This window comes from Chenopodium album, chromosome 15 (assembly GCF_948465745.1).
Source record: "Chenopodium album chromosome 15, dcCheAlbu1.1, whole genome shotgun sequence".
In the NCBI taxonomy this organism is placed as follows: domain Eukaryota; kingdom Viridiplantae; phylum Streptophyta; class Magnoliopsida; order Caryophyllales; family Amaranthaceae; genus Chenopodium; species Chenopodium album.
In genome coordinates this window covers 21,843,563-21,915,651 of record NC_137848.1, presented here as the reverse complement: position 1 = coordinate 21,915,651, position 72,089 = coordinate 21,843,563, and the positions used below count along the sequence as shown (strand labels likewise).

The window sequence follows — 72,089 nt, the reverse complement described above, 5'->3', positions numbered from 1 at the left end:
ATTGAATAAATGCTTAGTTTTATGCTTTTGCTCTTTATTTTACCTTTTCTCTCTTATTTTGTGATTTTGTGCATTTTGATGGTTTTTCTAGTCTTTTCTCCTTTATTTGCTCTCTTTTCGTGGTTGTATTTATTGTACGAGGTCCGGGTCTTGATATTGGTGGTTTACTAAGGTGGAAGATGCTTTTGGAGCAAGCTCATGGCAATAGGAAAGCTCAAGATGCAAGGAAGCAGATTCTCCAAGTTCTAGCTCTTGCGCTCTCATGAAGGAGTGGTGTTAAACCCACCGTCAAGCTCCCTTGGATCTGCCATCCTTGATGTCCATCATCATCATTCAGTGCGCTCATTCGAAGCCATTAGCGAACGCATGAATCCTCGAGAAGAACCAAAGAAACCTAGAGGAACGCGGGCGCGCCACCAGCCCGCGCGGACGCGCCTCCTCGAGTCCCTGCTTTGCTCGGTTTCGTTTCGTGCCTCCTATAAATATCTAATGGTAACCCGATTTTTTTAAGAAGAATTAGAATTAGAATTTATAATTTTAGCTTAGTTGAGAGCTTCTCTCTCTAGTTTTAGGGTTAGTTTAGGAGGAGATTTAGAGAGAGAAAGTGAGGAATTTTAATGGTGATTGAGAGATTGAAGATTCAATGGTGACAATTGTATTGAAGATCTTCTCTATTATCAATGAGCATTTCTAACTCTATCTCATTTCATTGATTTGTTTAATATTCATGTTTGTTTGGATTGAGTCTGATGTTTGATGCTTGATTAGTGTAGTTGTTCTTGATATTTTGTTGATTCTTGATTTCCTTAGTTGTTAGTTGATTAGATGATGATGTTAGAGTAATTATTTGGCTAGGGATTGGGTGAAACTTGGATGATTGATTGATTGTGCTTAATTTAGGAATTGTATTGATTAATTGTCACTACAAAAAAATGAGAAAAGGCAACGGACAAAATTGCAACAAAATGACAAACGTTGCCTTTGGTAGTAAAAGGCAACAATACTTGTTTGTTACCTTGATCTTGAACAATCTGTACTATATAACAATGCAACGGTTTAAAAAGTGTTGCTTTAGATTATGTAAGACAACAACATGTAAAATGTAGCCATTTTTTTTTACACAAGACAACAATTATTTTAAATGTTGCCTAAAAAGATCACAACAATAAACTTGCTGCTTATGCAATAATTTTAAAAATGTTTTTTTCAAGGTATTTAAGATAACGAATGTTTCATGTGTTTTCATTGCCTTACATAATATTGGTTATTATTTAGAACATTGGCTTTAAAATAATAATAATAAACAGATTATTGTCAATAAGAACAAAATTATTACCTATTCAACAATTTGAAAACGTTAACGTAAAGGTGTGTATGACAACGATAGTTGATGATTATAAAAAATGACTCAGCACTGGTAATTCTGGTCTTTAAGGCGCAAAAATTCTACAAGGCCAGTGCATACGTGGTCGGTGGATTTGACATTCCACAATAGCATTTTTAAGCTAAATCAATGTAGAAAATATAACATATATGTATAAGTTACTATTTTCATACGAGTAGAATTGATGTTAATTATACCGTGAATATAAATTAAAAATAAAAAAAAAATTATAAAAAGCTGGCAGCTTTGTTAATTAAAAAAATAATAATAAGAAAGGCAGATAGTAGTAACAACGTGTAGCAGCAGCAGCATAATGTAGAAGGCGCGAAGGCAGGTAGCAATAGTACAACAAGATAGTAGCAGGGCATTAGTAGGCACTTCTTAAAATCAAATTAGAACGCAAATCTAATGAAATTCGGAGAAAAAATGTGCTAGTGATGCCCTACAAAAAGAATGTCAGTAACTCAAGTCTCATTAGAGTCTCCTGCTAGTTCAAATGACTGTCAAATGTTTTCAAGAACTCTTCACAAACTGCGACGTCTTTCTTTTGATTGGATTCTTCATCTTCTTGCTATAGCAAAATAGGCTGATAGCCTCTTCCTACCTTGGTGGAAGAATTGTGTGGCATCTCTGATTGCTTTCAGGGTAAATATGAAATCATTTCTGTACACAATGCCTGAATATTTCCACAATCCCTTTACATCAATCATATTCCTGATTGATGTGAAGGGATTGTAATAACTGCCTGCTGCTAGAAGCTAGCTGTTGCTTGTGGTTGGCTGCTTGCTGATTGGGACAAAAACTCGGTTGTTATAAGATCAACACTTATCAGACGCCACCCACATATCAGCAACTCTTCTTTTGCTAATTTGTACGATGTGCAGTGTGAGATTAAGATTAAGGCATCCTGAAAACATAAAGCAAATTTTATAAACATGGAAATGCGTCCTAAAGAAACCATGTTTATAAAACAACTTTTAAATATATATATATATATATATATATATATATATATATATATATATATATATATATATATATATATATATATATATTATTTTAGCCCAAAATCTATTTCTAAAAAGTCATAATTCCAAAATCTAACATGGCAGCAGTAAAAATATCAATCAACTCACAAAATCCCCACGATCTGATAACCTTTGTGTATAATTGGAATAATATCCTCCACCACGCCATAATATTTGACGTCCCTTACAACAGGATTTTGATCCAACTTGCAAAACTCGACATTGAAGATGTTACACTAACTCCACTACATTGAGTTTTCCTTTTTGACTCATGTGCAGTTGTTTGAAATTTGTTACCATTTATTAGGTACCCTTTAAAACTTCTCACAGTATAGTCAGGACCTTGGGATAAAGCCTTGATTTCTTTGGAAACATTTTCTTCCCGTACACAGTCCTTGAACCATGCTCCAATATCATGACTATGTGCTTGTGCTCTCGCCCACCTACTCCTCTTACCCTGTCTACCTTGACTTCTTTGACGATTCACTAAATCAAAGCGGGCTGCCACATGGTCCTTAGTTTTTCCTGGAATATCAAGCAAAGTACCAAGCAAACTGTCACAAATATTTTTCTCAATGTGCATAACATCAAGATTATGACACAAGGTATTAGTTTCCCAATAAGGAAGCTTAAAGAAAATTGATTTCTTCTTCCAAGGAAAATTATTCCTGCCCTTCTTTTGAGTTATCCCAAACTTATTTTCGAACCCTTCTAAATCTTTCAATACATCATAACCCGACAATTTAGTAGGAGGAGGCCTTGTCTCTACATTACCATCAAAAGCTCTTTTATTACGACGCCATGGATGATTTTCTTTCAAAGAGCTACGATGCCCCATGTAACACATTTTCTTACTATACTTCAGGTATTTGGACCAAGTCTTATGATTACAATTCGGGCAAGCAAATTTTCCTTTTGTGCTCCATCCCGACAACATTGCATAAGTAGGGAAGTCACTAATTGTCCATAACAAGGCTGCCCTTAAAGAAAATGTTTCATCTTTCACAACATCATAAGTGTCGACTCCAACTTCCCATAACTCCTTCAATTCCTCGATTAATGGTTACAAGTAAACATCTATATCATAACCTGGAGAAGAAGGACCAGGTATAATCAAAGACATAATATTATACTCAGACTTATTATATAGCCAAGGAGGCAAATTATAAATGGATAAAACAACTGGCCAAATACTATATGACACACTCATAGTTCTGAAAGGGTTGAAACCATCAGTAGTAAGACGAAGCCTTACATTTCGAAAGTCACTTACAAATTGATAATGTGTAATATCAAAATCTTTCCAAGCTTGTCCATCAGCAGGGTGCCTTAATTTGTCATCTTTCTTACGATCAGTTTCATGCCATGTCATGAGTTCAGCCGTCTTAGAGCACATGAACAACCTTTGTAGACGAGGTTTCAGAGGAAAGTAACGCAAAACTTTTGCAGAAACTCCTTCGTCGGGTAGTGCACCTTCCTCATTTTGTTTCTCATCTAGTTTCCACCTAGAAGCTTTACAAACATGGCAAGACTTGTCATTTGCACGCTCTTTCCAATACAACATACAATCATTGGGACACGCATCAATTCGTTTGTAATCAAGTCCAAGGTTCTTCACCATCTTTTTAGCATGATGAAAAGAAGTAGGGAGCTTTGCAAATGGAAAGGCAGCACACTGAAGCTTCATCAACTCATCGAAAGAAGAATTGCTCCACCCATTAAAGCATCTAAGGAGATATAGTCGCACTGTATATGAAAGCACTGAAAAATCCTTAAAACCTGGATATAATTCCTCTTTTGCATCTTCTAACAGTTTATAAAACTTTTTAGCACTCTCATCAGGACCCTTGTGAACCCTTTCTGCTTCGTAGATTGAACCTTCCATAACATCTCTGAATATATCATTAATCATCTCACCCATATTGTCTAATGTGTTTTGATTATCACATTGATGCCCGCCTCCGCTTAAAGAAGACCCTGTTGTCAATCCTTCGCCATGAAAATTCCACACTTTATACCTCTTGTTAAATCTGTGAGCAATTAAGTGATTAAATACCACTTCCCCAGGGAACCAGAATCTATTAACACACTTCGTACATGGGCATAAAATTTCAGGTTCATCATCTTCCTCAACGTGCATGGTTGAATTTAGAAATGCAAAATCAAGAAAATTCTCAACTCCTTTGATATACCCTTCAGAAATTTGGGGTGCATCAATCCAATCTTTATTGATGTTTTCCTTAACTTAATACTCTGTAACACAATAAGTATAAAGAGAGTTAACAACAAGGGTAATAAAGTAAGAGACAACTAATAAATCCTTCGTCAGGCTAAAACAAAATAACAAAACAAGAATTATGTGATTAAAATGCATATTTAGAAGCTTTATCAACAAATTCTGGAAATAGCTACACCAAACTAAATGTCCCTACTATTTGAAATCTATTTTGATACCTTAAATAAAAGCCACATTATTTTAGGAAATGTAATTTTATAAAAGCAACATATCATCTTATATATTCAGGACAAAAGGTTATTGATCAGCAAAATTCACTCACATCAAAACTCAAATGATAAACAGTAAAAGAAAAAGATTTTTTTTTATTCCAAATTAATTAAAGATTACAATACCATAATTGAGTCACACCCTAAGAGATATGCTAGAGAGGGGAGTAGAGAAATTGCAAGATTTCATAACTAGCACAGACACACACAAAAGAACAATTACAGCTACTTATGCTAGTTGAAAAGGAATACAACACGATTACAATTGTAACATAAGCATGGAAATCAATTTAACCCATAAGTACCAAAAAAAATTGTAAAAGCTTAGAGCCAAACTTGGATGTAAGAAAAGAATTTTAGCCAAAGTGAACAATAACAAAAACCAGAAGATCCAATAAATCGTATTCTAATGACAACACAGGATCATCTACCTATGTTACCCCCCGCAATACATCGTATACTGTTAACTATGATATAGTGTCATTCTCTAGATTGCTTGTGTTAGTAATAAAAAATTTAGATAGGAAAAAGGGAATAGCAGACCAACATAGGAGGAAGTAGGCAATAGCTAAAGCCAAACTAAGAACGGTTATTGTCTACTAATCTTGAAAAGGTCCATGAGTGTACAATAGCTTGGCATACCAAATTAATTAACCTATGCATTTTATATGATTGTGACAATAAAAACGAGCTGAGTTCAGACTTCTAAGCTATGATACAAATATCAAACTAATCAAAAAATTAGCTAGCTATAAGCTTTTATTTCAGCAATTATAATCAATAGTTCATAATCCACATTATAATTTGATGAATTGTGAATTTTATACTACATTCACAATTGAAATAAAAATTAGGTAATAATGTAATATCAAAACCTAGATTGTGAAATTGACATTCTAGCAATTATAGAATGAAATCTTACCTCAAAAGATATATCAATGGCGGACTGAAAGCTCAGAAGATGCTTCAATGCAGATTTTAGAGTATGCTTCAATGGAGGAGAAAGAAGAGAAGGAGTGTTGCTGCATAAAAATGAAAACTTAGGTATGAAATAAAAACGAAACCATTAGAGGAAGATTAATGACATGATGTCAATTCAAATACCATAGTTTTGGGCGGGGTTACATTGGGTCGTGAGTAATTTTGGATATAAAAATGGTTTTTGAAGTTTCGAGTTAGATCGAATTTAGATCTTGAATCATTGGGATTTTTTGGTTTTGTTGATCACAATTCGGTTTAGATTGCTAAGTATCGGGTAAAGTCGATTTTGAGTCAACTTTGGGTTAATTAGTAATGAAGTCCATAAGAAAAACAACTCAAAAATAGTTCGGATTTAGGTAAATCTTTAAGGTTGGTAAGTTTTTGACAGCCATAAAAAACAAGTTGGGTTTAGATAAGGTCAACACTAAGTCAGGTAATTGGATATTTTCAAGTCAAATTTTAATCAAATTGAGTTCAAATCGAGTTAATCAAAGTGGTGTTAGGTTGATTAGATCGAATTAAATTGGTATGTAGTTAAGTATAAGTCATAAAAATCCTTAATCCTTAATTTGATCAACTAATACCTAAACACATCAATGGATGGAGTTTGGTTAGATATAATTGCATGGACATTTTGTGACTATTGAATTAAATACTTTATTTTCCTAATAATCTATACAATTTTACTTTCACATTTGTGAGGATTGTAGTGTTTGGGTATTTTGATAGTTATTGTTCATTTGATTATCATAAAAAGAGGGGTCTTTGGTGCTCTTTGCAATTGGGTGTGTATAATTTTTTTCATATTCCAAAGACTGTAAGTTTATTTTTACTTATTTGACGACATATAAAATAACATAAGGTTTAGAAAAGATAATTTTACAAGTTTATATGAAGGATTAATAAGTGACTTTAAAGTACCGAGTACAATTTACCATTCAACCAAGTTATAATAAGGGGTTGTTTAATTTGGTTCATTAAAATGTAACGAAATGATATACTTGGAATCGATCTCATACCAGAAATAACTCATACTAGTTTATAGTTGTTTATTTTTATTGTTGGAATGGATTATATACTTCATTAATACAATGAATTGAAATTTTTATGGGGGGAGGTGGGTATGAGAATTGAGATAATAGAGTATTGGGTACATTTAGAAACCCTTAGGTATGATATTTCATTCATAGTTAAGAAACTCAACTAAGCAAATTAAATAGATGAAATGCATTCCAACTTCATTCTTATTACCCCATTCAAACCCCTTTTAAATGATCCAACCAAACAACCCTAAATTCGTATGAATTGAAGTACGTTGAATCTGGTTAAGTTTTTTAAGCTCAAAAACAAGGATACAAAGAAATCTAGAGCTTATTCAATTAACTTAATGGTATGGTATTGAGGATTGATATTTATTTTGATCTCTACAACTTTTTCATTAATCTATCTATCTATACCATAAACTAATATCAACTTAATTAACCAATCTATCTTAAATTTAATGTCTTTATCTTGATTTATTTTTCAAAAATAATCTTTACTTTCACATATTATTCACATGAACTATTAATTTTAGTATAGTGAAAAGTACAGACTTGGTCAAAATAAATTAAATTTATTTTTAAGTTTCATTATTACTAAAGAGTTTGAACTAAACTAAACTGAACTGAAATGAGCTGAAATGAATATTTTATACGAGAAGGAAATTAGGAACTGAATTGAAATGAACTGAACAAAACTAAAATGAAGTGAAGTGAAATTAAGCTAAAGTGAACAGACCCTAAATATATAATCTCTCCCCTTTAAATAAGTACCAATTATTTTTTTCTCTAAAAAAAAGTACCAATTATTTTCACCAAAATAAAAACCCTTCATTTAATGATTTATATGTGAATAGATAAGAGTGTAAATAAATGAATAAATTAAAAAAAAAAAAAAAAAAGAAGTACTACACTAGTAGCTAGTACCGATGGATAGGTGATGAAACCTATGAATCTAGACAATATATTGAGCTATACTAAGATTATACTTACTTTTTTTTTTTTATTTTTTTTAAAGAAGATTATACTTACTTAATTACTAGTTCTTTGCCCGAGCAACGCTTAGATATTCACGGGAAAAAAAATTATATTTATATAATTATGTAAGATTGTATTTATTTTAGATTTTGTATACATTTAATATTTTATTTATTAAAGTTTTTATTGTTCTATTATGCATGCTTTATATTTTTTTTATTAATTATCTAGGTGGGAATTTTTTTAATATAATCACGACACGTGTACTTCTAGAATAATCTTGGTGATTACTTTAATATATAGTATAGTATAGATAGATAGATAGATACACTAGTAGAAAAAAGCAATTGGGAAGCGGCTCAAAACCCCTAATGGGAAGCGGTTTTGAACCGCTTGGGCTTAGGAGGCTTCCCATTGCCCTTTTAAATGGGAAGCGTTTCAAACCGCGTCCCATTTCAAAGTAATGGGAAGCGGTTTTGGCTCCAAACCGCTTCCCATTTTCATTTGAAGGGTTATTATCATATGTAATGGGCAGTGGTTTGGCCCACTGAACCGCTGCCCTTTATGGCTCTTTTTTTTCTGCATTTTTATTACTTAAATTGGTACACAAAGACTTGCATATATAAATGTCAGATTTTTCCATTAATAAAAGTAATGAAATAATACATTCTTAAATCTTTTTTTTTTTTAAAAAAGTAATGAAATGATATAGTACAATCATACTACAAAAAATAATTAAACAAATAATAATAAGTTGTAGTGGCAGCATAACAGCAGTATCAACATTGTAACGCAACAGTTGCATTGTAGAGTAGCAGTCTCATTATAGAGCAGCAGTAGCATTGTAGAGCAGCAATATTGTACAAACTGCAATGGTGCATATATAAAAAATGTGTTATTGATGATTATTGTATGAAAATGAAAATTATTGAAGATTATTGTACAAAAATGGAGGTTGAATACCTCTGAAGGCTGGAGTTTGAATGCCTACCCATTGTATTATTGATGCTCTCCCATTGACGTTATTAGCTTGCTGACCACATGTCCTGTTAGCGCAGCAGCTATGGCAACCAAAGCTAGATAAGTAGCAACTTGAAATAACTGGGTAGATACCTTATAAAAAATCCCTGAAATGCATTGATTGTAGAATGAACTTCACTTGTAATCTCCTTTTGTACCTTCAGAAACAGAAAAGAGCAGGTAAATTTGACTTCTAAACAAACTAGCAAAATTATTAAGTAGAGAACTTAAAATGGAGCATCTAAAACAAAATCATTTCCAACTAAATATAAATCATTTTCCTTTAACCAAGACTTGAACAACCCGTCATCCTAAGTCAAGTTGTCTTAATTATGCTCATTTTAAAGTTAGTTATACAACTTCCCAACCAGTACTAAATTCACACATAGAAAAACTCGATTTGTCTAATAAGATTTCATTTTATCTAAGAGAAAAAATAAACTATAAGCCATCCAATGCAATATTCACCTATGTATCTATGAGCATTTTCATGTTATTAATCAAGGGAATTATATATTGACTACAAAAAACTTAATCACACACTAAAATTAATCAGATACTTCAAGTGTTGTCTGAGCAATGTTATGGCAACTTGTAAGGTTATGTTTGTTTCACTTACAAAACAAAACTAATGCATAGTTATATGTTCAGATTTTTATAATGAATCACAACTGATTTTTATCAATTAAAATCGACTTCTAATAATCAATTAACATTTACATTCTTCATAAAATTTACATTATAACTTCATTCTTGAAGTTGATTATTTTCTAGATCATTTTCCAAAAGTACGGACGTACTGCATTAGTTTCCTTACCAAACAAGCCACTTATTCTACACTAATATAAAATGACATATTAGAGTCCTCGGATATCTAACATGGTCAATGATAGCATAATTTCCAACATTTCTAAGTTTCCCTGCTTCCCATTTGATCCACAATACCTACTCGTAATAATTATACTACCATAAAACTCAAAGATAATTATAAACCTAAAACACATAAATTGAATCAAATAACTACCAGGAAGGCAAAATTTATTCCAAATATCAAACCCAAATCCGAAAACTAAACAAAAAATTAGAATATATAACAACGAGCATATATGCGGCAAATTGAAAAGGTGAAAGAAACACCTTGGAGAGTTTGATCTCATCAAACAGCTTATAAAATCGATTATTGAACTTACTGAACTTGTTGATATTTGGTGATCTTCAATTCCCAAGTAATTTGGGTCTCTGATCATCAATTCCCAACTAATTGAACCCATACCCTAGGCGACGAAAAATAACATAATGGTCCATTAATTGAGCATTAAAAAACAGTGTAAATCATCAAATATTGAACTGGGTATTCCTCAAATCTTATAAACCCAATTTATGGAACACAGAAAATACAATCGGAAATTAAGTACTCTAGTTAAGATAAATCAATTACTTCATATTAAAAAACCTAAAATTTATAAATCACTAAATTAGGTAAAAACAATTTGGGTAAAAAACACTGAATCTCTAACCTTAGCATGCTCAAATGCTCAAACGAAATTAGAGGGAGGTACGTTGCGATTGGAGGAGATGGAAGCGCCGCGGTTGGAGGTGAAATTTATCGCGGTTGTAGGAGGAGGTAGTAGCCACTGCTGCTGTTGGAGGAGTGGAAGTCGCCACTACTGTTGGAGGAGGAGCAACCGTGCAAGCCCAGATCCACACTCTTCACAACTCGTATACTTGGATGAACCCAAAAAAAAAGGCAACTAAGATCTAAATATTGCATATATAATAAAAAAAAAGATGGGTATTTGAATAAACTCATCATAACCAAGAAAAATAAATCGAAACCCTAAAAATCCAAGGATCATTGTAGCCATCGCAACCACTGGTGAATAAGGAGAGGGAAGAAAGGTGAGAGTAGGCCAGCGATGAAGAATGCAGTGGTCAAGTTCAGAATGAAAGAGAATGAGAGATAGAGAGTTATGGGAGCAAAGAGATAGAGAGAGGATGAGTGGGTGAGGGAGCAGGGAGCAGGGAGTTAAGAGAACATAATGTAATGAGGAGAGAGAGGACGCAAGAGAGTGTGTGAGGGTACCTATGTGAGAAAATAAAAATAAAAACAAAAAAATAAAAAAAGGGAAGCGGTTCCGTCTCTAAAACGCTAGCCATTTGCCTCTTTCATTTATTTCTTTTGCTAAGGTGGGTTTTTGGAAGCGGATTTCATTAACCGCTTCCAATTTATGGCTGCCCAATTGGTTTTTTCTACTAGTGATAGATTAATAAATATGGGTTAACACGAAAATAAAATATAATATATATAGATACCATAGAAGAATAACGAGATAGAACATGGACATTTATTTCAAAAAAAAAAAAAAAAAGAAAACAAAGGTTTGCCGGTTTCTCTCCAAAACCCGTGAACATGGTGAATTTTTTTTGGCTCCAACAATTTCCCACTAAGAAACAGTTATTCACGTTTCACTTCTTTATCTGCTTCCCTCACTACCAAGTTACACATCTGCTTTATATATGCTGAGGTGCGAATTAATTAAGCGCGTATTTATTTTGCAATTAATTAGTTGATTTGCTTTTTTCTGAACTGCTCCTTTGCTTTTGAGATTGGCGTTTGATACTTGCGAAGACGTCGTTGTTCTCTGTATCTCATTCGTAAGTCTTCATTGCCTCTTTTTATATCTGAAGTAAAAAGGTTTCTTTATAATTGGTTGGTTAATTTTGATGTTGATCTGAGTTGATTTTTATGACGGGTATATACTAATTTGTTTTGGATTTCTTTAAATTCCATAGATATTACCAGAAATACATGTGTTGATTTTGATCTAATAATTGTATTATATGCATGTAATTTTAAATTTCATTTATTGTACTGTGGAATTTCATCCAATAATGCAAGTTAGGCACTTTGGCATACAAACAGTGTCGTTGAAAGAAAACATCTAATTTTGGATGTACAATTTCAAATATTAGTCCTATAAGCAATAACCACTTGCATTTACTCTATTTTGCATATTATTCATTGGTGAAAGAGATAAAGAGAGTGAGGGGGTGGGGGGAGGTTTAAGACAAGTTATATTTAGGACCCTGCAAAGTATAATAGAGGTTTAATGATGTTAATAACCTGTAGTGATGATTCTTTTTTTTTTTTTTTTTACATTCACTGTGAGGAAGGGGTTATGGGTAGGTCGTAGGCTGCAAGGTTCTGTTATGTACAATTGTACATTAATAAAATTTAAATTGAAATTGAGAAACTAGAAGTTGAGGACTAGTATTAGTTACTAACAACACAGGATGCTGACTATGCAATAATTCATGATCCAATTGATTGACCAATAACAAAGTGCTCTAATCCAACGTTAATTTCATTTGGTTTCTTATGTGTGCTTCTATTTTACATAATTTTAAATTCCACTTATAGTTTGATTCATACTTTGAGGATTTCTAATTTCATAATGTTGTAGATGAACTCTAATTGAGGTATAAAGGTTTGATTTGGCGTATGGATAGTGCATAAAGTTCAAACCCTAATAGCATAAGACTAGCAGTTGTAAAAACCTGATTTACTACGGTTTAACACTACTGCATAATAAAAATCATCAACTTGATGCTTTATTTTTCCTCTTTGATTAATTATTTGTGTTTTGTTGGTCAATTTACATATATTTACCCCTTAGCTTAGTTTTTACTTTTCATTTTATACAAGCATGCTTTATGACAGCTTATATATGTACATATATGTGTTTTTTACCGGGATATACAAGCATGCTTTCAGACTCGTGAACCAAGAATACCGGGATATGAGAAAGTTAGAATGGAAAGGATCAAAGAAAATGTGTCAAAAATGCAAGATCTAGGTTTGAAGGATCAGGCCAAGTCATTGATGGCACGAGTTCAAAACAATAGAGGCAGTCGTAGTAAGGCTAAAATAAAAAAGGTTATAGAGGATAATGAGCTTTATCAGCCTAACCAAGATTCTAATATGGAGCATGAGCTTGTTTCCCCCGGCGAAGAGTTACCTATTCCACATTCTAAAAGTAATCTCAAGTCCAAGTATATTCCATGGAAGGTAGTTATATTCATGAAATGAATTATCTTAGCACGTCTCAATTCTTTACACTTGTTAATGCTACTTAAATAATAAAGTGTTGTGATGTTATGTGGATTTTTATTGTAGTTGCTTAAAAAGTTTCTAATGTGTGCACTATTCCCATCCTTATGGCCATGAAAACATTTCATTGTTGTTTTGTTTGTATACATTATATATATTGTGAAGGTTAGAGATTATTAGGGTATGGAAAACTTAAACAAAGAATAGATTAATACACCTCAAAATAATCTGATCAAAGATTCTAAGAATATATCAAAAGAGTTGTGTCTTATCTTGATTTTGATACTATTTAATGATTCTTCCATGGAAATTTAGGAAGCTATAAAGTGTGGTCTAAGATAATTTAATTGCTTAACTAAAGATATATATTGAGTGTGGAACTTTTTCTTAATTAGATAGACATTGTTCTTTTTCATATAATGTATGTATATATGTTAGAGTATTGTATTTCTTTCTTTTTCTTTTTTTTTTTTTTCACATTCACAGATTCGCAAAATGAAGGCTGTGACTCAAAAATCAGTGAAAATTGCTTCAGCTTTTAAGAAACATCGACAGAAAGTTCATCTGGCTTCTTCATCTGGTGGCTCATCTATCCCTAGTCATGCATTAGAACATCAAGTAATAAGAAGAGAACCTGTTGAAACACTAGAATTGGAAGTCGGACACTTAGATCAGAATGAGAATGATAAAGAAAATGGCAAGCTCTCTTTCTTTTCTATATTTAAAAATTATAAAATGTATACCTACATATGATTAATCATTATTTTATATATTTTTTTAATATCTTTGCTCCTGTTAGGAGGAATGGATAAGCCTAGAAGAGGACCAACTATGTGATATAAAGTCCATGGACGCACGAAGAAGAACGTTTGGAAATTATCTTGAATGAGCATGGACAACCTATTGGTCCTGATGACGAAACTTGCAACGAGTTCACTAGCTTCTTAGGAACGATAGCTCGAAAAGCAAATATCCTACCATTAACTATCAAAAATTGGCCCATTTTAAGGAACGAGAAGAAAGATGAACTGTGGGAATATGTCTGGAATTTTGAGCTTTTCAATGATTCCAATTTTCACTTCATTAAGTAATTAACATATTTACTTAAGTCGTTTGTAAAAGCAATTAAATGGTTAAATCTTTTTGCTAATTCTTAAACTTATTGGTCCACACGTCATATGTATGAGTTCAAAAAGGTCATTAGTTCTTTCACCCTTTCAACTAAAAGGCGACTTGGTCATTTTACGTTACAAGCATGACATTCAATTCTCAAGTGATTCATAATCAAATAAGAGTAAGAGTCCATCCAATTGAAACTTCGGATGCGCAAATGGTTTATGTGACCTATCCTTACTTTGTTGCAAGTAATTATATTTTAAATCATATAATTTTGTTTTTGTGATCTACTTATATCAATGTCATAAAACAAAATTAACTCAAATCTAGCAAAAATGAATACAATTTATTACCTTGGTCATGGATCAACACTTGTCCAAGCCAAGTAAACCAAATCAGTATCTCAATAGGAAATCGAAATATTGTCTCATAAAAACTGGAAAATGTCTAAATCATCATAAAAATATTCAGAAATAAAACTATGAAGCTATCTCTGGCCACTTGAACACTTCTAGTGCACCTTCAAGCTTCACTTCCTTGCTAGCCTCACTTCTTTGCAATTTCTGCACAACATTAATAATGTTAAGCACTGTAACTTGGTATCACATACTTAAGTGAAAGTTAAAATGTTTATAACATAATACCTGTGGTGGATGCTCCATTTTTCTTGAGGAACTCAAGATACTTGTGGCAATTGCGCTTCCAATGCTCCTTCTTCTTGTAGTAAAAGCATTCACTTTCATCCAGCCTTGGCCTTTGGAGTCGCCTTAGGCTTTCAGGAACCTTGACAACTTTCTTGCCCTTTCCTTTAGCCTTTTGCCCCTTCTTCTTGAACCCCTTTCCCTTCTGAACCATGAGAACCTCTTTCTTAGGTTCCTTAGGGATTTGCTTCTCAGCACTAACCAACATAGCATGCAACTCATTCATAGTCTTTGTAGCATCAGACATATTAAAGTTCATGATAAATTGGTTGAAAGTTCCTAGAAGTGAGTGGAGAATGATGTCTGTTGCCATCTCATCACTATATGGGTGCCCCAGTTTTTCCATATTTTGAATAAGGCCGATCATTTTGCAAACATGATCATGAACTGTGGTACCCTTCTCCATCTTACAATCTAGAATCTCTCGATGCAGCTCGTACCTCTTAACTCTAGCTTGTTTCTTAAACAAAGCTTTGAGTTCTTGCATGATAGTATATGCATCTTGGTCTTCAAACCGCTTTTGAAGACTAGGTTCCATATTAGCAATCATTAAGCAAGTGATAGGCACAGCCCTATCTAGTGCTTCCTTGCGCTTATGGACCTCTGCTGTAATAGCATCCTTAGTCAAAGATCCTGGCAATGGGGTGTCAATGACATCCTCTCTACCTTCAGATTTCAAAACAAGCCTTAGCATCCCTTCCCAAGTGGAAAAGTTTTCTCCTGTCAACCTATCCTTCTCAAGGAATGGTCGTAGATTGTAAATGTTGTTGTCATTGTTACGGCTACCCATCTATGTCAAAATAAGACAAAGTTTAATAATTATGTTTAATTAAAATTAAAGTACCATAAACGAATTAATTTTGATAACTTTAAAAGCACTTTATTCAATATTAATTGATCCCAATTGAATTTTAAGTGATTCCAAGACCCTTTATTTGTGTAATAGTTGACCGGACTTTGGCCCTACCATCAAGCATTACATTTTCAAGGCGAGTAAACTCTTTACTGATTACAACTCTTGTAACTCTTGGTTGAATTAATTATTACCCTTTGCTTCAAGGTTCTAAACGCTTTAGGTAACCTTGTTGAGCATAACCAATTAAAATTATAAAACTTGATTTACCCCAACTCTCCCAAGATATAAAATGACACCCAGCTTTGGCATGACCTATCATAAATATCAAAGGTTTATTGGGTTTTTAATTGGGAAAGAAATCTCAATGTTACTGGGACCTAGATTTATTATCTTGTGATTATTTAGTGAACTCTAGCGCATCATCGATCAACATAAATAAAATCTAACATGCATAATCTACTAATGCAATAAAACATGACATAGTATGGCCCCTTAGTCCTAAGAAAACTAGAAATGAAAATGCTCCCACTTGAACCATCATGGATCTCCATCCACCTTGCTCCTTTGGGTCTTCACTTCATGGGCTTCTTTGGACTAAATTATTTAAATAACTAATCTATTTACTTTAAATAAAAGTTACAAAAATACTTAACGGTTCGCAGACTGTATTTAGATTACAAAAAATGCATCACGATGCACAGATCGTATTTAGAATCTATGGGCCATACCAGTCTATCTATAGCAACATAATATCATATATTATATAAAATGCCATATAATAAATCACTCAACATGCTTGTCTAAATTACAACATCGAATGTTCATAATTAAGGCAACGCATTTCCTAACATATCTCATTTTTTAAATCATAATTAGATAATATCGTATATTATTTATGAACAATAATAAAATATCATATATTTTAATTTAGGCATGAGATAGAATCAAATCATATTTTAATCTAGAAAGATAAATCATATTTAATCTTCCATGATTATCCTAACAACTTTAGGAGATTCTATCTTAATTACTAGCCAATCAAATAATTTTAGAATCAATTATATCCTAATCTAAGCATTAGCATTTCATTGAAAGTCAATAAAACATGTTAATTGACCAACATTCTACCTTGATAATATTTAAAAGACTTATATGGCCTAAATCAAAGGACAGAAAAATCAAAATGCTTGCAGAACAAGTTTATCAGATTTCCAGCTGTACCACTTGATAAAAACTGACTAAAAACCCTAACGTATATTTTTATATAATTTTTCTAATATTTTTCCCTAACATTTAATATCCTATTTTAACTACAGCAACTGGAATCACCTCAAAATTTGAATCCAATTGGTGCAGTTTATTCTTGCATTCTGACCCACCTACAGAACTAAAAAAACCAATGACTTTTGACAATCTCAACTAAATGATGGTGTCTTATCAGAATGTAGAGAAAAAGCCCTCCAAATTCTCTTTGTGAGCTAATAAAGCTTAAACAGATTATTTCTGAATCCTCTCTGCAGATTACATACAGACCATTTGTTCTAATTCCTCTCTTTATTACTTCATGCTATTATTATCATGTCTAATTAACATCATTTATCATTAGCATGAGCATATATTAATAAGATCAATAAATGTAATATATATAGTTAAGCTTTAGAGGTATTAATGATCTTATTTTTGTATTTTTCAGAAGAAGTGGTCATTTGATGATCCTGAACAAAGGAGGGAGTGTGTCATGAAACATGCACAAAGTTTGTTTAGATATGCATGGAGCAAATTGAAAATAAAGTACTTTAGTAAGCTGAAAATAAAAGAAGAACGTCTCAAAAATAAGCCAAGTCACATGACTAAAGTTGAATGGAAGTTCTTGGTCGACTATTGGAATAATGACACAGTTATGGTAACATATTGTGATACTATATATATTTATGTTTACATAAATTACGTATGTAAATGTTTAAATTCTTATGACTGTAAGAGAAGAGTAAAAAAGCAAGTGAAAGTAGGGCTCATCAAAAGATGCCTCACTACAATGGTACTAAAAGTTTCGGTCGCACTAGATAAGAAATTGTACGTAATTAAATGCATTACTTGTTATAGATACATGATAGAGTACCAGTAATAATGAGTATAATCTGACTTTAAAATCTCTGTGATGTAGAGGAAGAAGAATGGTGGGAAGTGTTCTCGAGTTGATCTACTACTTGCATCTCGTACGAGAAAGTTTGAGAAGGCTGTGAATGCAGTAACTTTTGAAAATAACACCCGTGCAGTAGTAAGTTATGATTGTTAATTATTATTTTCATATAACATTCTCTATCTTAGATTCTAACTTAGCAATTTTGTGTAATAATAGGATGAGATAAACAAACTGAAGGAGTAAAGGAATCAAGGTCTCAATTAGAAAACAGATGAGCAAATCATTCAAGATGTGCTTGGAAAAGATACACACGGGTACTTGAAAGCTTATGGACCTGGTAGAAGTATTACACAACATTTCAAAGTAAAGCCTTCTCGATTAGCTCAATCTGAAGAGGTGAATGAAGTTAAAAAGAAAGCAAATCAAGCAGTTGAAGAAGCAAAAAAAGATGCTGAAAATGCTAGAATATAAGCCGAACAAGCTAAAATAGAAGTTAAACAAGCCAAAAAAGAAGCGGAAGCTGTTAGGAATGATGTAGACAAAAAATTGCAGAGAACAATGCAGTTTGGGAGAAAAAATTTAGTCAACTTCTAGATTGTCTTAAAGCAGGAGGTTCTTTGAATAATAATGATTCAGGAAGTGTTGGTGCATCAAAAGTGAAGTAAGTACATCTCGATCTTTCTGAATTACTATTTCTCTCTCTGAATTCACATTCGGTCAACTATAGTTTTTTGTTTTACTTTGATTTGAGTGTTTTCTTGCGTTAATTTACTTAGACAATAATATGCTGTGTAGCCTTGATCAATTTATTCCTAATGATCTAACTTTTTAGTAACTTCATATCATACCCTTCTTCATCTACTGAACACTAGAAAAAATCTCCTAGGACTGATTATATATCCCTATTGGCCAAAAGAACAACTCAGTTTTCTAGAGAAAAAAGAGTTAGGTAAACAAAATAATTTACTCCGGCATATGGAGAAAATAATTCCATATCGAGCAGCTCCTATTGTCGTTGTTTGGCCTGCAGGGAGCTCTTCCTGTTAATTTACTCATGTTGTACCCAAACCTGAATACAGTTGATCTTTCGGGTAATCATCTGATTGGTTTATTCAAAAGATTTACTGAGTTCAACCTATAGCAATAGTATTAGACCTGTCTCCTTATAGAATTTCAAGGCTGCTTATTGTAAGTTTTTTTTTGGGTCTAGCATGGCATCACCCTCTTTCTATTTCTTTGCTAGAATGATGCGTAAATATCTTTTTTTTTAAAGCCAGAAAGGAAATTATATTACATATAGGTGCTTATTAAACAACACCCAGAAAATTGCAGGAGTTCATTGTTAGCAAAATAGTACTCCATGATGCTTAAAGAATGAAAATTAGCAAGCATGGAGCCCAAGGACCTGAAAACAGTCCATAAAAGAAATCAAACCATGAAAATAATAAGTAAAAACTAAATAAAAACTAGAAAGTTCATAAGTAGGAAGATGGAAGTCAGCTTGTAACTTGCAGCAAGCTTCATGAGGGGAGATCATTCACCACCTGCCATCTGTAAGAGGTGGAGGAAAGAAGTGATACTCTCTGTCATTAGTTGCTCAAGACTAATAGTGGCAAGCCCGTGAGCAATTTTGTTTACTGACCTTTTGTATTGAAAAATAGTGATATACCATTATCTTTGCAGTAGCTCGGCTACATCTTGATAATCTCTGCCAGCTGGTGATCCATGCCAGCTCCCGGGTTTTCAAGCATATAACAAACAACTTGGGCATCATTTTCCAAGATTGCAAATCTAAATTCTCTGTCCCATGCTTGCAAATAGTTTGAATTTTATACTTGCAAACAATTCAACAGAAGCAGCACCTAGAAGTCTTGATTTTGATTGGAAAAACCAATTTGCCACTTGCATTTGTCACATCTTATTATTCCTCCAGCCCCTGCATTTGTCCATGGATATCTAGGAGCCATATGTATTGATCTTTTAATATCACATGCCTTATTTGTCCATTCTAAAATGAATGTATCATTTTTATACTTGGTAGCCTTCTATAATATATAAATTCTTTTTTCCTCGAAGCCATGTTTGCTAATTCCTAAACTAATATTTAGACTCTGAATCTGTCCATGAATCAGTTCAGTGGAAAAATTCCTCCCTATTTAGGTAGTCTGCCAAGAATGTGTTGGTTTTATTTTTTATAATTTACAGTTTATTAGGCTTTTAAATAATTTTTATAGCTAATTCTTTTTGTTTTTCATTCTTGTAGGTAAAAAGAAGACTGCAAAGCACAAGATATACTACATTTATCAAATTACATATAATGTAATATTTTTATTTTTCTATAGTAGAAGGATTAGGCCCTGTTATTTAAAGTTGCTTTGCTCTGCTCTGCTAAAATCAAATCTGCTCTACTCTGCTCTCCTCAAAAGAAATCTGCTCTGCTCTGCTCTATTTTCAAATAATAATTAATAATAACAATAATAATAATTAATAATTATAATTAATTAACAATAATAATAATATTGTATTGATGATAATAATTTATTATTTTGAATAATTATAATAATTATTAATATTAAAAATAATTTTAATAAATTATTAATATTAATAATAATTAATATTTAGTAATCATAATAATAATTAATAATAATAATTCTCAATAATAATATTTAATAATTCAAACTATTAATAATTAATATTTAATAATATTATTAATTAATAATTTCTAATAATTATAATAATTCTTTCAAATAAATAAATAATAATAATAACAATTAATAACAATTTATTTTATAAATATTTGATATTAGAATCACAATGTATAGAAACATCTTATGTGGGTTTATTATTAGTTCATTGAGTTAAATAATTTTTCAAATCTTTCCATACAACTTAAGAATTAAAAAAAAGAGGTTGTTTTCAAGTAGTACTTTGTATATCATTATTATTTTGAGGGTTAAAAATATATGATTAAGACAAATTTATAAGTAAAATCATTATTACTCATTAAATCATTTTATTTCAAAATTTTTGTGAAATAAATATAAGTAAACCATTGTCTTTTATTTTTCTACTATTAACAAATGTTAAATATGCACTTAATAATAATAATAATAAATAACATTAATAATAGTATTAATGTTTTCACTCACCTAAATCAATGGTATATGCACTTAATAATAATAATAATAAATAACATTAATAATAGTATTAATAATAGTGTTGAAATCTGCTCTGCTCGACTCGGCTCGGCTCTGCTCTGCTATCCTGAAATCTGCTCTGCTCTGCTCTGCTGACCGCTGCTCTGCTCTGCCCAGAAGCTCAAAAGAATAGGGCCTTAGAAGGCATGACTTTTTTTTTTCCTGTTTCCATGCATGTATGTGAATAGTGATGAATCATACTAATTTCAAATATTTTAGTTTGTATGGATATTAAACCTCAATTTGAAACTCTATTTCTCCTAATTTATTACGTGTTACAAAATTTTTATATCAGTCTAAGAAAATCCAAATGTGCCTTATTTGACTGAAAAATGTCATTTCAAATTTTCAAATCACGAACCAACGACAAAGATCATTGATAGTAAATTTGGTAGACACGGTAAAAATTCGTGACAAACAACTTTAGCCACGATAGTATTTGTGGCAATGGATATTATGTGACACGGTAGTATTTTTGGCAAACAACCACATTAGCAACGGTAATATTTGTGGCTACTAAGTATATTAGCCACAGTATAATTTGTGGCAAACTAGTTGTTAGCCTCGTTAGTATTCGTGGCAAAAAAATTTGTTTGCCACGTGAATACCAGTGGCAAAAAATTCAAAATTTGCCTCGACATCCTTTTTCCCGTGTCAAATTTCTTGCCACGGCCTCTTGTGCCTCGGCAGTAAATTTTGGAATTCCCGTGGCTACACTTCATAGCCACGGGAATTTCAAATTTGTACCACGATTTTTCCCGTGGCACAAAGGTTAATTTGTTTGTAGTGGGAAGTGGCGTGAGGAATAAAGTAGAAGAAGAAGGAGCTGATTTGTGGAGTAGGAAATTAGGGGGAATTGAAGTGGCGTGAGGAACAAAGTAGAAGAAGGAGCTTATTTGTGGAGTAGGAAATTAAATTAGGGGGAAATGGAATGAGGAATAAAGTAGAAGAAGAAGAAGGAGAATGACTTTTCCTATAAAAAAAATAAAAGAAGGAGAAGGAGAATGATGCATATAAGCCAAAAAAATTAACATATAAGCTAATAAATGTCTGATATAAGATATTAATAAAAATGTACTAGCCAATAAAAGAAACCTATGAGCCAACTACATATAAGCCAACAAAAGGATGAAATCAATAAATAAAAGCAATATGTAAGCCAACAAAAAAAATATATTAGCCATCAAAAGAAACATATCAGCCAACAAAAGGATAAATCACCAAACAAAAGCAACATGTAAGTCAACAAAATAAACTTATCAGCTAACAAAATGAAACATATAAGCTAACAATTAAATTATACATATCAGTCAACAAAATAAATATACAAGCCAACTAAAGAAACATATAAGCCAAATAATAATGTCTGATATCAGTCAACAAAAGGAAAAAAAAAAACACACATATCAGCCTATAAAAAGAATATATTAACCAACACAAAAACCATATCAGCCAACAAATGAAACATATTAGCCAACACATGAAATATATCAGCCAACAAATAAAATATATCAGCCAAGCTATCCGCACAGAAATTTACGTGCGGGCATCTACACGCAATACGCTCTCTTTTTTTAATGTATATTTATGTGGGGTAGGAAGCTACTAATGTTATAGTATACAGTAGCTGTCATTGTGTTTTCAGTGGGAACGTAGATATACTGCCTCCGTTTATGCATACTTGCTCCACTTTCCATTTTCGGCCGTTTTTAAATATTTGCTCAATTTCCTTATTTTGAAAGATTTTACAATATTTAATTCTTTTCTCTCATCTAGTGGACCTAACATAAATCATATTTTATTAATTTCATATTCTCTCTCCTCCAATTCTCTCCACTACTTTTACTTTTTATAATTTTTTTATTATTCCACCTACCCCACCACCTTCATATTTTATTATTTTCTCCAAATTCTCCTAAAACTCCACACATGGAGAAATGGAGCAAGTATTTAAAAATGATGGGAGTAGTTATATAAAACACATTGTTTTGCATGGGGGGTGTAGGGATCATTGGCTCAACAACTAGTCAATAAGGAAAAAAATGGATGAACCTCGTCTCTCTAAGTTCTCCATTGAAGTGCACCCAACATTGCACTTCACGTTCTCCATCGAGGCCCTCTAATACTTGTATCCCCATTGAAGCAGCTTCTGAGGTAAGTTTTTGTTTCTTTTTGTTGAATCACATATTCCTAAAATTATGTGATTTTTCGAGCCTTGTTTGATAATTGAATCAAATTTGGTTGCTAATGTATTACACAACCCTTTAATGTTAGGATTGAACTATGGAATTAGACCTCACCTTCCTATGCTCAGCGCAGCCGCCCCTCCTTCGCTATCTCAAGGACGGGCCTGCTTAGATAATTCGTGTTGTTACATGTGTTTCAACTCCACATATTAGTATAAATATCTTTGATTCTATAACTTTGATTATGTCATGATTATTTCAATTTTTGTATTTTGATTTTGTTATTTGAATGTCAGCTTACACAAGCAATGTATCTCGAAATCCAAATATAGCTAAGCTACAATCTGGCTATCTCTTCCCTGAGGTCTCTCTCTTTTAAAAATGTTTATATCTTCTCAGACAGTATTATGTAAATAACATTGGATGTATATTTAGCATATTGTAATTATGTAAACTAGGTTAAGTATGTAACCTATATATATTGTGAATAATAATACTCAGCCTCCGAAGGGAGAATTCCACAATTCTACATACTTAAGGAGGCTGAGTATTATTATTCACAATATATATAGGTTACATACTTAACCTAGTTTACATAATTACAATATGCTAAATATACCTCCAATATTATTTACATAATATTGTCTAACACACCCCCTCAATTAGAGCGGGAGTAGGACGAATGCTCAAATTGGAGCGAAATTCAACGAACAACGGTGTTGGTAGACCCTTTGTAAAAATATCGGCATATTGATACGAAGAAGGAACATGTAAAACACGAATCTCACCAAGTGCAACCTTCTCACGAACAAAGTGAATATCCATCTCGACATGTTTAGTCCATTAATGATGAACCGGATTATGGGACATGTAAACTGCGCTATTATTATCACAATAAACCACCTTCGCCTTGCGCAAAGGACAATGTAACTCAAGAAGTAAGTTGCGCAACCAAGATGTCTCGGCTACCACATTAGCGACCCCCCGACATTCAGCCTTGGCACTAGACCGCGACAATGTAGCTTGTCGTTTCGAAGACCAAGAAATAAGATTATCCCCAAGAAAAACACAATATCAAGACGTAAATCGTCTAGTATCCGGGCAACCACCCCAATCAGCATCAGAATAAGAAATAAGACCAGAAGCTGGAGTAGAAGAGAGATGCATACCAAAATCAAGAGTACCTTGGAGGTATCATAGACTACACTTCAAGGCATGAAGGTGAGGAGCACAAGGGTCATACATGAACAAACAAATCTACTGGACTACATAAGAGATATCTGGCCTGGTGAAGGTAAGATATTGCAATGCCCCAGCAAGTTGATGATAAGAAGAAGGATCATCAACCGGTTTTCCACCACTTGCACTAAGTTTGGACTTAGTATCAACAGGAGTGTTGGCGAGCTTATAAGAAGACATATTTGCCCTTGCCAAAATTTCTTGAGCATACTTCCGTTGACAAAGAAACATTTGATCCTTAGACCGTGTCACAGAAATTCCCAAAAAATAAGATAGAGGACCAAGGTCCTTCATGGCAAACTCAGAACTAAGAAGAGTGATAATACGCTGCCACAGACGAGTAGTGGAGCAGGTAAGAATGATATCATTAACATACAAGAGAAGATAAGCAGTTTATGTTCCCCGACGGAAAATAAACAATGAAGTATCACTTTTGTTGTTGACAAAACCAAGAGAAAGAATGTAAGTTGCAAACCACTGATACCAGGCACGAGGAGCCTGTTTCAGGCCATAGATAGATTTGCGAAGAAGACACACATGCTTAGGCTTTTCAGGATGAACAAACTCGGGAGGTTGATGCATGTAAACAGTTTCCTGTAAGTGACCATGAAGAAACGCATTCTTCACATCAAGTTGATGAATAGACCACTTCTTAGAAAAAGCCAAACTCAAAACCGTACGAATAGTAGCCGGCTTTAGAACCGGACTGAAAGTCTCACCTCAATCAATACCAACCTCCTGACCCTTCCTATTTGCAACCAACCGAGCTTTAGGTCGTTCAAAATCACCATTAGACCTCTCCTTATGAGTAAATACCCATAAACAACAGATGACATTTGCGTCAGGAAGACGTGGAACCAAATCCCAAGTATGAGTATCAATCATGGCTTTATACTTAGGGATGTCAATGGGGCGGGGCGGGGCGGATGTTGGCCTTCCCATCCCCATCCCCGCGGCGGGTCTAAAATTCATCCTCATCCCCGCCCCAGCGGGTACAAGTCTAAAACCATCCCCGCCCCACCCCCCACTTGGATATCCACCCCCACCTAATCCCCACCCAAGACCCACCTAATATCCGCCTCTCAAATACACAATCCAACATAATTAATACGGATTACTATAATAAAAAAAAACATTCTTAATATTACACACGTTTTTTTTATAATATAAGTGTAGTACAAAATATTATAATTAATATTTTATTTCACGTAATTATTTTATAAAATATTATAAACGTATATAATTTTGTTTTCAAAGATATATAGATGTGGGTATGAGGTGGGGATGGGGCGGGTACGAAGTGGGGCGGGGTGGGGATAGGCCGGGTACAACTTAAAATCTACCCCCGCCCCATCACCTATGGCAGGTATGGTTTTTATCCCCATCCCCACCCCACCACCCGCCAAAACAAGACCCATTTCAGCCCCGTTCGGGCGGGGATGGGACGGGTCTCCTACTTGACCCGCCCCACTGACATCCCTACTTATACTCATCACACATAGCTTTATACCAATTGGGGTCAGTCAAAGCTTTCATAGGGAACCGAGGAAGAGGTGACTTAGTAGGCATAGCAAAAGTTAAAAGAGTTAAATTCACATATTTAGAATTAGGCTTGAAAATTCCTTATTTTGCACGGGTTTGCATAGAATGAGTTGGGTGAGGAGGGGGTGCAATAATGGTAGAAAGGCTCAGATGAGCCCAATGAAGAAGTGGAGCCCAATAGATCAGCAAAGGCATCAACATGACTAATAGTGTCACGCTGGGCCGGACGCTGCAAGCCCATTAGTGTGGGGGTAGTCCGCGGAGACCTAGTGGCTGACTGAACAGACCCACTAGTTCCCAACGGGCTATTATGCCCTTCACCCAATATTGGGCCTAGAGTATGTTGGACCGTGGGAGTATGTTGAATGCAAAGATGAGGTGGAATGGGAATGTCATCATTAACCATGAATTCATAATCCTTAGGATTAGGTGTAGGAAAAACCGTTCATCAAAAATCGCATGTCGTAAAATTAAAACCTTCTTAGTTTGAAAGTCGAGACAATGATAACCACGGTGAGAAGAAGGGTATCCTAAAAAAATGCACGGAGTGGACCGAGGACCCATTTTTTTAGGAGTAGTAGCGGAAAGATTAGGATAACAAAGGCACCCAAAAATACGAATATGATCATAAAAAGGAGCTTTATTATAAAGAAGATGCATAGGAGTAAGATTATGGAAAAGACGAGTAGGACGAATACTAAGCAAATATGCGGCCGTATGTAATGATTCAACCCAAAAAGAAGGAGGAAGAGAAGCATGAAAAAGAAGGGTACGACAAATATTATTAATAATACGTATCATACGTTCCACTTTTCCATTTTGAGGAGAGGTATTTGGACACGAGCGTCTCCAAATCATGCCATTATTTTTTGGAAAAATTGGTGAAACTATCATTATCATACTCACGACCATTGTCACATTGTAAAGCCTTAATATTCCTATTAAATTGAGTCTTTACATAATTATGCAATTGCACAAAAGTATTATACACTTCCGATTTTGATTTTAGAGGAAACACCCAAAGAAAGTTAGAATAGTCATCAAGAAAAAGCAAATAATAGCAAAAACCAGTATGACTATGAAGTGGATATGTAAACAAATCAGTGTGAATAATATCAAACGTAGCAAAAGTTTTAGTAGTAGAGATAGAAAACGGTAGCTGGCAATGTTTTCCTAATTGACAACCATGACAAACAGAGAGGCTATCCCCCTTATTACAATTGGTAAGCTTATGACTCCTAAGAAAACTAATAATCTGATCGCCAGGATGCCCTAGCCTATTATGCTACACATCCGAAGAGAGAGCAGCAAAAACAGATGGAGATGATGATGATTTATTTGGTGTAGAAAGAGGATAAAGAACTCCAACACTATTGCACCTCGTCATAATTTTCCCCGTTCGGAGATCCTTCACAGAAAAACCAAATGGGTCAAATTCAACGGATACAAAATTATGAGTAGTAAATTGACAAACTGAAACTAGATCTTAATAACATTAGGAACATAAAGAGTATTATTGAGAGTAAGGGGAGGAGGGAAAGGCTTTGGAAGAATAGAGGAAATACAAGTTAATCTTTATGATTGACAAAATATGTGAATCATAAGGGTAAAATTGACATTTCTATGAATTATTTGGGATAATTTTGTAATTTTAATAAGATGTTGTTAGTTTTAGCATTTCTTTCCCCTTTCCTACTGCTTTCCCATCCTTCTCACTCCTCTAACTCAACAATGGAGCTTCAACACTAAAATTTTCAACCTCACTTCTTCACCACCACAATCATTATCACAATAATTGTCATTTGCTATCTCCTCCCCTACGCTGCCGACATCACTTCTTTCATCATTTTAAAAAACAAGCTCAATTGAGGGAGATTCAATGGAGGACATGGTCACCCCTATCCTTTGGGGTTGACCATGCCCTTAATTTCACCCTTCATTCATAGGATTTTCGTTTAAGACCGGGAAAGGTGGGTGGAGATCTGGAAGCTTCATTGGTGTTGGTGTCGGGGAAGCTTCTATGGTGTTTGAGGTCAGGGAAGCTTTAATGGAGGAAGTTTAAGAAGCTCTTTAATGTAGGGAGTTCAATGGAGGTCTAGACGGTGGAGTAACGGTGAAAAAATCGTTAAGTTGGCGATATCTTTGCTCATGGTGTGGCATCAAGTATTGTTCCCTATTATTATAATAATGCCATTAGATTGACGAATTTCCTCAATCATAAAGATTAACTGGGGCTGGCTCGGAAGAATAGAAGAGCAGGAGCCAGTTATTGGAATTTTCGAGCCATCCCCAACCAAAATATGTGCATTCAAATTGCGCCAATCAAAATTAGCTGAAGAGATACCTGAATCATTCATGAGAGTCGAAGTTGCCCCAGTATCCATGTACCAATTTGAGTCCGGTGGCTGAAGATTCATAGTATTGAAGAACGCGGGTAAATCAGTTGGTTGAAAACCTGAGGCAAGAACAACAAATGCCGAGTTTGGGGTGCGAGGAGCAGGACCCAGCAGCCCCTGTTGGTTAGACGGTTACGGCTGCCGTTGGTTGGAAGACCCACGCCACTGAGCCACTGAGGCGACATCGATGGATACGAACAGGGAGGGTAGTAAGGGGCCCACGGAGTAGGCCAAGCATAGTACCCATCCTGTGGAACATTTTTCTGGTGCGGCCCATGACCACCAGACCCACTAGAAGCTTTGCCCTTGTTCTTATTGCCCTTGGCTTTACCAGAACCCGACCCACTAGAAGGTCACCCACCACCGCCTGACCCACCAAATTGTGAGTGATGAACCGTGGAGGAGGTGTCACTCGTAGCAAGCAACACAATAGAGAGCTAGGCAGAACTTTTATTCCGTTTACGACTGACTCTATCAAGCTCTAACATCGAGAATGCCTTGGCAAAGGAAGGTAAAGGAGTGCCTTGCTGAATTAGCGTGGCCACCATACCGTAATCCGAAGTCAATTTCCCAGCCAATTGAAGAACCAATCGCTCCTTAGAAATTGGGTGACCAATCGCAGCCAGTTGATCGGAAACCGTCTTCAATCGTTGACAATAATTAACGAGAGAATCACATTTAAGTAATTCGATGGAACTAAATTCATTCTCAAGATGCACAACCCCAGTTGCTTTATTATCTTGAAAAAGGTCACATAATGTATTCCAAGCCACCTTCGCCGTAGCCTTTTCATCAAGAATTCGGTACAAAAGATCAGTTGAAATTGTGCCATATAGCCATTGAAGAACCACATCATCAAGTCGGTCCCACAAGCTATCCTCTATGTCCGATGGTCGTTCGACTTTCGGATTAATATGATCTCCAGAACAGCATAGACTTTGGCAGAATTGCGAAAGAGTGTAGCCCATGGAGAGTATTGCACCTTGTCTGAGGGGAACAAGGCTTCGAATATTGGTGACGACCAAAGCCGGATGGTAAGCAGTTGATAAGTGACATTTATGTCACTGCTAGGGGTAGTGTTTAGGTTATTTTCGTGTTTATTTTCCCTTATTTTACCTTTTATTCTCTTGTTTTCTCTTTAATAAAGTTTCTAGTTTATTTTGGTAATTTTGGTGTGTTTTAGTTTATTTTCTTTATTTTATTAGTTTTAGTCTATTTTCGTATTTTATTTTATTTTATTTGCTTGCGTAGTTTTAATTATTTTTAGTTTAGTTTTATGTCTCTTATTTTCTATTTTATTGTATTTTATTTTATTTTATTTATTTTATTTTATTTCTCTTGGTTTTATTTTATTTCGTCCTTTGTTTTCATTTTATTTTATTCTTTGTCCCAATCCTCTCCTCAATCTTGCTCGTGTTTGTAGGTATGTTCGAGGTTTAAGGCATACGCTACAATATCTAAATGGAGTGAGTCTCGGGTTTGCCCTGCTACTTGCTGCTGCCCCTTAACCTTCACCCCACGTTCCACCTTATCCTCCACCACACACATCACCACTCAGCAACACCACCAAAACCGCCACCAACAACCCACTACAACACCACAAACCAACCTCCTATGCTTCTCCCCTGCTCCTCAAACCACCAACAACACCAGTACCAACAATTCACACCCACCAACAATTCACAATCCTTTCCCAACAATTCACACCCACCAACAGCAGCCTCCCCTGTTCCAATTCGAGCAGCAACCAACCACCGTCCAACCCGCAACATCTTTGCGCACTCCCTCTTCCCTGCAATTCGCAACCACCACACATCACCACACTCAAAGCACCGCAGCCACCAATCAAAGCCGCCGCACACAGCAGCAGCCCCAAATCAGAGCAGCCCGCAACCCATAACTCCAATTCATCTCAATAAGCAATACCCTTCAGAGCAGACGCTTACTCCTCTGAAGCGGCCGCTCCATTCTTGGTTCAATTTCAACAATTTGAGGCAGAAGCTCAGAGCGGACGCTCCAATGGGTATGAGCGACCGCTCCATCTTTATCAAGTTTAATTGTACGGATTAATGAGCTTCAACGGTCATGATTGCTTCGATTAATCCAAAGGCCATGATTGAAGGTGATCGATGGTGATGATTTGAAGGTCCATGCGTGAATGGTGAGGATGAGAATTCAGAGCAGCGAGGCAAATCGAAGAAGGAGATTCGGGGGTCTGCTGTGTTTTGGGGGATTTGGGTTTTTATTGTTTTCTTTTCTTTTTATCTTATTTCCTTTTATTTTCCTTTCTCTTTTCTTATTTCTTTTTATTTTCTTTGTTTTCTTTATTTTATTTTTCTTATTTTTATTAGCTTAGTATATATACCCATTTTTTGGGGTAATTAGAAGAACTTTTCAATCATCCATCATTTTATTCTACTCTCTAATTAGTTTTAGGAGAGCTTCTCTCTCTAGGTTTAGCTTAGGATTAGGGTAGTTTAGAGAGAAAAAGTGAGGGTTTCACCATTGTTGAACTTGGATTTTGAAGAAGAAATTGATCATCTTTTCTATAGATTTACATCTTCAATCAATGAGAATCTCTAACTCTCTCTCCTCTATTTTTATTGCTTTATTTTTATTATTGTTTTAGTTGTTGGTATTACTTATTAATCATGTTGATTCTTGGTTATTTGTTAATTAATCTTGTTATCATGATTAGTGAGTAATTTCCCCATTAAGGGGATGGTTGTGGTGTAGTTGGATCTTGAGCATGTTCTAGGTTTAGAGTTGATTTATTTGTGATTAAAGTCTTTATATGCTTGATATTCTTTAATCTTCTTGCAAGTGCACATTGTTGGTTGATTAAAGGTGAATCTTTTCTAACAAGGAACGGAAGTTGACTTAGTTAAGGTTCATTATTATCGATTGTTATTTAATAGTACCTCCTAGTATATGGTTCTAATGTGGAAACATAGAGGCTATGTTAGGAGAAGCCAATTGACCCCGGAAGGTGGCTAGATTGGATCTTTTATTTCGATATTTGAGCTTGTTTAGTTCATAATTAATTCAACTTCTATGCTTTTGTTTATGTTCAAGTGAATGCTATACCTAAACCATTTCTCTTAATGTTTTATTTCTTGTTTTAGCATTTTTAGACTTTAGTTTATTTATCTCCTATTCCGGACTAGCTTAATTGTCGATAACATTTGGTGGTGTTTAACCGTTCTCTGTGGTTCGACCCCTATGCTTGCCTTATACTCGTATTAGGTTTGTTTAGGTTGTATAAATTGTATTTGATCTAGGGATAGACGATTGACGACGCGTTTATTCCCTTTTCAAATTAGCGCCGTTGCCGGGGAACGACTTCCATTACCATTGTGTTATCTTATTGAGACTAGTCCATTGTCTATGGTTATCTTTCTATTTGTTGGTTTTTATTTGTGTTGCGTGCTTTAGTTGAAAAAATGGCTTGTATTTCTATTCCTCAATTTGATAATGAACCGTTTTGGGTGTATTTTAATAGACTTGAGGATTTGTTGGATGGTGTTAAGGGTTTTACCAAGGGTGATTATTGTGAAATCATTAATTTGGGATTAAATTAGCATTTTAGAGGAGTGGTTGATAATATGTTAAATGGTGATCTTGAAACTATGTCTTCGGATGAAGCTTGGGATTTCTATTCATGGTTAGCTAGGGATAATTATGATTGGGAGAGGGCCAATCATGAGACTTATGTTCGGGATTCTCATGCTTTTAATGTTGATGCTAATTGTCATGATTTGTCTAATATGAATTCCCATGATGTGCTTGATGCTCCACATAGTGACCATGTAATGCATGATTTCAACTCCCCTCCCTCTATAGCTCAATGTAATGAGGTACATTCTAATGATGATGAAGTGCATGTTCTTTCTCATATTGCATCCGATTTTTTCATGAATTCTAAAGGTGTGTCCCATATTTCCCTAGATGATTCCAATGAGCAAGCTTTTGACTCGTCTATCCATGATGATTTGGACTCATTTAAGATTATGGCCCAAATATTTCTTGCATTTCAAACGAAAGCCCATAACCTTTTTAGTGAGTTCATTGATAATGCTTCATTAGAAATAGATGAGTTTGAGAGGAATTTTCCCCCATTCACTCTTGGATTTGAGATGGTAGGACTTGAGAAATGTATGGGAGATGCTATTCAAGATGATGAAGAGGAGGTTGAGGTTGAATCATTTGGAGTTTTTGAGCTTGAGGGAGATGTAGATCGTGAGGGTTCTTCATTTGAGGATTCCATGATTGATTTCCATGCCCTCATTAGTAATGTGAGACCTTGTGGTGAGGGAATAGCTACCCCTTTTCCCCTTTCTCATACACCTTTCTCCCAAAGGTTTAACCATATCCCCTACTATCCTATGTTCCTCCCCTCTTTTCTCAAAGAACCGCTTAGGAATCCTCTTCCTATCCATGCTTTCGAAGCCCCCAACTCGTTGATGAGGAAAAGAGTTATAATGCCAACCAAAACGATTTTTGTGAGGATAGTTTGCCTCCCTATCTTTCTTTTTCTTCTTATTTTATTGATTTTTCTTTTGATTCTTTTACTTTTTCTTTTCCCCCTTCTCTCAAACATAAAGTCTCCTTGTACTTTATGTTTGCTTGTCATATGAGCATCGCGTATGCTCTATTTCTTGATATGTTTGCCGGTGCATATGACAAGCTTTTGCGTTCTTTGTCGGGTTATTTACTAGATTGGTCATGCTTGGACGTTAATCAAGCCTTTGCGGGAAGTAACCCGTGTTTTATTGCTTTCATTTCTTTTCTTTTTAGAATAGATTTTCTCTCATGGAAATGTTTGTCTGCCTTTTGCTAGGTACATGACTTGGTATACCTTGGTGCATTGGTTTGGATCAAGAATCAAAGAAGATTGGCACCGCAAATGCTAGCACATGGAGGGCGAGATTCGATACTAGAGGAATTTAGTCTTGAAAGGTTTATTTGGGTCATTTGCGGGTATTTACACCCACCTAATATCCGGTAACATCTTTCCTTGCTCTTTCTCTAATGGTTGATGCCTTGTTGGACATGTGTTGGTTTGTGGTTTTATCTCTTCCTTTTCCCCTCCCATGGATTATTTGGTCTATGTTTGAGTATGTTGCCTCATTCAAGCTTGGGGGAGGGTATTCTATCATGTTTGGTGGGATGTTCATTCATATATGTCATGCATTGAGTATATGCATTTCCATGTTTTTCATGCTTTTGGAAAATCCAAAAAGATTTTTGTTTACTTCAAGGCAAGTTTAGCAATCGTGTTTTGTTTGTTCTTAATTAGAAATTATATCTTTTGGATTTGTTTACTCTTGAATGCCTTTCTTCCTAAGTGGTTAATGTGTGCACGGTTTGAGAGTGTCATTGGTTGACTCTAGGATATTACATGCTAAGGTAGCCGGGTTAAGAACTTTTAGGGCGCCATGAAGCCCTAGTTCACGTGGTATGTGGTAAGATTGTGTTGCTCTCTATAGTGGATTTGGCACCCTTAGTTGTTATTTGCTTAGTTATAATCCCGTGTGAGGTAACATTGTTCTAGCCTTCATCACTTTGTTGTGTGGCACATTTGGATCCTTAGCTATGCATGTCTTGATCCTTGTTTTGACTTATAGCTCCCAAGATCGTGACCGAAGCACTCTAGGGGAGGAAAAGGGCACTTCTTTCTCATTTTTTTCTTTATCTTCTTTTTGTTTTGTTACAAATTTGATTTTTTATTTTGCATAAACCTACTTGCTAACCAATTTGAGCCTTATGTTTCCCGCTCTTGTTTAAACCACATTACAAACCTAATGGCCTATGTTTACCAACCTTTTAGTTAGTGAAGCATTGGCATGTGAGGTTTAAGTTTTGAGTTGTTGATTATAAACAAGAAGCACTTTGAGAATTGGTTAGAGTTGAGCTTGTAAAGAAATATGCAAATTTATGAAAATATAGTGAAGTTTCAAGAAAAAGCCGTCCAAAATTATAAAAGGCAAGGACAATGAATAAAGTTAAAAAAAAAGAGAAAAAAAAATTGGAAAAAAAACAAAAACAACAAAAATATTTTAGTTGGTTTCATTTTCTTCCTTAGTTTAAGCATTGAGGACAATGCTTTGTTCAAGCTTGGGCGGGGGGGGGGGGGGGGGAATATTGTGTGTTTGTGTTGAATAAGCTTGGGGGAATGGCATTAGTGGTATTTTTGCTTGATATTTAGTGAATTCTTGAGTTATTTTTGAGTGTCGGCCGCACTTTTTGCTTCACTTAGGAAATTTCACCAAATTTTAAATTTTTACCCCGCCTTAACCCTCAGCCTTACGTTACAACCACTAAAAAGACCCTTATACTCTAGTGGGTTAGGTCAAAAGAACGGTGGAGGGAGATAGACTTCAAACCTATGGAAAGAGTATGCATAGTTGAGACGTCGGGATTACCTTCTCAAATTTCTCATTTCTTTATATTTTTCCGGTTCCTTCGTGGAATCTTGAGAAGCTAGCTTAAGGGTTGATTTGAAGCTAGTGGGGAGAACGTGGCCCGATTGGTTGGGGCTAGGGTGGAGTGAGTCCTAAGTAGTTCTCTATGCTTAGCATGTGTTATGTTTCAATCAACCATCGACATCATGGAACGTGCATACATTTGTCCATTTAGAAAGGTTTGCATTCATTAGTATTTGTCCTTATCTCTTGTCCATATATGAGCTTATGTTTTGCTTTTTCTCTTTGTGTTTCTTTCCTTTTGTTGCCTTTCCTTGGCTTTTGTCGAGAGTTGTGGGGTATGCTCTTAGGAAACCCTCACGAGACCTCACTCGTCCTCATAGGCGACTTTGGGGTTTTAAGGGCTTGTTGTAGCTAAAAACAACCGTGATTCCTACGACAGTGAGTTAGTGTACAGATTTTCTCCTTGTTTCTATTTTGTTTCTTTTGGTTTCAATAATTCCATCTTGTTCTCTTTTGCCTTAGCTTTTCTCGAGGACGAGCAAAGGTTTAGCTTGGGGGAATTTGATAAGTGACATTTATGTCACTCCTAGGGGTAGTGTTTAGGTTATTTTCGTGTTTATTTTCCCTTATTTTACCTTTTATTCTCTTTTTTTCTATTTAATAAAGTTTCTAGTTTATTTTGGTAATTTTGGTGTGTTTTAATTTATTTTCTTTATTTTATTAGTTTTAGTCTATTTTCGTATTTTATTTTATTTTATTTGCTTGCGTAGTTTTAATTATTATTAGTTTAGTTTTATGTCTCTTATTTTCTATTTTATTTTATTTTATTGTATTTTATTTATTTTATTTTATTTGTCTTGGTTTTGTTTTATTTCGTCCTTTGTTTTCATTTTATTTTATTCTTTGTCCCAATCCTCTCCTCAATCTTGCTCGTGTTTGTAGGTATGTTCGAGGTTCAAGGCATACGCTACAATATCTAAATGGAGTGAGTCTCGGGTTTGCCCTGCTACTTGCTGCTGCCCCTTAACCTTCACCCCACGTTCCACCTTATCCTCCACCACACACATCACCACTCAGCCACACCACCAAAACCGCCGCCAACAACCCACTACAACACCACAAACCAAACTCCTATGATTCTCCCCTGCTCCTCAAACCACCAACAACACCAGCACCAACAATTCACACCCACCAACAATTCACAATCCTTTCCCAACAATTCACACCCACCAACAGCAGCCTCCCCTGTTCCAATTCGAGCAGCAACCAACCACCGTCCAACCCGCAACATCTTTGCGCACTCCCTCTTCCATGCAATTCGCAACCACCACACATCACCACACTCAAAGCACCGCAGCCACCAATCAAATCCGCCGCACACAGCAGCAGCCCCAAATCAGAGCAGCCCGCAACCCATAGCTCCAATTCATCTCAATTCGCAATACCCTTCAGAGCGGACGCTTACTCCTCTGAAGCGGCCGCTCCATTCTTGGTTCAATTTCAACAATTTGAGGCAGAAGCTCAGAGCGGACGCTCCAATGGGTATGAGCGACCGCTCCATCTTTATCGAGTTTAATTGTACGAATTAATGAGCTTCAACGGTCATGATTGCTTCGATTAATCCAAAGGCCATGATTGAAGGTGATCGATGGTGATGATTTGAAGGTCCATGCGTGAATGGTGAGGATGAGAATTCAGAGCAGCGAGGCAAATCGAAGAAGGAGATTCGGGGGTCTGCTGTGTTTTGGGGGATTTGGGTTTTTATTGTTTTCTTTTCTTTTTATCTTATTTCCTTTTATTTTCCTTTCTCTTTTCTTATTTCTTTTTATTTTCTTTGTTTTCTTTATTTTATTTTTCTTATTTTTATTAGCTTAGTATGTATACCCATTTTTTGGGGTAATTAGAAGAACTTTTCAATCATCCATCATTTTATTCTACTCTCTAATTAGTTTTAGGAGAGCTTCTCTCTCTAGGTTTAGCTTAGGATTAGGGTAGTTTAGAGAGAAAGTGAGGGTTTCACCATTGTTGAACTTGGATTTTGAAGAAGAAATTGATCATCTTTTCTATAGATTTACATCTTCAATCAATGAGAATCTCTAACTCTCTCTCCTCTATTTTTATTGCTTTATTTTTATTATTGATTTAGTTGTTGGTATTACTTATTAATCATGTTGATTCTTGGTTATTTGTTAATTAATCTTGTTATCATGATTAGTGAGTAATTTCCCCATTAAGGGGATGGTTGTGGTGTAGTTGGATCTTGAGCATGTTCTAGGTTTAGAGTTGATTTATTTGTGATTAAAGTCTTTATATGCTTGATATTCTTTAATCTTCTTGCAAGTGCACATTGTTGGTTGATTAAAGGTGAATCTTTGCTAACAAGGAACGGAAGTTGACTTAGTTAAGGTTCATTATTATCGATTGTTATTTAATAGTACCTCCTAGTATATGGTTCTAATGTGGAAACATAGAGGCTATGTTAGGAGAAGCCAATTGACCCCGGAAGGCGACTAGATTGGATCTTTTTTTTCGATATTTGAGCATGTTTAGTTCATAATTAATTCAACTTCTATGCTTTTGTTTATGTTCAAGTGAATGCTATACCTAAACCATTTCCCTTAATGTTTTATTTCTTGTTTTAGCATTTTTAGACTTTAGTTTATTTATCTCCTATTCCGGACTAGCTTACTTGTCGATAACATTTGGTGGTGTTTAACCGTTCTCTGTGGTTCGACCCCTATGCTTGCCTTATACTCGTATTAGGTTTGTTTAGGTTGTATAAATTGTATTTGATCTAGGGATAGACAATTGACGACGCATTTATTCCCTTGTCAGCAGTAATGACCATAGTCTTGACGTTATCATCGGGAGTTTTGTTATTGTAATCACCGTCCCCCATTGATACAATCAATCAGACCATAGGAAAGGAAAAACAGAAGAAGAAGAAAAGAAGGAAGAAGAGTAACGGAAGAACAGAAAGATCAGGATTGCAGAGAATTTCGGTGGCTAGGGTAATGGCGTGATACCATATTAAATAATAATGTAGTCTAACAAGTACGTGGATATTTACATGGAATCTTTAACTTAACTTTCACTACCCTATTGGCTCTTGTTGGAGCTGGCCTTGTGAAGGCCAGGGCCTCTGGCACAGCTTTACATTTATAGAAATACCGAGAGTAAAGAGAAAGAATCTAAATGACCTTTAGGACAAAGTGTAAAGATAATACCGAAAGGATCTAAATGACCCTTAGGAGAAAGTGTAAAGATGATAGAGAAAATAGGTTATCTACTTTGTGTGGGAAGTTTTGCTCTTCCCATTTATTCTAAAAGAAGTTGTGGCATAATGCTCTTACGGAAATTATGTGATTATGGTTAGTGTTTGGGCCAAGTCCATTGTCTTAAGCCCATTGGCCTGGAATTACGAAAATACCCCTCCATGATCCATCCCATCATTAGTTAGAGAAAAGTACGGATTTACCCCTAATCTGTCTAATTAAGTACAACTTATGCCACTTGAAAGTACAACTATAAATAGCTCTCCAATCATTAATGATGGTAACTTTTTCCTAATTCTCTAACCTTCTCTCTCTACTTTCTCTCTCTAAAGTACTCTCTCTCTCTACTTTCTCTCTCTAGAAAGTACATTTGCTGACTTAAGCATCGGAGGGGCTTTCTCGGGTCACACCCCCGGGACAGTTAACCTTCTCTCTTTTGCAGGCCAAGCTCTCGGACAGCAAGGCAGAGTTGAAGGACGTTTTGACAGTTATTGGACTTATCCTTGAGATATCTTGATATTATTACCCTAACCCCGAGAAGCATTCTGTTTCCAGAAACAGGTGGCACCGTCTATGGGGATAATCAACAAAAAGTCATGGTAAACACTAGGCGTCCCCGCAGCACATATCGAGATGCTACTAGATAAGCTCCGATTCTCTTGGCTAGACATGCTCATATAGTCGAAGAGATAGTACCCCAAGCTCCCAGTGACCCCGCTAGAGAGGTGAATAGCCCCCAGGTAGTCACCCGTCAAGATTTGGATCAGCTGGTAGCCCAGATCAACAGAAACCTTGAGGAAAGCCTAAGGACGCTTGTCAACCCAGGCGGACGGCAAAGTAGGCAAGGGAAAGCTCCACAGCTTAACCCTCAGCCTCACTTGTCCCATCTCCATCAAGCCTCCTCTCAGCCTCAGCGCCAGGAGTCCTGTCGCTCAACCACAACAATCTCCCAACCCCCAGCAGGAGTCTGGGCAGCCAAGCCGATCAAGAGATGCTAGAGAGATAATCAATGACCGAAGGCTGAGGGAAGGAACTCTAGATGCCCGTCAGATAATCAACTCCTGGCGGGAGAACTCAAAAGAAGAGAATGATCCCCCCCGAGAGAGGTCGAACCAGATTTCACTCTCCGCGTGGATCAATAAGATACCGGGATAGCTTGGATAACTCAACTACTTCAAGACCGAGGGGAAGGACCTCTCAGCCCGCTCGTTCAGCAAGCAAAAGTCCTGAGCGTCCTTCCTACCCCGGGCCAAGGAGGCTTGGGATTGTCAAGAACATCACCCCCTTCAGCCAGGAGATAATGAATACCCCATTCTTCCTAAGGTCAAAATCCCTACATTGGACCCATATGATGGAAGACAGACCCAACGGACCATCTGAACGCTTACAAAGCACAGATGGGAGTCCAAACCGGGTGTGAAGCTTCTTGGTGTAGATTCTTCCCTACCACTCTCAAGGGCATAGCCCATACATGGTTTAACAACCTTACCCCAAGAAGCATCAGAACGTTTGACATGCTAGCTACCCAATTCAAAAAGCACTTCATCGCTAGGAGTAGGCAAACAAAGACTAGCGTTCACCTGATGACAGTGAAGCAAGGAGAGAATGAAAGTATTAATGACTATATCAAGAGATTCAACATCGAGTCTCAGCTTATCCCTGACCTCCAAGATTATGTTGCTTTTATAGCCCTTCTCTTCGGGCTCAAGTCTAACAAGATGAAGTTTGAGCTTGTACATGATAAAGTCAGTACCTTCTCCGAAGCCATGGAAAGAGCTAAAAGAATCATTGAAGCAAGTGAGGTGTGCAAGGCGCCTGTGGCTAACAACAAGGGTAAAAGAAAGCACAAGGACAACTATCATGAGAACAAGAACAGAAGACCGAGGAAGGCGGAGAGTGATGATGAAGGACTAAAGTACAATGCTGACAGGCGTGAGATCTATTTGGACATAAAGAACAAGGCTATCTTCCCCAAGCCGAATCCAATGAACACGCCGATAGAACAAAGGAATAAGAAGCTCTGGTGTGAATACCATCGGGAGTGCGGTCACACCACCCGAAACTGCAGGGAACTCAAGAGAGCCCATGACAAGCTAGCAGAGGAAGGCAAGCTTAACCAATATCTGAAGTCCCCCCCAAAAGATAAACAAAGAAGCAAGGCTTCCAGGGTTATGCAAGAAGCCCATAGCTCAGCTGACACCAAAATGAGCATCAATGTCATAACTGGAGGATATGCCTTCGGGGGTTTGTTTAACAGGGCACACAAGGGCCATTTGCGGTCGCTCGAAGAACCTATCTACAATATTGGCACTCCCTCATCCACCCCGAAAGACCCCCTCATGATGTTCGGAGATGATAATGCTAAGAAAATTCAGAGCCTCATGATGACCCTCTAGTGATCTACATGAAAGTGGCCAATGCTAAGGTCAAGAAGATCTTGGTGGATAGTGGGAATTCAACAGACATTATTACTTGGAAATTCTTAGAACGGATGCGTTTTGGCAGAGGAGACCTCATGCCCCTGGACAAGCCATTAGTCGGCTTTGGAGGGCAGCATGTTTACCCCTTAGGAACGATCAAGCTACCTATCCGCCTGAGGGAGAAGAAGAAGGGGAGGAGCTTGGTACTTACATTCTTAGTTATGGACACCCATCTGCCATACAACATGATCATTGGTCGGCCTTTACTAAACAGGGTCAAAGCCGCAATCTCAACCTATCACTTACTCCTTCAATTCGAGACTGATGATGGCTCGGTGGGGAAGATATATGGAGATCAATTTGAAGGGAGAAAATGCTATGTAGATAGCTTGAAGCAACCCGAAGCCTTAATTAATCAGGAAGATAAGGGGGCCAACTGGAAGGCAATGGATATCGATGAACCTCAGCTCCCCATAGTGAATATATACATGGCTGAGAATCCCAAGCAATACGGTAGGCCTAAGAATATTGAGGAGGATGAAAGCATACCTTTGGGGGATGACCCCGCTTTGATTGTGAGAGTGGGAAAAACTTAGACTCCCAGCTCAAAGATTAATCATTCAAGTACTTAGGGAATTCAAGGACATCTTCTCTTTTACAACAGATGAAATGTCGAGCATAGATCCCGAAGTCATGACACACGAGCTAAATATTAGAGAGGGCTATAAGCCCATCAAGTAGAAACTCCGACATGCTGGGCTAGAGAGAAACAAAGCAGCAGCCGCTGAAGTCAAAAAGCTTCTCGAAGCGGGTTTCATTCGAGAATGCCAATATACTGAGTGGCTATCTAATGTTGTGCTTGTTAGGAAGCCAAATGGCTCATGGCGTATGTGTGTGGACTTTACGGACTTGAACAAGGCCTGCCCGGAGGATGATCACCGTTTGCCTAAAATTGATAGGTTGGTGGATTTGACCGGTGGTCACACCCTTCTAAGCTTCATGGATGCCAACGCAGGGTATCATCAGATACCCATGTCAGAAAAAGATCAAGCCCACACGACCTTCATCACCAGCCAAGGGGTATACTGTTATAATGTTATGCCATTCGGCTTGAAGAATGCCGGAGCTACATACCAGCGCTTGATGAATAAAATCTTTGAAGGGCAGTTAGGCCGAAATGTTGAAGCCTATGTTGATGACATGATCGTCAAAAGTAAAGAAAGCTCAGACTACATAGCATACCTAAGTGAAACATTCACCGCCCTTAGAAAATATAAGATGAAGCTTAATCCCAGCAAATGTGTATTTGGGGTACAAGGAGGAAAGTGCCTAGGCTTTATGGTTGATCAGCGTGGCATTGATGCCAACCTGGATAAAATCTAGGCCATTCTTGACATGGACTCCCCTTGGAGTGTGAAAGAGGTGCAACGCCTTACAGGTTGCTTAGCTGAACTGGGGCGATTTCTACCCAAATCAGCTGACAAAAGTCTATCATTTTTCAAGGCCCTCAAGAGGCCCAAGTTCATGTGGGATGAGGAGGCTGAGAAAGCCTTCCAGCAATTGAAGGAACATCTGATGGACACCCTGAAGCTTGTTAGCCCCCTCCCCGGGGAGATATTATATGTGTACTTGGCCATATCGGACTATGCCTTGAGTGCGGTTCTTATTGCTGAAAGAGAAGAAGGCCAAGTACCGGTCTACTTTGTCAGCCATGCCTTAAGGAGGGCTGAGACACGATATACTCTCATTCAAAAAGTGGTGTACGCTTTAGTAATGGCTAGCAGGAAGTTAAAGCCATATTTTCAAGCACACCTAATCAAAGTTATCACCAGCCAACCAATCAAGAAAGTGCTAGAGAGCAAAAACCATTCATCCCAGATAACTGATTGATCAGATAAATTGGCTGACTTTGGAATTGAGTTTGAACCCCATAAAGCCATCAAAGCCCAAGCCCTGGCTGACTTCATAGCTGAGTTCGCCCACAGGCCTACCCTTATAGACACCTTCGCCCCTTGGGCTCTTTACGTGGATGGGTCGTCTAGTAAGGCCGGAAGTGGGGCTGGGCTAATTATCACTTCCCCGGAGGGAGAGAAATTTGAGTACACTGTTAAGTTTGCTTTCCATGCTTCAAACAATGAGGCCGAGAGTGAAGCTCTCATCTTGGGGCTAAGCTTGTGCCAATTCATGAAGATTAAATCAATTCAAGTATGCTCAGATTCACAGCTCATTGTGGGGCAAATGATAAGAGAATTTGAAGTGAAGGAGGAAAACATGAAGGCCTATTTTGAGAAGGCTGAAATTTTGACAAAGGCATTTAACAACTTTGAGATTAAGCATATTCCCCGGTCAGAAAATTAGCAAGCTGATGCTCTTGCCTGCTTAGCAAGCTCAGCTGAGGGGATAACTCCCCCCCCCCCCCTCAAATATCATGTGGGAAGTTCTTGAGAAACCAAGTACCCCAAAGGCCCGCCATCATGGAAATTGATAGAGGGGAGACTTGGATGGATCAAATAATTCTATCCTTAAAGGGAGAATTACCTGAGGACACCCCTGGCTTCCAAACAATTAAAAAACGGGCTGAGTGGTTCATGCTGCGCGACAAGATCCTTTATAAGAAATCTTTCACTCACCCATTGCTCAAGTGCATCACCCCGGAGGAGGGAAATTATGTACTTAGAGAAATCCATGAAGGGGTTTGTGGTAGCCATCAGGGCGGAAGGATTATAGTTGGAAAAGCGCTAAGGGTCGGATTTTATTAGCCAACCCTGAGGCATGATGCCATGAAGATTGTCAAGAAATGTGAAAGGTGTCAGATGTTTGCTGATGTGCCTCATATCCCAGCCAATGCCCTCACAAGCATTCAATCGGTCTTACCCTTCGATCGCCGGGGAATGGATATCCTGGGGTCATTCCCCGTGGCTTCAGGGCAAAGGAAATTTCTGATAGTGGCGTTTGATTATTTCACTAAGTAGGTTGAGGCCAAGCCAGTAGCAACAATCACCGACAAACAAGTCCAAAAATTCGTCTGGATAAACATCATCACCCGTTTTGGGGTACCCCGCATTTAGATCTCAGACAATGGCCGGCAGTTCAACAGCAGGCCAACTAGGTAGTATTGTGGGCGTTTTAGAATCAAGACAAGGTTTTCTGCTGTATGCCGACCCCAAACAAAGGGCCAAGCTAAGGCAGCGAACAAAACAATGTTAAAGGGGTTGAAGACAATGCTGGAGGGTACAAAAGGATCTTGGGTGGATGACTTACTTGGGATCTAATGGTCCATTCGTACCACCACCAAAGAAGCTACGGGGAAAACGCCTTTTTCCTTAGTGTATAGGAGTGATGCCGTGCTCCCCGTAGAAGTTGGAATTCCATCTCCTAGGGTCACCTTCTATGACTTTGCCCAGAATGATTGATTGAAGCCCTTAGCCTTAGACTTACTCCCATAGATAAGAGGAGATGTCTTGCTTCGCTCTATAGCATACAAGCAAAGGATAACTCGCTACTACAACAAGAGACTCAAGGCAAAACCCCTAGTTGAGGGTGATTGGGTACTCCGAAAGTGTGAGGCTGCTGGCAAGCGTCCAGAATTGGGAAAGCTAAGCCCAAATTGGGTGGGGCATTACAAGATTAAAGAGGTAATTTACCCGGGGACCTTTTGCTTACAAACTCTTAATGGCAAGGACCTCCCCCGGTCATGGAATGCTGATAACCTACGAAGGTTTTATGTTTAAACTATCCCTTACAATGATGCCCTAGGGGCAATAAGAGCCGATACGAGGAAATCAACTTTACTATATAGTGCATCATTGTAATGTTTCTTGCTTTAATGTTAATATAATGAAAAAACCCCTTAGCTGGGACGTTTGCCCTTTACATTTTGCACTTTGTCATTTTCTTACTTAAAGTTTATTTTTTGAACTTTTATATCGCTTATTAGCGTAGCCGACAATCATTTAATAGCACCACATGCCCGGCATAGGGCATTTTGGTTCGCTAAGTCAACAATAACAAAAGTTTGTTCCAATGTTTGGGGCAAGATGCTAGCCTATGCTCAAACATTTGAGATAGAGTCCTGGCCGAAAGATCATTCATAGCTTGGGGCTCGTTTAGCCCTCAGCCTACTCCGAAGAGTTAGAAAGCCCAACTCTCATACAACTCTGAACTTGGGGCTCGTTTTAGCCCCTAGCTTGTTTACATTGTCAATTCAAAATTTATAACTAAGGGCTCGTTTAGCCCCTAGGTGTTCATGCAACCCCCGTCCTCATGAAAAAATAACATAAGGCTCGTTTAGCCCTAACCTAGCAAGAATAGTATGCTAAGGTTACTCGTCAAATGCTAGAGGCTTTTTGGCCCCTAGGGGTAAATGATCCATGGAAAATCAAATGAAGAGCGAGAGTTCAACAAAGGAAAGTTGAAAAGAAACATGTGAATTCCAGTACATCAAGAAGGCAGAGTCAAGAGATAATATGCGGTGTTAGTACATCACAAGCCAAGTTTTAAAAGCTCATCAAGCCAAAGACAAGCTATCGTAAGTCTAATACAACCCAGAAAACATCAATAGAATCCAATACAAAAGGTCGGGCCGGAGAAGCTACCTATCAGTCTCGCCCTACTGGTTTAGCTACTCTAAGAGCTTCTTCTGCTCCTCCTCCTCAGCCGCACGGATAAGTTCCCTAACCTTATCCCGTACCTTGGGATAAGAATCCTACAGTCCAAAGGAAGCGAAGGCTGTATCCATGTGGGTCTGGGCGTCAGCAATCCCTGCCTCGAAAGCCTCATATCCAAGCTCAGATTGTAGCTCGGCAAAGGCTGGAGACTTCTTCCACTCATAAATCACCTCCTCTTGAGTCTTTCCCGCCTCCTCCTTAGTCTCAGCCAGCTCTTTCTTCACCTTTGTCAGCCCGGCCTTCTTCTCCATAAGCTCAGCTTGAATCTTCTTCTTCCCCTCCTTAGCCTCCTTGAGCTTAGTCTCAAGGGCTTGTAGACTAGTATTCCCAGCCTCCTAGGCATCAGCAAGGTCCTGCTTGGCCTTCTTCTGTTCATCCTGGGCCGAGTTAAGCTCCAGCTTAAGGTCGTGAATCTGGGTTCGGGCACATGAAAACTCTGTCTTAAGACCCTCCATGTTCTTCATGGCGCCCCTTTGGTACTCCTCAGCAAGCATGCTCAGGGTCACGCCGACCTACATCAAGAACGATAAACAGATGGTTAGCACAATCCTAGAGATAGAAAAATTATTGCAATATGTAAGAAAGTATACCTTCAAGATACCATCAAAGGTGGAGGAGAGGACTTTGGAAGGCTCTGCCCTCACCGCCTCAAAAACCTTCTCCGAAGGAAAGCGAGACATGATGTTCTTTACCATCTTCCTGCGCCCTTCCTTAGTCAAGCTGAAGAAAGGCTAAGGAAATAAGGAGCCCCGACCTCACAACCTTCCTCATCCTCAACATCACTATTTTCTCCAATGCGAGGGCGTTTCCCCTATTTCCCATAGCCTTCGACCTCCAAAAGCTCGAAGTGCTAAGAGACCGCCGGAGAGACGTGTTAAGACCCTTGGTCGTCCATCTCCATTGTTGTCGCTTGGGAGGATCCTTCTCCTCTCTTAGATGTCTTCCTCCTTGGTTTCAAGTTTTTCGGGTTCTGAAAAGACAAACCACAAGTTAAGTAAAGTTAGCAAGAAAAGCAATATCTTAAAGAAATCAATCCTAGGAAGATGGACATACTGGGGGAGGAGGTGGAATGCTCATATCTCCTCTGTTCAACGAGGCCTTGATCTTCCCAGCTCGGAAGTTCACCTGAGACATCTTTCATTGGAGTTTACCTTTCAATTGGTCGTATGCAACACCTGGAAGCAAACATTCATACAAACTTGTTAATAACAAAGCCTAGGAAGAAACACAAGAGCTTGAAACTTACATAAGCAAAAGCAAATCATACCCCTATCATAGGCGTGGCTAAGGCCCACGACACTCAAAAACCGCTCTTTCTTGAAGTGCCTATCCTTCAGAATCCACATGGTCGAACGTTTCTCCTTGGACCCCCTTTCCTTAAAGGATTGCTACCAAACAGCCCCTACGGCTTCATCAACGCTCATGGTAGAAACATTATAGTTCAATCCAATCCTAGGCACGCCACTATGATCTCGGGGAATCCTCCAACCCCCGACATGGAAAATGAAAAGAAAGGTATGGCGGAAGCCCTTTTGACTTGAAAGCTTCGTGTGTATAGTAAGGTAGAACTCCCTATCATGAAAAGGATACCACCCATGGCTATCTACATTACCCGGGACCTCTTGAAGTCTATGGGTGTTCCTAAAGACAGTTACGGTACAAGGGGTGCCGAGTAAACTACAAGTGGCAATGTAGGCATTTATTGTCAGCCGGGAGTTAGGAACAAGCTGGGTAATACTCAAGTTATATTCTATCAACAGCTCCTCAACGAATGGATGCAACGGAAACCTCAACCCATTCTCCAAACAATCCTTATATATAGCTATACATCCGGGGGGAGGGTTATCTACAGTACTATCATCCCTAAGAGAAGAAATGAGAAAAGGCTTCTTGACATGGTATTGTGTTTGCAAATGTCTAGTACCCCCCGATAAAGATCTAAGCCAAGCGGGGGAGGGGTGGCACATAAAGGGGCTAATCCTCCTAACAGGAGGTTTAAAAGGCACCGGTGCCCCAAGAGAAGAAGTAGATGTATCGTCCTCACTTGACATGGTCACCACACCGTCAACAAGCAATCTGTTCAAAGAATCCCTAGAAGTCCGTTTACGTGCAAGAGAAACTTCCCAAAGGGAAGGAGGCAAATAATAATCAAAGCCTAAATAATGCTTAGGGGGTGGGGATGGCACACAAGGAAAAGGCACACCCAAAGGAATAGACGCATCAACACTACTACCAATCACATTTGCTACAAGTACTCCCCCCGACCAAATTTCCTTGGACAAGTCATAAGATGAAGGGCCGGGGAGAGAATCTAGATAATATTGAGTCACTTGTTCATTCATTATACATGCATAACTCAACTCAAGATTACCTCGAAGAATGTTTAATGTACATACAAAAATACAGCAAGCGTACCTCTAAGCCTAACATCATGAAAAGCGCAGCCAAGGAACAATCAAGCATACAAGGAAAAATAGCAAACAATTACTAAGCATGAAGATGTGATATTTAGAGCTTAAAAAACTAAGTGTTGAAAGCTCACCAAGTGGTCAGAGAGGCCGGAAGAGCTTCAGGCAAGTAAATCAGGCGCAGCTCGGGGAGAGGTAATCTTGCAATGGCAACAAAAATATTCAAGTGTTAGAAAATTCTTGAAGATCAAGCCTAGTCGAGGAATATATCCTGAGTAGTCAAAACTAAAATAATCAAGTCTGAAGCTTAGCTAAAATGCGCAATACAACTGCTGAGCCCAAAATCGTTCAACGCCCAAGTAACTAGGGCCCAAGAGCCAAGCGCGCTATCCCCTCGGCCATTCGGCCTATTGCGAGCATCAACCCCCTCAGCAGTCCGAGTGGGCCCTCGGCATCTAGCCCAAGACTCGACCCTCAACGTCTTTCTTAATCTCTTGGGCTAAATTACCGCGTATCTCAAAGCTGGGCCCTTGGCATGTTAATTAAAACGCTCAAACAAAGTCTCTCCGCCCAGCTACATTCTCGTTCTCTCGTTAATCACCCCCTCGGCTACAAGGGTCATCCCCTCGGCATCATGTCAGACCAAGGGAAAACCGAGGGGTGAGATGGCGAAAAGACAATCCAGGCAGCCCTTCGGCATGCGTCCACCCCCTCAGCCTGCTTCCACCCTCTCAGCATATCCAAGGCCATTAAAAAAATAAATAAATAATAAAAAAAAACCAAACACCGAAAATTTAAAAAATTGCTTGAGTATTAAAGGCCGAGAACTCGGCTATGCTCTCAGTCTCGCACCCGGCCAGTGCCACTACCCCTTCGGCACTCGCAAACCCCCTCGGCCAGCGCTGCTACCCCTTCGGCAATCTCGCATCTCAACCTCACAAAAACTATAAACTTGAAATAAAAACCAAGTTATAAAACTCAAAGGATCTCTCACTCGACAATACCCCTAGCTCTTGGCATTCTCTATCTCTCCTCCTATTCCCTCAGCTCGGCTTTAATCAAGTCAAGCCCTCAGCCCGCGCTATGTACCCTTTCGGCACGCCAAGCACACAGCCCTCAGCCCTCAGCCCGCTCAGTCACGCCATAACCCCCTCAGTCTGCAAGATAACCCCTCGGCTTGCTTGCATCACTCACCCCCTCGGAGCTCCGCACATCCCTCGGCCTGACCGGGTCCCTCGGTCGAACAAACCTTCACACCCCTTCGGCAAGACAGGCATCCCTTCGGCCTGCACTCTCAACCCCATCGGCACTCACCTGATCCGAGAGCCTAGCCCAGCAGCAACCTGCTGGTGAGGCCCTCGGCAAGCTCATGTACCCAAGCTCCCTCGGTGGTCAAAGCTCTCATTCTCACCCTGTTCTCGGCCTAGCCTACCGATAGTGCTTGGCCGCACCCCTTCGGGTCTCAGGCCGAGCCTTAGGCACCCTTTAATTTTCTTAAACCAACTTCATCTCCTCGGCTACGCCTCACCCTAGCACCCAACTACCTGGCCGAAAGCTGGGAATAACCATTTCTACCCTGAAATTCAAGCAATCTAATAAGCTCAAAAATTAAATATGCCTAGGCTTGGCCGAAATTCATTTAACAAAATTCCAAAAATCACTCAAGTTCGAAAATTCAAGAACACAAACACATATTCATGCTTTCAGATCTACAAATTCGGATTAAAAGTTGAGAATTTTCGCATACCTTTTGAATATCTTGATTAACTTGGATGAACCCGAGCGATGTGACTTGCTCACTCAAACTCTCAAGAAATTTGGGAGAAAAATTGGAGAGGATTTTTGAAAAATCAAGACAAGTCATGCCTTCAAAAAAATACATGGGGCTCAGCCTGAAGAAAATATTCTGGAAGGAGAAAAGCTCTCAGTTATCAGCAAGCCGTCATTTCTCATTCGACTAAGCTTTCAGATGAATTCTCAAAAACCGCTCAGTCATCTCAATTAAGGTATTTATAATGCATTGCTTGGGGTTGGTTTTCACCCTTGCAAGTCGCTTGAGGCTCTATTTAGCCCTCAGGAACACCTGGGCTCGTTTTAGCCCTCGGGTACGCCTCAAAATCTATTCCGACTTATGTGTCAACCTCTCTCGTACTCGTACCGCATGATATCCGAACTTCATGCGATCTCGTTCCCACATCACACGTGGGGCTAAATGTTTGGGCCAAGTCCATTGTCCTAAGCCCATTGGCTTGGAATTACGAAAATACCCCTCCATGATCCAGCCCATCATTAGTCAGAGTAAAGTACGGATTTACCCCTAATCTGTCTAATTAAGTACAACTTCTGCCACCTGAAAGTACCACTATAAATAGCTCTCCAATCATTAATGATGGTAACTTTTTCCTAATTCTCTAACCTTCTCTCTCTACTTTCTCTCTCTAAAGTACCCTCTCTCTCTTTACTTTCTCTCTCTAAAAAGTACATTTGCTGACTTAAGCATCGGAGGGGCTTTCTCGGGTCACACCCCCGGGGCAGTTAACCTTCTCTCTTTTGTAGGCCAAGCTCTCGGACAGCAAGGCAGAGCCGAAGGACGTTTGGACAGTTATTGGACTTAGCCTTAGGACATCTTGATATTATTACCCTAACCCCGAGGAGCATTTTGTTTCCAGAAACAATTAGGATAGAATGCGTGCATATACGGTCGGTAACTACAATTTGTGAGATATGATAACTTATTTGGCGATTTAGTGAAGTAAGGTTGTTATAGTTTATAAGTGCTCCTTGATTTTAGTGATTTTGTAATCTCTCCTCCACAAACAAAAGTGGAGGATTGTGGGTTTTGATAGAAACACGAGTAGATAAATTGTCTTATGGTAGGGCTTAACTCAAAGGCGTACCATTCACCATTGATGAATTTTTTTGATCCTAAAGGATTGTACATTTGAACCTTAGGTGTTGGAAAGAGGAATAGAATAGTAACGAAAGGCTGAGGGACAATCTACGACGTTGAATTTGGTTTGGGGGTTTAGGCCACCAGCATAGGTAGGTACGGTTAAGTCTCCGAGAGTTGACACAGTCTCACCACTGAAACTGACCAAAGTCGTCGACCTTCTGACGACGTCACTATCCTTCAAGCCCATATCTTCCATAGTCTTTCGGAATAGGACATTTGCAGAGCTTCCTCCGTCAATCAGCACCTTTCGAAGCAGACAATTCCCGACCATCAAAGAAATCACCAGGGAGTCTTCTTACTCTCTATTGATGTTGTTGATATCAGCATCGTCGAAAGTGATGGCCATAACTTCCAGCTTCTTTTCCAAAGGGTCCCTTAGTTCTTCCGGGACGGCAGGGCTACTTGTTGATGACTTTGCAATTATTTTGGTTGCAGAATAGGTTAGTCCACAAATATCTGAACCACCAGAAATGACATTAATTACTACCTCAGGTACAGGCGGCTTTGGGGGCCTACTTGTCGTTACTGGCTGCATTGCCTTTCTTTTTTCCCAACAAATGCTTGAGGTTGCCTCTTTTCACCTAGAAGGCGACTTTTTTCCGCAGGGCATAGCAATCTTCTGTCTTGTGACCATGATCGCTATAGAACTCGCACCACTTTCTCATATCCTTTCCTGAATCCGGCTTATTGCTCTTCATTGGCCAGCGAACTTTGTTGCCTAGAGGCTCCAGCTCTTTCACCACTGCTACAATGTTCATGTCGAATCCATACTCGGATATCTCTGGATATTGCGATGCATCGATGATTAGTTCTACCTGCACACTATTAACAAACCGTGATCTACATGTCGTTTCATACGCCTGATGTCGCCACGATCCTCGCAGATTTCTTGTAGCCTTGCGATCGGTCAAGCTTTTGACGATCTGACTGGCGCTTTGGTTGGCGATGTCCTCGTCAAAACGCATCTGGGCCACAGCTCTCGTCCGAACCTCTTCAAATATTGAGCAGGGATATTTGACCATATCTTTGTACAGATCTGAATCTGTATGCTGTCCTTGGAGGAAGGTTTCGATGGCAGTCCTGTTGTCAACATTCTTGATCGAGACTTTTTCCTTGTTGAATCTGGTCCAATAGGTCCTGATGCTTTCCTTTGGCCCTTGGACGATCCGGTACAGGTCGCTCGTTTGCTTGTCGAACTGCCTGCTGCTTTCAAAATGGGAATAAAACTTGCTAATTAACATAGCAAAGCTAGTGATACCACTTGGTTCGAGCTTGCCGAGGCACTTGAGGGCGGGACTAGTCAGCGTCGCGCGCTGAAGGATTTGCACATGCATGCTTCCCAGCACTCAAACGGAATCGAAGCTTTCCACATTCGCTGCTTGTAGTACTCAACATGCTGCTCTGGATAGGTTGTACCATCATAAAGCAAGGTAAACATCGGGAGGGACAGTCTTCTAGGAATGTGAGCCCTGGATAATTCATCACTGAACGGGGTCGTTTCGAATCCATCGGGAGCTTGCATTTGGACAGGAATTGGAATACCTGGCATTTTCTTCATCATCGAAAGCACCTTGGAATTCTTCTTCTCTAAGGAGACCAACCTCTGGAGCAAGATTTCGGTCTGGCTCAGCTCACGACATTAGACTGCTGCTCGCCTCCTAGAGTCCGGAGATTTTCTTGCCGCGCGACATTCCTGATCGGGGGATTCGTCTCCATCTCTCCGTCACTAGACTCTATTTCTGTATCATGCGGAGACTCCAACACTTCCAACGGATGCATCCGTGGCACGATATCCAAGTTCCTTGGTCGGTAAAGATTGTTCTGGGCGAATTCCAATTTCTAACGGAGGTTAGCTGCATCAGATTCGGACGCCTGCTTCTCCTTGTTCAGATGCTCGTTGGATTCCCGAGCTCCTAGGAGATCAGCTTGAGCTTTCTCATAAGCCTCTTTCAGCTGCTTGAGAGTCATTTCATTAGGGGTCATTTCATAAGTGGCATTGAATAAAAAAATCTAGGCTACGGATCAACTAAATAAAACTAAGGATAAAAGTAAAGTGAAAATAAAGAAATGATACAAGGGATTGGTGACGCGGAAAACCCAATGAAGGTAAAAACCGCGGGTAGAATAAGGATCTACCAAACTTTCACTATGAAATTGCATTTAGAATCGGATTACAATGTATGCTTAGAGTATTTTTGTAGCTAGTTTGTGATGTCTTTCACTTGATGATGCTTTCCCCTTATATAGAGGGTGCTTAGGGTTGGTCCCTAGCCGTTGCAAGGTGATAAGCTTTGCTTCCTTGATTTTCAGAGTTAGCTCCTCAACTTCCTTATTCTAGTTTAGTCCTCTAGCGGCAGTATCTAGTTGGGCATGGACTTAGTCTCCCATATATATCTCTTCCTGGAAAATATCGAAGTAGTTGGAGCACCTTTCGTCCATCGAGACTGGCTTCTCTTCGTCAAGTCTTAGCTTTCGTCGAAGCTTGATTCCGTTGTTGACATTAGCTGACTTTTATTGACTTTGACTTACAGAATTTTTACCCATAACAACTCATATGCTTAATAAATTACATAAGTTAAATAAATTAACATATTATATAATAACAAGGAAAAAATTTGCCTAGACAAATTTCAATTACAACGATTATAGTAGTAACGTGAGAAGGGGTTTTTTTTTTAATAGTGGCCGGAATTCGGTGGAATCTACGACACCGAAAATAGTTGATGTCATTTACCGCACCCAAACCCCAAAACCTGTGTTGTTTATTATTTCACTTAAAATTTACCGCACTCAACCCCAAAGTGTGTGCTATATTTTCCTCCACTTAAAGTTTGTTCTATTGTGTGCACCTAAGCGATAGTTATAGATGGGCGTAGGCCGTGCCAGCACGGGCCTGGTGCGGCGGCCCACTTGTGGGCCGTGAACAAAAAAATTAAAATCCGGCACGGGCACAGCAAGCGGCACAGTTGTCGGCCCGTGGGTCAGCACGCCGGTACGACCCGCTAGCCCAGCATGTGTCACGGCCCGTGCCATAGAGTCGTTAATAACTAGCCCCTTTTCCAACAGTCGGCCCTTTTCCCACCCAAAACTCCCTAAAAATACTTCATTTTTTCCTCCAAATTTTTCACAATTCATCAACTCATCTCTCCTCTCTTATTCTCTAATTCTCTTATTCTCTCCAATTCCTACTTTCTTTTGTGCAAAGAAAAAAAAGTTCCTAATCTCTTGTAAATTCTACTAGGCTACTACTCAAAAAAAAAAATACATATATATATATATATATATATATATATATATATATTATCATATTTAAATTCTCTAATTCTCTTAATTATAAAAATTAATTACAAAAAAAATTATTAATTCGGGAAATTATTTAGTGGAAAGCAATCGAAGCATCATTGTAAGATCTAACTTAACTTTATTTTAATTTGTTATTGTTATTATTATTATTATTATTGTTATTATTGTTATTATTATTGTTGTTGTTGTTGTTGTTGTTGTTTTTATTATTATTATTATTATTATTATTATTATTATTATTATTATTGTTGTTGTTGTTGTTGTTATTGTTATTGTTATTGTTATTGTTATTGTTATTGTTGTTTTCTTGGAACTTAATTTATATATAAAAACTAATTTCTATTTTTGTTGCGGATAATTTGGATTGTTAGTGAGCTCTGTCTAAGGCGGGACTTGGGCTCTAGACAACGTCGTTCCTAACCTCTCCTACCTGGGATCTCACTGACCCAAGTAATCTACTATTGTTATTATTATTACTATTATTATAATTATTTTTAAAAACTTAATTTATATAAACACTACTTAATATTCTTACTGTTATTGTTATTATTATTGTTGTTATTCTTATTGTTATTTTTAATTTGTTATTATTATTTATATTATTATTGTTGTTATTGTTATTGTTATTTGTATTAGTATTGTTGTTATTATTGTATTATTATTGTTCTTATTATTATTATTTTTCTTATTGACTTATTGTTATTATTATTAAATATTAATCATGGCATCAAACCCGAACGCTTTCTCCTCCTCTAGGAAAGCCAAGTCAAAACGTAGAGAATCACCAAACCCAAACACTTCAATGCCCTCCCCCCCCCCCCCCCCCAACATACCCTTTCCCTCCCCTAACATGCCCTTTACCTCCCATAACATGCCCTTTCAAAACACTTCCACCCCTTTCTTTCATCCCCAAACCACGGGAGGGTTCGAACAAATGGATGATATGGCTCCTTGGATTATGTCTAGTTCAGGATTTCAACAAAACCAATTCTCACCTCATTTATACGGATCACAACATGAATTTTCTATTCCTACTAGCCAAGGTAACTAAACACAAGCCTCCAGGTCGAGTAAACAATAAACCCAAATGCCAAACACCCAAATTCCAAACCCATTAGACGAGTGGTGTACCGAAGTGGAATTTGCTCAAACCAACCGAAAGAGTAATGTTTGGGTACATTATCAATTAAGTAAAGATGGAACCAAAGCCAAGTGTCGGACATGTAGGAAATTTTCTCGACCGAAACCAAGGGAGGGACGGGACACCTTAGTAGACATGCAAAAAGATATGGTGGACCATCTAGTGACCCAACCCAACCCAACCCAAAATTTCTCATTTCCATCCATAAGGCTTCACTTATAGTTATAAGAGAGATAGAGATGAACTTGGGAGAATGATAGTCCATGCCGAACAACCTTTTCTTTTCATTGAAAATGATGTCTTTAACAATTACATTAACCGAGCACTCCAACCCTAATACAAAAAAATCTCCCGAAAAACCTTTCGTTCTGTTGCCACGAAGAATTTTCAAGAGTACAAATTGAAATTAGAAAATGAATTGAGTAATCTTCTTAGTAGAGTTTCTTTAACTGCCAATGCATGGGATAGTGGTTATGGACTTCACTATTTATGTGTTACTTGTCATTGGTTAGATAATGATTGGTTGTTACAAAAACGCATCAGTCATTTTAAAATGCTTGAATACCTTATACCGGTCTTAACATTTCTCATCATTTAATGCAAGCTATTGATGCATACAGTCTTAGCGATAAAATCATGTCTATGACTTTTGATAATGCAACTTCTATGACATTTAGTGCAAATTTGGTTAAACCCCAATTGACCGATGTACTATTATTAGATGGAGATGCACTTCATATTAGATGCATTTGTCATGTTCTTTACTTGTGTGTGAAGGATGGAACACAAGCAATTGGTCCATTTTATCACAAAACTAGAAATGCTATTATGTCTATTAATAGCTCTAACTTGACATATCAGGTTTTGAAAGGTTTTTGCAGGTAACAAAGGATAAAAGGCTATAAAAATAGCACCGAATTGTCCAACTAGGTGGAACTCCACCTATGAAATGTTGAGTAGGGCAATCGAGTACAAGGTTCATTAAACACTTTTTTATAATAAAAAATTTCCACAATTTGCTTTACTAGAAGATGATTGGGCTAATTTTGAAAAATATATGCAGTTTTTACAATTATATAATAGTATAACACATTGTTTTTCTTCCGTATATAATCCTTGTTCCCATTCTTTTCTTAGCAATGCATGTTTACTTGCACAACTTTTTGCCGAACACTGATCACAACACGATTATGATGGATATCTTCCATCTATGGAGGAAAAACGGCATAAATATTACACTACTATTCCTATGATTTATATTTTTGCTTCTATTTTAGATCCTAGACAAAAGTATGATGACACTTTTTTATTAATTGATATTTATTTTACTAACATGGCTTTCGAAGATGATGTTGAAACTTTTAAAAGTAAGGTGACTAATGATTTTTTCTCTTTATATAGAGTTTATGAATCTAAATATGGAACCGTGTCTCGATTTGCCCCTTCTCAAACATCCAAAACGTAAGTAAAAGGGCCAAAGGTTTATTTGCACAAGCTGCTAACATGATGTCTAAGTTTTTAGGTGCGGAATCATCATCTAGGAGAATACAAAGCGATGTTTTGGAGTTGCAAATGTACTTAAGTTACGACTTCATGAAAGGCATGGACGATGAAGAGAAGTTCGACCTCGACATCCTTGATTGGTGGAAATCACAAAGCACAAAACATCCAATTTTGGCAGTAATGGCTCGTGATATTTTTGCTATCCAAGTCTCCTCCGTTGCCTCCGAAAGAGCTTTTAGTGCATGGGGACGGGTTTTAGATGATAGAAGAACAAGACTAAAACCTGAAACACTTGAAATATGTGTTTGCTTCAAAGATTGGTTGGATGCCGAAACTCGTTCCCAAGATCGTACTTATGCACAAAACGACGACGATGAAGGAACGTCGGGTTCTACTAGTTCTCAATCAATTCAATTGGTCGATGAACTTGAACAAGAAGAAGACGAAGACGAAGACGAAGATGAAGATGAAGACGAAGAATAATAATTACATTATTACATATTTACATTACATACTATTGTACAATTTTTGTATTATTGAACCTCGTATTCCGTATAATAAAATGAAGTTATTCACCAATTATTGTATGATTTTTAATTATCATTAATTTTTGTATTATCAATTTATCGTACCGACTACCGGCATATAATAAAATAAGTTATTCATCAATTTTTTGTGTTATCGGCTTATCGCACTCGTAAATTTTTTTAATTATATGCATTGTTGTTTTTTGCTAAATTAATTATATAAAGTTAAACATAAATTATTTATATAAACTTAATTAAATAAAAGTTGTTCAAAAAATACATATTTATTAACGTTAACATAAACATAAATTAATAACATTATTTATATAAACTTAAGTTATTCAAAAAAACATATATCGATTTGTTTTAATATACATATATGATATATACTTTTAAAAAAAATACAGGTTGGCCCGCTGCCCGGCACGGCACGGCCTGCCAGGCACGTGGGCCATGCTGTGCTGTGGGCTGGGGTGTGCCAAAATCTGGCACGGCACGGCACGGTCCGCCGCGTAGCCGGCACAGAACAATGCCCATGTTTAGCGATAGTTTGTGCTGTTCTAGCCAATTTTACCTAAAAAAATTAACAATTGAATACTTATAAATTACTCACTAAGACGAATCAAATAAAATCCAACATGACTATTGATGTTTTATATTCACAGTGTAGTTTAACATGTTATGGTTGTGACATCGTGCTTGAACCTAAAGAATATGACTCTGTTTTCTTCATCGTATTTAAGAATAAAATCAGTAAAAATAAGCTAAGCTCAATAAAAATAAGTTAAGTTCATCTAGAGAACACGATTATTGATTTGTAGTATGTCTTCACCATTTCTGTTTATGTAGCATGATAGGTTAATGGATAAATTCTATAGTATTCAAACCTGAGGATGCAGGCTAATTGGCTAAACTTCGCTACTCAGTACTCACCATCCTTGTATATTTTTAAGTCTTTGTATGTAAGTGAAGTATATGTAAAACCTTTTACTGAGGGGATCTCCATGTACTGTGAACTGTGATAAGTATGTTAGCCTAGAGATATTGTAAGGGAGTTCGTCCATCTATACACTGCTTGTATATGTGCCTTACACAACTCAGCTTTCTTTAGATTGTACTTGAAGTCTTTCAAATGGTCGCCGGTAATTTTGTAGTGTGTCATTCATGAAAAAGCTGAGAATTCAAGTTTGAACATTTTGCAGGCAATGAAGCAAGTCATTGGTTTCTATAAAGAAAATACTACTCCCTCCGTCCCTTATTTACATTCCTGCTTTTCTTTTTGGGTATTTCAAAATTACATTCAATTCCTACTTTCTTTTTTTAGTAAGTAAATTTTTACCAAATATTCCAAATTATCCCTACTTTTCTGTTTTGTAATTAATGTTTTCTCTATTTTCTCACTATTATTTTCTCATTCCCATTCTTATTGATGTCTTTAAAAATTCAGAATCCATGTGCATCACTTTAAATGAATATGATTGGTCCTATTAATTTTCACCAAAAAATGTTATTGGTCCTTTTTCTTTTCAAAAGATTGATGACATGTGCATCATTAAACATTATTCAATCTTTATTTTTTTTAAAGACATCAATTAATGTCTTGCAATTCCCATTGTACTTTGTTTTTATTATTCTTTGTTTTATTCCAAGTTCCTTAATTCCCGTGTAATTTTAGAAATAGGAATGTAAAAAAGGGATGGAGGGAGTAACATAATAGAGATACACTCAAGCCCCTTGGTTTTAACGTATATGGGGGGACAAATGCGCCATATGTGTGGGTGCACTTTCCTGGTCAAAGTTCTTGGGATGTTTTCAGTGAAATTCTTGAAAAGACTCGTGTGGTAACCACGCCTGGTAGTGGATTTGGACCTGGAGGTGAAGGTTTTGTCCGTGTTAGTGCTTTTGGTCACCGGGAAAATATTCTGGAAGCCTGCAGAAGATTCAAACAGTTGTACAAGTGATATGCTTGAACCATATATTTTACCCATAGGGCTGTTAGTGTGAACAATGTTGGCCATCATATCTTCTATTTAATAACTTAAAATGTTCTCTTTTCATCGTTGTGTGTGTGTGCGTTTTTTTTTTTTTTTTTTTTTTTTTTTTTTCCCGCTATCTTATGTTCTTTTTTTTGGGTTTACATTGATGACTTTATGCACATTTCAAGATTTAGTAGAAGCTAGGGTTGAATGCCCTTGCAATTTTGTCACCCTCACTCTTCCAAAACGTCTTTTCTTTTGCAGAGTTTAAGCCATTGAGTAATAAACCCTCTAAAACTTTGAAATAGAGTGTGCTTGATATAAAGTACTCTATTGAGAGTGGGCCTTTACATTCCTCAAGCCTATGGAATCAAGAAAATCCAAATAGAAACAGATGCATTGTCTTTGCAGATCATATGCTTGAAACCATGGACATATTTTGCCACGAGCGAGCAGCTGTAATTCATGAAGTTGCAACTGTTATTAGAGTTTGATGTGGCTGAACTAACTCACATAGCAAGGGAGAACAACCATATTGCTTACTCTTTGGCTACTTACGGAATGACCATGGCTGTTGGTCACAAAGCGCACTTCCTGGCCCTGATTTCGTCAAACAATTCTATGAGAAGGAAATAATCCCAAACACCTCTCCAACTACAGGTGAGTACAGCTCCAGTTTTTGCTCCATCTGAAGCAGGCCCTTCCACGAAGTAATTTGCTGTTGTTCGTTGCTGGAGGGTTCTTCTATGGTCCTTTATACTATAAGCTTTATTCTAAGTCTACTTCCTCTTCTATAAATCCTTAGGAAAGGTAGTGGTACCATGTTCCTCAATTCTAATAGTATCATGGTGTTTTTTTTTATACACATATCTGATATGATATCAATCAATCAATCAAAGCCTTAATCCCAAAAGTGGGGTCGGCTAACATGAACCAAATTTGATTATTCCGTGTAGTCATCAACATAAATCTTTCTCCTCCATCCCTTACGATCCAAAACTTCATAACTCCGCCAGTGGGTTTCCCGCTGCCAGTCCCAAGCCTGGATAAAGGAGGAGGGTTACGGTAGGCCAGTGACAGCCAGTATAAAACTTCGTCACATCCCATGACATGAGCCAAACAGATATCTGATATGATATGTATCCATGTAATTATCAGTAATCGTTCTAACTTTGCTTGCTTATTCCTCGTCATTTTCTCAACTTGTACAGGGATGAGAAATTTGATGCTCATTAGATGTATATAGCCTTAATGTAATTAGGTAATTTAATTAAGTAAAATGTCTATTTCTTGCATATAAAAATTACGCTTCTGAGGGATTATTTTCGTTGTAATCCGAAAGAGCAAAAGAGGAAGAAGACACTAGTTAGTTTGGATTAGAGTGTTTCAAGTTATATTTGGATTAATTATTCTGGTCATCTTAGGCTTATACTTTGCAAAGGGTTAGAGCAACTGCAGCGATACATGAAATCTACCTGCTTGCAATTATGCACAATTAAAGGAGTTAAATCCACAAAAAAGGACTATGTTTTTATATTTTTCACCGTTTGAGTACTCATGTTTTGTTTTTTCACCATGTGAGTACTCAATAGTGCAATCCGGTCAAAAACAAATAATTATCACAAAAAACTTAGTAACTTGGGTTAGAAAGCATAGTACCCTTAGTTAACATTAAATGAAAGTCTTTTTTTTTTTAAGGGAAAACAGGTAGTATAAAATAAGTTCATTAGACTAATTTGTAGTGTATTATGATCATTTAATTGGTAGTGAAAACACGTGTGTGATTTTGTAGTTGTTGTAATTTATATATATATATATATATATATATATATATATATATATATATATATATATATATATATATATATTAAAGATAGTTGTAATGGTTAATTGTGGTTGAAGTTTCAAATTTATTTTCAGGTTGAATTTTATTTTAAAAATTAGAAAAAAGGATTTTTTTTTTGGCGGTTTTATTGAACAACTAGTTTAGTTCCCGTTCGATGCACGGTTTTAAACAAACATATAATGATATTTGTTTATAATATGGAGAAAGAAAGTTTTCTACTTCATTAATTTTTTTGTATACATGGTAAGTAATTTCTACTGTAGCATACAATTTGTAAAATAAAATAAAAAATCACAATGAACACTTTTGAATTGAACATTGAAATATTAACATACTAATAAAAAAAGGAGTCAGACTAAAAAGGAATTATTGGGAACAAAGGATAAAACATATGAAAGGTGTACTAAATTTGATAAAAATAAAAAAATAAAAAAAGATAAAAGTAAAAAAAAAATTAAAATTAAAAATTAATGACATCGTCATAGCAAATTGGCGGGAAAAAAATTTATCTCAGAGTGACATCGTCATACATTTTGTTTTAGTACTAGATTAACCCCGTGCAATGCACGGTTTGAAAATAAGAATTGAATTATAGACTTTTAACATATACTGAAAGAAAATAAATTCCTCATTTTTCCTAACTAATTTCTAATTAAATATGACTATACAATTCCCGAAAGTGCATAATTTTCATATTTAATTAAGAAATTTCAATTAAATTATACTACCTCCGATTTTTTTTAGTTGCAACTTTGGGGTATTATTTGAGAGATATAAAATATTCTAAAGTTGCAATTAAAAAAAATCGGAGGTAGTATTATTATTTATTGTTAAAAACTCGTAAATAACTAAATAGCATAATATGTGTAGAAAACCCAAAATTTAAAAATTCAAATGGAATATATTTTCAAAACCATGTTAAATAGGGTAACTTAAAAAGAAAAAATAATATGACATCATTCTTGCATTTGGAGGGAAAAAATTAAATAAAAAAGTGACACGTAGGCAATGATGACATCAACGGTTGTTATTTTAGTATAGATATATAGATATAGATTAGTTACTCTCTCCGTTTCATAATGATGTTCCTATTTATGTAAATCAATGCAAATTTTTACCCATGTTTGACTGCAAATATATTTAGTATCACAGTAGTAAAAATTATAAAAGTTAGATCTTAATAATGTACTTATCAAGACAAATCAAAATAGATCCCACATGACTATATTTATTCTTATATATTGAGAGAAATTTAGAAGATTCTCTCCTATTTTTATAAAGTGAAAGATTTCAAACAAGAATATCATTATGGAACGGATGGAGTAATAAATTTTGATTAGTTTACAATGTAGCATTATTAATGGTGTCACAAATGTGCTGCATTGTAGATGGAAGACATACCTATGTCTATTATTGTGCATTATGAGTTCAATATGTAGAACTTCCTATAGAATTCAAGTGGCTTGTTGTGCCCTAATTTTTTTGTCAAAGGATGTTGCATTAAATTTTTTAAGGAAACAGTACTACAATAGTCACTTAGAAAATGAAGTACATTGTTTTTTTTTTTTTTTGAGAAACGCTGGTAGTACCATATTAAGTAATAGAGAGTTTATCTTGAGTACATAAGGGGCTATAGCAGGGGGACAAACATTAACCCACACTTGCTCCCTATCAGCCGGTACTATCCTAGCTAAATGATGGGCTACAGCATTGCCATCTCTACGAATGTGAGACCAAGTGACAAATTCAAGGTCTTTACAAATGAACATCACATCGTCTAAAATTGAATCTAAATCAGACAAGTAAGAGCACGCCTTCGAAAGCCTATTGATGACCGTCTGACTATCAGATACAATCATGATCTTGGTAAAGCCAAACCTGCGGGCAAGATTAATGCCGAAAGCAATCGCTTTACATTCTGCAATCTCGACAGGCCAGCTTCCCCTAGTGCGACGAGTACCAGCACAAAGCACCTCACCCTCTCCATTACGCACCACAGCACCAAGACCAACCCAGTTTTCATCTCGTAAGCACGCATCACAGTTAACTTTGACAAAATCAGCAGGGGGGAAGACAAAATCAGCACCAAGTACATTGTTTACTTGTGCTAATTCATGCTCAAACGACTATTTTTTATAATTGAAGGTAAGTTGCATTAAATAATGTTTGGTTTTTTTTTTTTGTTTTTTGTTTTTTGCTTTTTTTTTTTGCTTTGTATGGTTAACGGTGGGTTAGATCATGGTTAGTTGGTTGGATTTCAGACTTTATTACCTAAAGGGTGAAAAAAAAAACATGAGTATAGGGTGAAAAAATTGAAAACTTAGTAATGTTTTATATGCTTAACTCCAAATAAAGAGCTATAAGCTTGCTAGTGTGGAAGAAATAGTACATAGCTAGCTCAAACTACATAGCTGGTTGGAGCTATGTTGTTTCACGGATTGCAAGTGCTACGAAGCCTTAGCAAACTCTTATTTCTATTTAAAACCGTCTTGATTTTTAGTTTTCATATATTATTAGTTTGGAAAATTTGCAAATTGCAATTGTTTAAAGTTTGTATTTTGAAAATTGTAACCATTTAAAAAAATAAATTACAAATTGCAGTCTAAAAGGTCTTATAAATTGTATATTGCAGCCCGATTTAACTTTTTCATCGGTTTACGTATCGAAAAAATATTCGTTAAGGTTTTAGGGGCCATTGTAGTCCTTAAGGATCCAAATTGAGCTTGGAATTAGCAAAAAAAATAATGTAAGTGCCTCGTTTTGCGTAATAAAAATGTATTGATTAGTGGCAAATATTTTTTTGCTGTAAAAACGAGGCACTTACGTTATTTTTTGGCTAATTCTAAGCTTAATTCGAACCTTAAAGAACCAAAATTACCCCTAATAGCTTAACCGGATATTTTTCGATACATAAACCAATGAAAAAGTTAAATCGGGCTGCAGTTTAGAATTTATAATAACTTTTGGGCTGCAATTTGCAAATGTTTTTAAATGACTGTAATTTGCAAATGTTTTTAAATGACTGCAATTTGCAAAATACAAACTTTAAATGGATGCAATTTGCAAATTTTCCTATTAGTTTTATTATTTTTAATAATACATAATATCAGTTATTTAATTACAATATTACATTGAAAAATGCACAATAAAAATGAATGAGACTAAAAACAAATAACCTTAGACTCTTAGAGTTACAAAAAAAAATTATTATAACAACTTATGATCATAACAAGAACAATAATAATTATAGTAATTAATAACATCTTTTTAAAAAAATAAATTGTTTATAAAATTTATAGGAAGGGGGTTTTTGAATTAAAAAATCATTAATTGTTTACAAAGCTTATGGTATGTCAATTGAATAAATTTATTAATTTCAAAAAATTTGAAGAAGAGAAAATAACTTTTAAAAAATAGAGGGGGGGGGGGGGATGGATTACATGCTTGTTATGATTCGATCCTTGGACCAAATGCGCTGCATAGAGTTTTAAGCAAAATTAAAATGCCATTGGGACAATACTTTGACTATAGCACATTAATACTATGAAAAATATATAGATTTTTTTTAACTTAAAACACCACATAATTTAAAACTTTTATTGTAATACTACAAAAAAACCAAAATATTATATTTCACTACCACTTGGCGAAATTCTTGGCGCCTAACAACATTAAATGCACAAATTTATTTGTTTTTTTTTCTGAAATTTATATTAATTTATCAATGATATTATCACAATACAAGTTAAGAAGAAAAGGACGTCGGAGAAGATAAACAGGACGCCGGAGAAGATGACATAATCCAACGCTGACGATTTTTCCAATGAAGTAATTAGAATTTTCAATTTGCGAGCATGTTTACTAGTCAAACAAATTCGATTTTATGTTCAACAATCCACCATGATCGATTTATTTATAACATTTCTTTAATTTAATTAAATCGATTTTACTGCACTTATCTCATTTTTTCAGATTCAACAATTGACCGTGAACGGTTAATTAATTTCCAGTATATGATATCAATTTAGATAATATATACTTTAATAATGTCATTCATTTTTTGTATTAAGATTTCGACGAATTTCCAAACTTGACTCTGAACTTGAACGAGTAATTAATTTTCAGTCCTTGCAACTTTCATGGTTGATACATAGATAAATATTTATTTAGTAACAATAACAATTGTTTAAGTAAAATCATAATCGTGTACAAACTAAAGTGTGTTAGATACTAATCAATTACTAATTAAATCAGTAAAAAATCCTATCCCAACCTATATTATGAATAAAAATTAACTATTTATACTAGCGTTTACTAAATATAAGTAAAAAAAAAAAAAAAATTGATTAACTGTTTATATTAGCAATTTGCACAATATACCTTGAAACCCAGATTACAAATGGACTTGTTACAAGAAATGTGGTTTACATTAGTTTTTCATTGACTGTAACATGTACACGGTTACTACAATATCCTAATGTTACGAGGTTATGTCATAATTACAAAAATTAAAACTAATCAAACAGTTGTTGTTACTAAATAATCATGTCAAAAGCAAAATAATCTTAAGAAACAACTTTAATCGACATAGCTATCCTTCAATATATAATAATAATAATAGCTATCCTTTGATATATAATAACAATAATAATTATAATAATAATAACAACCTAAATAATAATAATAATAATAATAATAATAATAATAATAAATTGTAAAATTTATTAAAATTTATTAGATGCTTACATAATTTGTGTTTATAATATATGGTAGAGAATAGAATATTAGAGTATATTTGCATATATGTTTAAGAAATGATGTACTAGACATTTTTTTTCTTGTTTCAAGGATTTTTTAATTGATATTAGAACTTTATACCACTGTAACTTAAATTGTCAATTGAATTCTATAAATGAATTTTTATAAATTAATTAAAAATTAACTATATATCTTTTAAAAAACAATCTATCCAATCCCATTTATTTACAGTACTTACAAAAATTCTTTCATTGAGTGCACATGTATTTCGTATACGACTTCCTCGGCTGATCCAGAGATAGATATTTACATAGTAACAATAACAATTGTTTAAGAAAAATCATATCATTTGATTAAAAGTGTACAAGTTAAAATGTGTTAGATAAAACCTTGTTATTATTCATTTTATATTTAATTGTTAATTTATTGAGTAAATTTACCTATCCCGACCTATATTATGTACAAATTAACTACTTATATTAGCATTTTATAAATTTTAGTACATATGAATGAGATATATATACCCCGTATCGCACTACAACTTATTATTTCTAAACTAGTTTTTGGCCCGGGCAATGCCCCGGGTCATTGTTTGTAAATAAAAAAAGTATAATAAAATAAAGTGCAATATATTAGCTGTGTTTTAAAAAAAATCACTTGTTTATTTTTGCTAATATTGGCAAACATAAAAATTCATTATTCAATATGTAGCCACCTAAATTTTATGCTTATTATTATATTATTTTTCATTTGTCGTAAAAATTCCTTCGATCCTTTTTTTTTTATTTATTTTTTTTTTTGACAAAGGATACAAACAGATTACATATTAATATTAAAACAAATAAAATTAACCGCCGCTTCCCCAGCTATTTGATGTGTTCGATGAACGCGCTGACGATCCGCTTTGTGTATGCTACAATATTGAAGGAAGAGCCAAGAAGTTTAATCTTGCGTATGAGCCAAATGTAAGCTACGTTACCATGACCATCCCCCCACCCCCCCCCCCACCCCCGCGAACAAGGGTAACAAGATTATAGGAATCAGTAAAAACCATGAGAGAATGAAACCCTCGATCAAAAGCCTATTGTAACCCATACATGCATGCTAAAGGCTCTGCATGTAAAGCTGAGTTACAAATCCCGAAGTTACTTCCACCAATGATCCGATCGTCCAACGGGTCAGCATTATCCACGCACCATCCCATCCCAGCTTGTTGAGAATCTTTGAACCAGGACCTGCCTATTTGGAAAGAAAGTAGAGCAGGTCCTTGGGTACCCAGTCCAAGCTGAGTTATGTAAAACCCAGGCGGAGGAGAGGCATCATCATCATCTCCTGCAACATAAGTAGTGTTCGTAGAAGCATCCATGTTGACAAAAATTGTATGCACGTCCATAACCTCTGCAAACTGAGAATCAAACAACCGGTAAGTAGTAGAATCTCTAAAGATTCTGGAATCCCGACATAACCACAGACTCCAAAGTGTACCGACGAAGGTACCTAAGCGAGTACTAGAAGGCCCATCCTGACTAATAAAAATTCGGATATACTCTTGGATCCAATTTGAGAGAAAAAGGTCTCCATTAAATTCTGAGCGGATACTAAGGCATCCACCCCTCCAAACTGTTCATGCACTAAAGCACATTCTGAAGAGATGTTGTAAATCCTCTAATTCTAATCTACAGAGGTCACAGAACACATCTTGAATCAGAACTCCTCTATGATGGAGTTCCACCTTAACTGCAAGAGCACGATGTAGTAGTTTCCATAAAAATAGCTTCCATTTTGGTTGTAATTGGAGAGACCAAAGAACTTTCCAAAAGGACCTAGTACCAGAGAGTGTAGAAGTAGGAGAAAGTTGTTGTAGTAGCATTGCGTAACCTGTTTTCACCGAGTACCTCCCCGACGGGGTACTTGACCAATAACGGAAATCTTCTTGAGTCGTATCAGGCAACTCCATAGCTAAGATTGTAGAATCATCCATAGGAACAAACCAATCAGCAAATTTATTAGTGTCCCACCCCAAAGTTTGAGGGTGAATGAAATAACCGACAGTATGAGCTACTGTATTTTGTAAAGAAATCGCGGGTTTGAACTCCGAAATGCTACCATTGACCCAACTAGCCGAACCAGCTAGAGTCAATCGGCCATTCCCAATTTTCCAATTACATCCTTGTTGTAAAAGAGAATCCTCTTTAAGTAACCCCCGAAGGCCATACGAATGACGCCTAGAAAACCGTGGGCGACTTAGAGAGTTGTTAGAAAGAAAGGTTGTACGTGCACCGAAAACGTTAGACACTAGCAACTGTGGGTTAGTAAAGAGTCGCCAAACCTGTTTTATAAGCAAAGCCTTATTTAAAGACGACAAGTAGTGAATGCCCAAGCCACCCAAGCCATGAGGAAGATGCATGGTATCCTTATTAACCCAATGCATACCTTTAGTATCAGAATGCACCAAGAAGAAGCGCGTGAGTAAAGAATCAATTTTCCCTGTAATAGAGACCGGCAACTCATAGCAAGTAAGAACATGAGAGGCCATAGCTACAAGGATTGAGTTAATAAAAATTAACTTCTGCGATTGAGAAAGCCGGATAACATTTAAACAATTAATTCTTCCGATTATTTTGTCAATGATAAATTAGAAGTGGTCCTTCTTCTTTCCGACGAAATCAATTGGAGCCCCCAGATGATGATCGAACACCTGAACTTGCATCATTTGGAAAATTGATTTGAAACTAGCCTAAGTAGAGGTACAAATATTCGGGCTAAACTTGATTAAGGATTTAGAAAGATTTAGCTCTTCACCAGAAATCTTAGTAAACCGTTGAATGATCTGCATAATATTAGTGCAGGACATAGAAGATGCCCGAAAAAAGATGATTGCGTCATCCGCAAAGAATAAATGCGAGATAGAAGGACTCGACCTGGATAACTTGATTCCATGAAATAACTTCAAATCATGTCCAAGATGCAACATCCTCGAAAAAATATCCATGCAAAAAAGGAAGACGTACGGTGAGAGAGGGTCACCTTGACGAAGACCACACTGTGGTTTGAAGGGGTCCGACTTTGTTCCATTGAATAGTGACTTGTAAGAGACCGTGGAAAGAAATTGTTGGATCATTTGCAACCAACGAGTCGGAAACCTGTAGGCCTTCAAGACCTGTAAAAGAAAGCTCCAATGAACTCGATCGTAAGCTTTGATCATATCAATTTTGATCGAGGCTAACCAATAGAACCAGATTTGGAAATGTTAATTTTCTCCATTAACTCATGACTTAACAAAATGTTATCCGTCATAACTCTACCTTGAACAAAGGCATGTTGAGAATCTAAGATAAGAAGAGGAAGATACTGACGTAATCTGGTGACCAAGAATTTCGAAGCGCATTTGTAAATCATATTACAGAATCTGATTGGTCGCAAATGTCAAATCTCTATTGGGGTGCCAATCTTGGGGATCATTACAAGGAGAGATTGATTCCACTCTTTCAGAAGGAATCCAGTTTGAAAGAAACATTGAATGACAGTGATAATTGAATCTCCAACAACATCCCTGTGTGTTTTGAAAAACTCAGCTGTGATCCCATCCAAGCCAGGCGACTTACAGGTACCTAAAGAAAACATGCTATCCCTATTTTCCTTAGCCGAAAAGGCTCTTTCCAAATTATTAAGTTGGGAAGAAGTGAACTGCGACAGATCTAATTCACGTAGGACAATGTCAATTTCCGGATCATAAGGAGGCACAACATCACTCTTAAAGGTTTGTTTAAGTGATGTCACTACAATACGTTGGACGTCCACTTGACCATGCTGAAGAACAACTAGATCATCAATTAAGGAAGTAATCTCATTCTTTTTCTGCCGACTTTGACTTTAGAGAACAAAATCTTTGAGGGGCAATCCCCTTCGAGTATCTAATTTTTCTTACAACGCTGTCTCCAAAATTGAAGTTCTAGTAAAATATTGTCCTTTGAAGAAACAATATTAGACATATACTAAGCCGCATCAGGACTGACTGAATTGATTCTCCTTGAGTGGAAAGCTCCTTTCAGAAATTTTTCCAATCCACCCCTCAATATTTCTTATTGTTAAGACACCACTTTCGAATTAGTGTCTTTACATGGTTTAAATTTTTTGAAAGGGTAAACATTGGGGAGCCAATAGTATGCCTTTGCCATGTATGATGAACAAAGTCATGTACCTGTGTATAATTAAGGCACCAATTGTCCAGTTGATAAGGACGGTTTGACATATGTTGGAAGAAAGAGTCGTCAAACACAACATCAGCATGATCAGAAACAAGGATCGGTTGATTGAGTAAACGACTATCTGGATAGTTATGAAACCAATCAGAGGTTATATAGGAGCGGTCGAGCCGTTGTAGAATAAGTTTATGTGCTTCTCGATTGTTTGTCCAAGTGTAGGGGGGCCTTTGCAGGGAGTTGCAAGTAGACTAGATTTTAATCTAAAATCAATAAAGGAATCCCAACCCTTAATTACAGTAGAACCCCCAACCTATCATAACTATGCTCTATTTGATTAATATCACAAATAATCAAACAATTAGGATCAAAAGCAAGTAAATCTAAAATCAAACCCCAAATTTGAGGTCTATCTTCTACAACCGGAGCACCGTAAACAAACATCACACATCTACTTATTTCATTAGGAACTTTTATATTACAAAGTACAACGTTTGAACAATAAAAAACGCAGGAAACATCTTCCGTTTCAAACCCAAAAACCGCTAAACCCCCGCTAGTACCCTCCAAATCAACCCTAAAACCAAGGTAGGATTAGAACTACTAAGTAAGTTAGTCACAACTGAGACAAAAACCTTAGTTTCACAAAGAAACAAAAAGTTAGGAACAAAAGAGTGTAGTAACCAAAACACATAAGGAAGCTTCGAAGAACTTTGGTCATTTAGTCCTCGGCAATTCCATGATGTGATCTTCATAAAACCTTGTGGAGCTGTGAAGGGCCAGCTGCCTTACCAAAGTTGTGTGAGATAGCAGAAGACAAGTGAGCGGAAGAATCACTTATACCATTGTGAAATGCCTTAGAAACAACCCCATCAGTAGAAAGTTTTAGTACCTTACGAGAAAAAGCGGTACTAGCCTCCTCCACCTTCCTTTTACGACCAGAAATACCCATGAACCAAGTAAAAGAGTAGCCATAAGACGTGCCACCAAACGGATGCTAGGAATTACCAAGAAACCCCAAGTGTGCGACATTAGATACATCGGAGAAGCACTTAGGTGAAGCAGGGCTCTCGGCCTTAGCAGGCATGGTGAAGCCACCCTTTCTTAGCAAATAAAGAGCCTTAATCTTGCGTCGTTTCTGTGACCAAGTTGAACCATCATACCCAAAAAATGGGTCCTGATCATAAGAGCGAGACCGATGAAAAGGGCCATGACGACTCCTTTTTTCGACCAATTGTACTGATTTTTTAATTGTTGTACAGGAACATTAGGCTGCATATTTGCGGGAATGTGAGCTTCAGATTTGTCATGTAAAGACAGATTTTCGAGCAAAGCAGGAGCAACATCAGTTGCGGCTTAACAAACAAGAGCGGGCAATACCAAGTCCTCTAATTTCACTTCAGAGCTATCCATAAGGTCGAAATGCAAAACCCCCCAACATAAGTAACATGAGAATGTGCTTGAGTAAATGGAGCATACGAATCACCCTATGGGATTGCAGCTCGATTCTCTACAAAGAACCGAGTTGAATTCGGATTATGGTATGATTCCGGAGTTGTTGGGTCCGTTTCAGAAGACAAAGGACTCTGACTCCCCTGCTCAAAAGCAGAATCATAGGCTGAACTATCCGAAGTAGAAGAAGAAACCACAAGATTCGGGTTAGATAAATAACCATTTTGATAAACCCCATTAATAGGAATAAACTCAAGTTCAATGTTATCATTATCATCCCCATTAGTACTTTAGGAGCACCTGCGTGTACATGACCATTCGGCAACCCATTATCCTCTACACCCGAAGAATCAGAGTCCGAGTTATCAGGTTCGTTACCATCATCCGAATCCTGATTATCATCACCATTTTGATCATTATTAGGAGGTTCCTGATCGCCTTCATTATCATTATCTTTGTGATTATTTTCATCAGGGTTATTATAATCATCATCATTATCCATATCATCATTATCATTGGCAAGAGCCTCATCATCAGTACCCGAATTTTTGTCATTATACTCAAAAGTCTTGTGCCAAGATATGAAGGTTGACCCTTGTATTACGAGTTCTAAAATTATCCTGAATTCCCTCCACCATATTCATATACAAAGGCCGATTATGGGGGCCATAATAAATAATTAAACCTTGAGATTCAAACGTCTCCATCCTAGCATGTATGCGCCTAGCAGCCACATAATCCGAACAGTCACAAATCTCCGCATAATGACCCACACAACCGCATTTTTTACAGAACTTAAACACCCCC

At 36.8% G+C, this 72,089-nt stretch overlaps 4 protein-coding genes across 4 annotated transcripts; 1 reads left to right on the top strand and 3 right to left on the bottom strand.

Annotated features, from left to right (window-relative positions):
- Positions 1-3,475: 3,475 nt before the first annotated feature.
- LOC145580992 (uncharacterized) lies at positions 3,476-4,552 on the bottom strand. Its single transcript, XM_081638068.1, has one exon. It carries the CDS (start codon positions 4,550-4,552, stop codon positions 3,476-3,478), a length of 1,077 nt encoding a protein of 358 aa, XP_081494194.1.
- Positions 4,553-28,860: 24,308 nt separating this feature from the next.
- Positions 28,861-29,391, bottom strand: LOC145580991 (uncharacterized). Its single transcript, XM_081638067.1, has one exon. The coding sequence runs from the start codon at positions 29,389-29,391 to the stop codon at positions 28,861-28,863; it is 531 nt and encodes a 176-aa protein (XP_081494193.1).
- Positions 29,392-39,523: 10,132 nt separating this feature from the next.
- Positions 39,524-40,522, top strand: LOC145580990 (uncharacterized). The gene has a single exon (XM_081638066.1). It carries the CDS (start codon positions 39,524-39,526, stop codon positions 40,520-40,522), a length of 999 nt encoding a protein of 332 aa, XP_081494192.1.
- A 21,449-nt stretch (positions 40,523-61,971) lies between these two features.
- LOC145580989 (uncharacterized) lies at positions 61,972-68,164 on the bottom strand. Its single transcript, XM_081638064.1, has 5 exons — positions 67,309-68,164; positions 66,825-67,248; positions 65,858-65,915; positions 62,460-62,996; positions 61,972-61,998 (listed from the first exon to the last, which is right to left on the bottom strand). The coding sequence occupies exons 1-5, from the start codon at positions 68,162-68,164 to the stop codon at positions 61,972-61,974; spliced, it is 1,902 nt and encodes a 633-aa protein (XP_081494190.1).
- Positions 68,165-72,089: the final 3,925 nt, after the last annotated feature.

What these genes read in the sequence shown, in the direction of transcription:
- LOC145580991 (XM_081638067.1), bottom strand. Translation starts at nt 29,391, where the DNA reads ATGGGCTACACTCTTTCGCAATTCTGCCAAAGTCTATGCTGTTCTGGA.
- LOC145580990 (XM_081638066.1), top strand. Translation starts at nt 39,524, where the DNA reads ATGGGAGTCCAAACCGGGTGTGAAGCTTCTTGGTGTAGATTCTTCCCT.
- LOC145580989 (XM_081638064.1), bottom strand. Translation starts at nt 68,164, where the DNA reads ATGGCCTCTCATGTTCTTACTTGCTATGAGTTGCCGGTCTCTATTACA. An exon ending in CAACAAGCTGGGATGGGATG is followed by an intron (nt 65,916 to 66,824) that starts GTGCGTGGATAA and finishes TCTCTGGATCAG; the next exon opens with CCGAGGAAGTCGTATACGAA. An exon ending in AAAGAATTTTTGTAAGTACT is followed by an intron (nt 62,997 to 65,857) that starts GTAAATAAATGG and finishes TATAAAAAATAG; the next exon opens with TCGTTTGAGCATGAATTAGC.
- LOC145580992 (XM_081638068.1), bottom strand. Translation starts at nt 4,552, where the DNA reads ATGCACGTTGAGGAAGATGATGAACCTGAAATTTTATGCCCATGTACG.